Genomic DNA, 72,089 nt, shown 5'->3' with positions numbered 1-72,089 from the left:
AAGACCCAAGGAAAATATGAGCCCAAGAGACAGAAAGGGCCACATAAACCAGAGACTCCATCAGCCTGAGACCAGAAGAACTAGATGGTGCCTGGCTACCACCAATGACCGCCCTGACAGGAAACACAACAGAGAACCCCTGAAGAAGTAGGAGAAAAGTGGGGTGCATGACTCATATTCTAGTAAAAAGACCAGATTTAATGGTCTGACTGAGACTGGAGGGAGACAGAAGCTGGTTGAATGGACATGGAAAATACAGGATGGAAAGGAGGAGTGTACTGTCACATTATAGGGAGAGCAACTAGGGTCACATAACAATGTGTGTATAAAGTTTTGCATGAGAAACTAACTTGAACTGTAAACTTTCACTTAAAAAAAAAATTTTTTTTTTTTTAAAGCACATTGAAAAAAAAAATTACAGCCTTGGAAAACTCTATGGGGCATTTCTACTCTGACCTGCAGGGTCACTATATGTCAGAATCAACTTGATGGCAACAGGTTTGGTTAGAGACAGCGTGGAGTCCCCGGATGGTGCAAATGGTTAATGCACTTGGCCACTAACCAAAAGATTGGAGGTTCAAGACCACCAAGAGGTGCCTTAAAATAAAGGCCTGGAGAGCTACTTCCGAAAAATGAGCCACTGAAAGTTTTATGGAGCACAGTTCTACTTTGACCCACATAGGGTCACCATGACTGGGAGGTGGTCCAAAAGCAACTGATTTTTAAGGACAGGGTTACCAGATAAAATACAGGATGATCACTTAAATCTGAACTTCAAATAACAAATAATTTTTTGTATAAGTATGTCCTGTGTAATGTTTGGGTCCTTAACAGAGGGGTCAACAATTCAAACCCACCAGCCACTCTGCAGTGGAAAGATGTAGCAGTCTGCTATAGTAAAGATTTGCAGTCTTGGAAACCCTATGGGGCAGTTCTACTCTGCCCTACAGGGTCCTTATGAGTCAAAAACGACTTGACAGCAATGGGTTTGGTTTGATTTTCGAATGTTTCAGACACATATTAAAAAATTATTTGTTTTCATGTGAAATTCAAATTTAACTGGACATCCTGGGTGTGTCTGGTTGCTTGTTTTTTGTTTGTCTTTTGTTTTGTTTTGCTAAACCTAACAACACAATCATGGGCCCTGCCTTCATGGAGTTCATAATTTAATCAATTGAAAAGGCAGACAATAACTTTTCAAGCACCCAAAATAAGTAAAATAAGAGAAGATTATTGTATAATAAACAATGTGGAGGACTGATTTTAGACAAAGTCAGCCAGAAAATGCCTCTCTGTCAGGGCAGTATTTGAAATGCTTATACACGAAGAGTAAGGAACAAAGTAAGAATGATCAAAGTAAAAGAAATAGCAAGTACCTCGTGGTGGAAATAAGTTTGGATTGTTTCAGGAACCAGTAAAAGGCCACTGTGGCTGGATCAAAGTGAATAAGACAAGAATGGACTTAACAGACCTTAGAGAGAGAGAACCAGGAGCTGAATTCCAAAGGACTTGAGGAGGCATTAAAAAGGAGTTCTGCATTTGGAATACATTGAGGGGAATGAAATGATCTGACTTACGTTTTCGAAAGATTAACTCCAGCCACTCTGTAGGGAATGCTTTGAAGAGGAGCAAGGATGAAGGCAAGAAAACGGGTGGGAAATAATTGCAGTAAATAATCCAGGCAAGAAATAATTGTGATTAACTCTGACTCAAGGGGTGGCAAAAAAAAATGGAAAGGCATGGATGAATTTTGGAAGTCGAGTCAACAGAACCTATCAATGGATTGAAAGAAGGGGACAATGGAAAGGTAGGGTTCAAACAGGACTCCTAGGTCTTTGTCTTGAGCAGACGGAAGAATAATGATCCCATTTGCTAAGATGATGAAGATCATGGGAGAAATAGTTCAGCAAAGGAGAGGGGTTAGGGAATCAAACTTCCAGTGTTGGACACAGTAAAACTGAATCTCCTAAAGGACAGGCAAGTAAACATGCTAAGTAGGTTCTCTAGAGCCGAAAGTTCTGCAATAGGTGTTGAAAAGGGGGAGTAATCAGCATATAGATCAGTGGCTCTTGATCCTGGCTGCTCATCAAATTACCTAAAGGGATTTTTTAAAAATCCCAGTGCCCAGGTCTGACATCAAATCAATTAAATCAGGATCTCTGGGATGTAAAGACCCTCGAAATAACACTTATCTTTGGAGTTTAGGGAAAGGAAGAGGATCCAGCAAGATAAAAAGAAGTAGCCAGTGACATAGGAAGAAAACCAGGAAAGTGTGATCACGGAAGCTGGGAGGGGATTATTTCAAGGAGGAGGTAAGAAACCTACTACACAGGGATATTGTGAGAACAGAATGAATGGACACATACAAAAGTACTTTGTCATTATTGTCAGGTGCCATCAAGTTAGCTTGGATTCACAGGAACAACCCTATGTACAAGAGAAGGAAGCACTGCCCAGTCCTGTGCCATCCTCACAATCATTGTTATGTTTGACCCCGTTGTTGCAGTCACTGTGTCCACCCATCTCATTGAGGGTCTTCCTCTTTTTTGCTGATGCTCTACTTTATCAAGCATGATGTCCTTTTTTTTTTTTTTTTTTAGTCCCTTCTGATAACACGTCCAAAGCATTACAGTCTCGCCATTCTCGCTTCCAAAGAGCACTCTGGCTGTACTTCTTCCAAGACAGATGTGTTCGTTCTCCCAGCAGTCCATGGTATATTCAATAGTCTTTGCCAACATCGTAATTCAAAAAAATCAATTCTTCTTCGGTCTTCCTTATTCAATGTCCAGCTTTTACATGCATATAACCAAAAAAACAAACCAAACCCATTGCTTTCAAGTCAAATCAGACTCATAGCGACCCTATAGGACAAGTAGAACTGAACCATAGGGTTTTCAAGGAGTGCCTCGTGGATTCAAACTGCCGACCCTTTTTGGTTAGCAGATGTAGCTCTTAACACTACGCCACCAGAGTTTTCATGCCACCATGTGAGATGATTGAAAATACCATGGTTTGGGTCAGGTGCACCTTTACTTAGTCCTCAAGGTGACATCTTTGTTTTTCAGCACTTTAAAGAGGTCTTTTGCAGCAATGCAAAACATCTTTTGATTTCTTGACTGCTGCTTCCGTGGGTGTTGACTGTGGATCCAAGCCAGATGAAATCCTTCACACCTTCAATATTTTCCCCATTTATTATAATGTTGCTTATTGGTCCAGTTGTGAAGATTTTTGTATTCTTTACACTAAGAAAAAAAAACAAAAAGGCAGTTCGAATCTGCCAGGCGCTCCTTGGAAACTCTATGGGGCAGTTCTACTCTGTCCTATAGGATCGCTATGAGTCAGAATCAACTCGACGGCACTGGGTTTGTTTTTTTTTTGGTTTTGGGTTACGTTAAGATGTGGTCTGTGCTGAAGGCTGTAGTCTTAATTTTCATGAGTAAATGTTTCAAGTTCCCTTCACTTTCAACAAGGTTATATCATCTGCATATCACAGATTGTTAGTGAGTCTTCCTCTAATCCTGATGACGTATTCTTCTTCATATAGCCCAGCTTCTCAGATTATTTTGCTCAGCATACAGATTGAATAAATATGGTGAAAGGATACAACCCTGACACACACTCTTCCTGATTTAAACCATGCAGTACCCCCTTGTTCTGTTCAAACAACTGCATCTCGGTCTAAGTACAGGTTCCACATGAGCACAGTTAAGTGTTCTGGAATTCCCATTCTTTGCAAAGTCATCCATAATTTGTTATGATTCACACAGTCCAAGGCCTTTGAATAGTCAATAAAATACAGGTAAACATCTTTCTGGTATTCTCTGCTTTCAGCCAAGATCCATCTGACATGAAAGTATTTTATAAAAACAGTTACTTAATAAACAAATACTAAAGAGGTATTATTACCACGCCATTCTCCTTCTAGTCCAACATTCCCAACTGTGCTCACAAAAGAAGGAATTTCCATCAACAATCTTGACCCTTAGAGAAGTGTTAGGGAAAAGCACCCCCAGAGAAGTACTGGCCCTCCCTCCCCAGCAATTCTTAGAGTTATAAGAATTGAACAAAAATCCTTAGAGTTTTAAGGCTAAACAAAATAATGTCAGTTATACTTAGTTCAGTGTCTAGCACATCATCACGAAAACTAACAAACACATAGTGCTCTGGATTTGCTAGGTAAGGTTCTAAGTGCTTTACATGTATTTATTCACTTAGCATTTTTTTTAAAGTTAGCTGCTGCTGCTGTTGTTGATTTTGTTGTTATTATTATTTTCAAATAATTTGGCTTCCCCAGCGGGCATTAGGGAAAAGTATAGAGACCACTATGGCATTCCAGAGCCGTTGTTCTGATGTGGAGACTTCTCTGGAGGTGCCAGTAGAAGAGAAGCTGTCTGTAGGTCTGGAGGTCTGTGGGACTCCAGAACCATGTATCAAGACCACCTAGCAGACATGACAGACATGGACTGTCCAATGGGAGGGCTACGTCCCACAGCAATATTTGAATTCCTTCATGGAGGCACTGCCATTGGCAGGTTCAGAGCTACATTTGAAGACATCTGGGCATGGAGACGACTTCATCTCAGTTCAAGTCAACTGCTATTTACTGATCATTCATAGACAAGTGCATTTAAACCTCACATTGACTTCATGAAGTACACATAGTTATCCCCATTCTACAGGTGAGGAAACCAAGGCTTAGAGAGGTTAAATAACTTACTCAAGTTCATATAGCCGATTAGCAGCAGAGTACCCTAAATCCAACAAGCTCAGACTCCTTCTTCTAAAACGCTTCTCCCTTTTTTTTTTAACAAAATTTTGAGAAGTTAGGCCTATCGCTAAATTAAAAGAACCTAAAGACAAGACCTAGAAAGACTTTACCTTCAATACAATCGGAAAAAAGTGGGCAAAGGATGTCAACGGGCAACTTACAGAAGAGACACACAAAAGCCAGAAAGCATGGGAAAAGATGCAAATGAAATGCAAAATATATATATATATATATATATATATAATTTTACACACACCAGATTCGTCTTAAGAATGTAAAAGCTTGAAAATCACAAGCACAGAAAACGATGTGGAGACACAACCTCAGACATTGCTGGTGGGAGTTGTAAATTGGTGCAACAACTGTGGAGAGCAAGTTGGCGATATCTAGTAACATTAGAAATGCTCATGCCCAACAACCCAGCAACTCCACTTCTGAGTATGTCTTAGTCATCTAGTGCTGCTATAACAGAAATACCACAAGTGGATGGCTTTAACAAAGAGAAACTTATTCTCTCACAGTCTAGTAAGCTATAAGTCCAAATTCAGGGCGTCAGCTCCAGGGGAAGAAAGCTTTCTCTCTCTGTCAGCTCTGGAGGAAGATCCTTTTCATCAACCTTCCCTTGGTCTGGGAGCATCTCAGGACAGGAACCTCAGATCCACTCTGCTCCCGGCATACTTTCTTGGGTGGTATGAGGTCCCCAACTCTCCACTTGCTTCCCTTTCATCTCTTGTAAGATAAAGGTGGTGCAGGCCACATCCCAGGGAAACTCCCATTACATTGGATCAGGATGTGACCTTAGTAAGGGTGTTACAATCCCACCCTAATCCTCTTTAACGTGAAACTACAATCACAAAATGGAGGACAACCACGCAATACTGGGAGTCATGGCCTAAGCAAGTTGACACATATTTTTGGGGGACACAGCTTAATCCATGACAGAGCATAATCCATAAAGAAACCCTCTCACTTGTGTGCAAGTAGACATATGTAAGGATAGTTCCTGTTTGTAACAGGAAAGCAAAGAAAACTATTTAAACGTTCATTATCAGGGAATGGACAAACAAAATAAAGAGCAATGGTTAGGCAATCAGCTGCTAACTAAAAGGTTGGTGATTCGAACCCATCCAGCAGCTTCACAGGAGAAAGATGTGGCAGTCTGTTTCTATAAAGATTACATCCTAGGAAAATCCTCTGGGGCAGTTCTACTCCGTCACATGCGGTCGCTGTGAGTCAAAATCGACTTCACTGCAACTAACAACAATGACGTACTCATACTGTAGAATACTGTCTAGCAGTTACAGTGAAAAAACTACATCTGCGTATGTCATCATGAGCAGATCTCAAATATATGGACTTGACTGAAAAAGCAAGTTTGTAGAATGATACGTAAAGTAAGATATCACTGACCCAGAGACATGATTTATTGGTTCTGGAACTAAAGTGTAAAAAAAAATGTGTAGAGGGGATATATTTGGGACAAGATGAATCTTTGGTTCAAACTCCCCAATATGTCTCCAAACTCACCCCAGTTCTGACTCCCCCTTGGTATTATCATTGTTTCTCTGTGTGTGTGTGTGTGTGTCTCCCCCCTAGGATTCCCTAATTTAGGTTTCAAGAGTAGGTTTCAGAAAAACTGTAACTCCCCTGGTATTATAAGTAAAATTTTATATTTATGAGCAATTTTCTGGGGAATAGGTCCACGGCTTTCATCAGATTCTCAGAGAGGTCACTGTACCGTAAAAAGATTAAAAACTCAGGAAATATATTTTCAAAAAATAAATGTAGCTTTGAAACAGATTCCTTGGTCTATCATGCCTCGGGAGTAGAAGTTATTTCTCATCAGAAGAAAAAACTAAAGGAGAGAGAGAATGTAAAGTGATTTGTTCTGACCCTGTTTCACTAGCCCTGTGCCCTGGGAGAAAATACCCTGCCTTTGGAAACACAAACTTCTCCATCCTTCTCAGCCTGCCAGGCCTCCCATCCATCATTTCAGGCAGGCTCCAGGCAGCAGCAGCCAGCTTCCTTCTCTGCCATTCATGACCCTTTCCATCAGATGCCAGGGTCTGGCTCTGGCCAGCTTGTTGACAATTATGAAGATTTTTCTAACCCAGCCAAACAGCCTCTGCACAATCAGAGCTCTCCTGCTGGGGAAACTAAAAGAGACCAGAAAATGATAACCAGGTTTTCAGAGGATGACCCAGCGGGGTGCCAAAGCTCTCAGGTCCAGGCACAGCTACAGGGGCTCCCCAGGGCCTGGGGACCTGTGATCCAAATGGAGTTCTATTTATCATGGTAGATTACAGAGTTGGTGGGATCTCACAGTACTCTACTCTAAGCTCATAGCTCCTCTGGGGAGACCAGCAAGATGTGGCAATTAATGCACACATCTGGGGTCAGCTCAGAGTCGGCAAGGTAGCTTTGTTGATCTCGGTTGGACATATTCTTACGTCTGGGTATTGGTTGGCTGTGACCTGATTGAGACTGGTCTCTGCTGAGGAACCGGACTGATTCAGCTATCCTCCACGTGGCTCTCATTCCCCAGCATACTAATCTGAGCATGTTCTTATGGTGGTGGCAGAGGTACAAGAGTCAGCAAGCACCAATGTAAAAGCTTATTGCAAGCCTCTGCTTGTAGCACATCTGCTAATATCCCAATGGCCAAAGCAAGTCAAAGGGCCAAGTCCAGATTCAAGGGCAGGCCTTTTCACCCTGTCCACAGTAAGAAGGCACTGCAAGCCAGGTAAGAGCCTGCATTTTGCCATGAGGTTGTGCCTCATACCAGCTGCTCAGCTTGTGAATGAATGTCTTTTAAATTTTCTGAGCAAATAAGACACTGTTTATCTGATTGTTGTTGTTGTTATTGCTGTTGTTAGGTGTCATCAAGTCAGTTCCAATTCATAGCAGCCTAAAACAGAACGAAACACTGCCTGGTGCTGAGCCATTCTCACAATTGTTATGCTGGAGCCCATTGTTGCAGCCTCTCTGTCAATCCATCTCATTGAGGGTCTTCCTCTTTTTCGCTGACCCTCTGCTCTACCAAGCATGATGTCCTTCTCCAGGAGCTGGTTCCTCCTGATAACATGTCCAAAGTATGTGAGACACAGTCTTGCCATCCTCACTTCTAATGAGCATTCTGGCTGTACTTCTTCCAAGACAGACTTATTCATTCTTCTAGCAGTCCATGGTATATTCAATATTCTTCAACACCATAATTCAAAGGCATCGATTCTTTTTTGGTTTTCCTTATTCATCTTCCAGCTTTCACACCCATACGAGGTGACTGAAAACACCATGGTTTGGGTTAGGCGCACCTTAGTCCTCAAAGTGACATCTTTGCTTTTTAACACTTTAAAGAGATCTTTTGCAGCAGATTTGCCCAATGCAATGTGTCGTTTTGATTTCTTGACTGCTGCTTCCATGGGTATTGATTGTGAATCCAAGTAAAATGAAATCCTTGACAACTTCAATCTTTTCTCCATTTATAATGATGTTGTTTATCGGTCCAGTTGTGAGGATTTTTGTTTTATTTATGTCGAGGTGTAATCCACACCGAAGCTGTGATTTTTTATTTTCATCAGTAAGTGCTTCAAGTCCTCTTCACTTTCAGCAAGCAAGGTTGTGTCATCTGCGTAACACAAGCTGTTAATGAGTCTTCCTCCAATCCTGATGCCCCATTCTTCTTCACATAGTCCAGCTTCTCAAATTATTTGCTTAGCATACAGATCGAGGAAGTGTGGTGAAAGGATACACCCCTGATGCACACCTTTCCTGACTTTAAAACACACAGTATCCCCTTGTTCTGTTCAAACGACTGCCTCTTGGTCTAAGTTCAGGTTCCACATGAGCACAACTAAGTGTTCTGAAATTCCCATTCTTCACAATGTTATCCATAGTTTGTTATGATTCACACAGTCCAATGCCTTTAAATAATCAATAAAACACAGGTAAACATCTTGTTGGTATTCTCTGCTTTCAGCCAGGGTCCATCTGACATCAGCAACGATATCCCTTTCTCTGGGTCCTCTTCTGAATATGGCCTGAAATTCCAACAATTTTCTGTTAATGTACTGCTACAACTGCTTTTGAATTATCTTCAGCAAAATTTTACTTGTGTGTGATATTAATGATATTGTTCAATAATTTCTGCATTCTGTTGGATCACCTTTCTTTGGATTGGGCACAAATGTGGATCTCTTCTAGTCTCTTGGCCAGGGAGCTGTCTTCCAAATTTCTTGGCATAGACAAGTGAGCTTTTCCAGCACTGTATCCATTGCTGAAGCCTCTCAGTTGGTCTTCTGTCAATTCCTGGGGCCCTGTTTTTCACCGGTGCCTTCAGACCAGCTTGGACCTCTTCCTCCAGTACCATCATTCTTGATCATATGCTACCTCCTTAAGTAGTTGAATATTGATCAATTCTTTTTGGTACAGTGATTATGTGTATTTCTACCATCTTCTTTTGATGCTTCCTGTGCCATTTAGTATTTTCTCTGTAGGATCCTTCAGTATTGCAACTCGAGGCTTAAATTTTTTCTTCTGACATGTATTAGGCCTATCTGATTAAAAAAAAATCTGATTAGTGAAGATTAAAAAAAATATGATAGATTCCATTTTTGTTGTTGTTGTAGGTGTCATCGAGTCAGTTCCGGCTCATAGTGACCCTACGCACAACAGAACGAAACACTGCCCGGTCCTGCGTCATCCTTACGATCATTGTTATACTTGAGCTCATTGTTGCAGCCCCTGTGTCAATCCACCTCGTTGAGGGTCTTCCTCTTTTCCACTGACCCTGTACTCTGCCAAGCATGATGTCCTTCTCCAGGGACTCATCCCTCCTGACAACATGTCCAAAGTATGTAAGACGCAGTCTTGCCATCCTTGCCTCTGAGGAGAATTCTGGTCGCACTACCTCCAAGACAGATTTGTTCGTTCTTTTGGCAGTCCATGGTATATTTAATATCCTTCGCCAACACCACAATTCAAAGGCATCAATTCTTCTTCAGTCTTCCTTATTCAGAGGGTGGAAAAATAGGCACCTTAATATGCCATTGGTGGGATTTTGTTATCTTTATAAAGGCCAATTGAATTATATTTATTGTGATAGTTACAAAAATGGCCAGAAATTCTTCTGATTCCTATATGCATTTCTCTTTTCAACATAACTTTTCAGGTCCTCCCCTTAAGAATCTAGGTGAGTCACGTAACCTGCTTAGGACAGTATAAAGTAGCAAGCGTGACGCAAGCAGAGGCTTTCAAAGCACTTGTACATTGGAAGTGCCTCTCTTGCTGGGCTTGGAAGCCTGAGACCATTTGAATGAGCCCAAGCCAGCCTGCTGGAAGATGAGAGGTCACATGGAGGAAAACTGCCAACCTGGCAGCTGAACACACACATATGAGCAAGCCCAGCTAAGAACAACCAAGCCCAGCCTAGGCTAGAAAAACCACTCATCAGAGCCCAGCCCAAATTGCCAAATTGCAGAATCATGAGTTAATAAAAGATGCTAATTTATCATAGTCTCAGAGGGGTCAGTGCCTTTCATAAGCAGAACGAGGATGTAGCTTCATTCAATAGACGTTTATTAAGTCCCTACTAGTAGTCCCTGGAAGTAGCCCTGGTGGTGCAACGGTTAAGCACTCAGCTACTAACCAAAAGGCTGGTGTTTCGAATCCACCAGCCACTCTGCAGGAGAAAAGACCTGGCAATCTGCTCTCATAAAGATTTCAACTTGGGGTACCCTATGGGGCAATTCTACTCTGTGCATATATGTTGATGGCATACAACAACAACTATATTCCCTGAGTGAAGCAAACGGTTAAGTGCTCACCTACTAACCAAAAGGTTAGTGGTTCAAACACGCCCAGATGCACCTTGGAAGACAGGCCTGATGATTTGCTTCCAAAAAATCACAGCCATGAAAACCCTGTAGAGCATTCCATCCTACTCTGACACACACAGGGTCACCATGAGTCGCAATCGTGATCAACTGAATGGCAACTGGTGAGTATGTACTAGGATTGTTCTAAAACCCGCTCCTGTCGAGTCAATTTCAACTCATAGCGACCCTATAGGACAGAGCAGAACTGCCCCATACGGTTTCCAAGGAGCGCCTGGTGGATTCGAACTGCTGACCTGTTGAGAAGGGTCACAATTTTAAACGGGAAGTCAGGTAATAGTTGAGCAAAGATCTGAAGGAGGTAAGGAAATATCATTGATTTCCGGAGGAAGAGTGCTTCAGAGAGATGGAACAGCAAGGGGAAAAGAAGAGTACAGAATCTAAAGTCAGACAGTTACGAGGGAGGCCGGATAGTGGAGGACCCCGTGGGCCACTAAGGGGACTTTTGTAGAGTTTTAATCTTATTTTTTACCGAGTGTGTGTGTAGGTTTCAAAGAAATACATAAAGCAAAAGCAAACAGCAATTCTGAGCTGCACTCTCCGATTCCAATAGGAATAGACTCTACGTGCATTTTATCATAATCCTCCATCGCTGGCTCCATTCTCGGAGCTTGCTGGAGCCTACAGGGAGGAACTGCTATTTCTGGGCAGAGACTGCCCTCTGCTGTTACTTTTTTTATTAGCACCCACAGATATTACCGGAACCAAACCAAAAACCAAACTCCTTGCAATAAAGTCGATTCCGACTCACAGCGACGCTGTAGGACAGAGCAGACCTATCCCATAGGGTTCCAAGGAGTGGCCAGTGGATTTGAACTGCCAACATTTTTTGCTTAGTAGCCATCACACGCCATAGCCCTTAACCGCTGTGCCACCAAGGCCCCACTACCTGAAAGAACAAGATTTTACTGTCCCAGCAGAGGGCAGATACCAGAGTTACTATAGAACGTCCCCATCTTCTTTGCCGTTAAGGTTGCCTGTCTCAGGAAGCACCTGAAGGATAGGATAGGTGGGAAAGATATTTCCCAATTCTTAATACATCCACTTCCATGAATATATTACATTTTTATAATGTATTTTCTTATTGTTGAGAATATACATAGCAGTACACACACTAATTCAACAATTTCCACACACACACTTTTTAAAGGACTCAAATATTCACCATCTTGCTCATTTCATCTTCAGTAAACACTTTTGGTGTAAGTCACATGATCATTGTTAGCCCATTTTGCAGGTGAGAGTATTGAGCATTAGGGAGATATTTAAACTTGCACTTAGTCTCATTAGCCAAGGCATGGCAAAACCAGGATGAGAATCAAAATCTTCTAACCCCACTCCAGTTAAACTGAAACACAAAGAGGATGGGTGATTTGCTCAAAGACACACAAATTTTAAATGCCAAATTCAGGATAAAAAAATCCATGAATTGTCCTTCACTTTTTCAACCAAGACTCTTTTACATGGTCCCTTCTGCCCAGCCCTGAGGGTCTACCTACAGGACCATATGTAATTCCCTGGATGGGTATGTAAAGGGTTCTGTGGCTTTTGGTAGTAGGCAGAAGTGAAGGGAAAGCAAAAAAAAAAAAAAAAAATTGCCCTCCTGTAGATTTCAACTCACAGCGACTCTGTAGGACAGAGTAGAGCTGCCCCATATGGTTTCCAAAGCTGTAAATCTTTACTGAAGCAGACTGCCACGTTTTTCTCCTGCAGAGCGGCTGGTAGCTTTGAACAGCCAACCTTTTGGTTAGTAGCCAAGTGCTTAACCACTGTAACACCAAGGCCTACATCACACGGTAAATTTTGGGTAATAATTTCTAATTTTAATCTATGCTTCTTTCTTCAGTATCTCCAACTCCCCATGACCACCTACCGCATTTAAGGAGTAGCAAAACTTTCCATACCCAGGCCCTCAGGTGGAGCTGTTAAAACAGAGGTGCAAAGAGAAAGAAGAGCATCCGTGCTTAGCTTTTGAGTTTTAAAAATAGACTTTTGAAAGTCACAGCAGAGGGAGTCATTTGAGCAAAAAGGTTCCTGCATCTCCAAATCTTGGGCTGGGAGAATCAAAAACCAAGGCCCTTTCGGCTACACACCACTGAGTCAGAAGCTAAGGGGCATGTTCTCTTGCCCTCCAAGGATATAAAGCCACGCAGGACTGAAACAGGAGGATGTAGAGTCTGAGAAAAAGCAAGAGTTAGCCACTAATTCTTGTCCCCGAAAAAGGGTCCTGCACCTACCCCACCGCCCCGCACCACCACCACTTTTCCCCTCCTGTCCTACCACTTCCTGTCTTTCTCTAGCTCAGATCAGGCAAGTTAGATTTTTTTCCTGCTTTTTATATCCAGACTTGCAAATGTCTTGAAGTCTGTCAAAGATCCACTGTTACGGATTGAATTATGTCCCCCAAAAATATGTGCTGTGAATCCCAACCCCTATACCTGTGGATGTAATCCTAGTTGAGAATAGGGTTTTCTTTGTTATGTTAATGAGGCCATATCAGTGTAGGGTGTGTCTTAAACCAATCACTTTTGAGATATAAAAGGAGATTAGGCACAGAAGCAAGTAAGCACAAATCGGGAAAGATAGATACCACGTGGACATCTCCAAAGAATGTTGAGAAGAACGCTAGAGAAGCTGAGACAAGGATTTTCCCGCAGAGTGGACAGAGAGTGCCTTCCCCTAGAGCCAGTGCCCTGAATTTAGACTTCTAGCCTCCTAAACTACGAGAAAATAAATTACTTTTTGTTACGGCCACCCACTTGTGGGAAACCCTGGTGGCATAGTGATTAAGTGCTAGGGCTGCTAACCAAAAGTCCAGCAGTTCAAATCTACCAGGCGCTCTTTGGAAACTCTATGGGGCAGTTCTACTCGCCCTATAGGGTCGCTATGAGTCAGAATCCACTTGACAACAATGGGTTAGGATTAACTGTGGTATTTCTGTTACACAGCAGTAAGAAACTAAGATAATTTGCAAACAAAAAGTCCTTCAGTTACCAATTTCTTCAGATTTGGGGTCAGAATGTACGACTTTTTTTGAAGAGGGTCACATTTGTCCCTTTCGTGGCCTGTCACAGTATATAGTACTTACAAGAGACTTTACATTCCATGCTTTATGGATCCTCAGCAAAATCCCTTAAGGTCCTATTAAGCTCAAGGAGATTAAGATGGCATGGTTAAGGGATTTCTCTTAAATCACCCCAGTATCAGAAAGAAAGGCAGAACTAGAACACAGGTCTTTTGAGTTCAAGTTCAGTGCTACATCTCCTGTTCAGTAGGCACACCTTTGTCATACTACAAAACTTCAAAATGTATATGTGTAACCTCCTTTATTTTTATAACCAGGTTAATTTCTATTTTCAGTTCCATTTTTTTGAAGGTCAATGTGAACTAAACTCCCTCAAGTCAAGATTTTCTTGCCAGTTCAGATTAATCTTTGGCAATTCCACATTTTCTCTCTCCCCATTATGTCTGTGTCCCAAAGGACTCACATAGTTCCAGTGTTGGTGGTCCAGGCTCACCCTCGTCTGTTCTCTCTGGCACCTGCCAAGATGTTTTACACTTATTGTCTCTTGAGTTCACTCTGTGTCATCCCTGGCTGAACCTCAAGTCTTCCTTGGCTCTACCAGACATGTCTCAGCTACACATGGATCCTTCTTGGGTAAAGCAGAAGGGGAGGGTGGAAAGCTTTAAGATGGTCTCCTGAACTCACTGGAATTGCAGGTCTCTGACCTTCAACAGGGAAGGTGAGGGAATCCTGCCACACTGGATGGTTCAGCCCAGGAGAAACAGGCTAGGAGTACCTTGTAGAAATATGTTTTAAGTTGTGTGCTGTGTGGAGCGTTGAGTAACATTCACACGGCTTGCCTTCAAAAGCTTCAGTATAATCTACATTGTTCACAAATGCTTAGAAAAGTGTGTTTTCTTTTCCAGGGAATATGAAAAAATACCAAATCCTGCTTTAAATGTATTACAAGGTGAAAAGTGAGGTGATCCCTGGGGAAAAGTCAATATACAGATTATCGTAATATCCTTGGCCTCTGGAAGTTCGCAATACAGAGAATGTAACGGCTTTATTAAGGAAGTAATCAAAATACAGTGTGATGCAGTTGATAAAGACAATTATAGAAATACACACAAAGTATGAATGTATGCAGTGGAGAGAAGGACAGAGGAACTCTCCCTGAGATACTGAGGAACATTTCAGGACGTGAAACGGTAGTTTGACAAGTAGAGAAATAGAAAATCATTCTGTAATGGCTATCAGAAGCCACTTTTTCTCAGATGCCACGGGTAACAAGGTAAAAGAGGACAGAGTCTTAAGAAAACTTATTGTCTGGAAGTAAAAGAATAGACAATGAATTAGAGTGCTAAAAAAATACATAGAGGAAAGCATGAATCATGTTATCACGAGATTTTTTTTTTTTTCCAGCTTCCATGGAGTCAGTTCTGACTTATGGCAACCCCATGTGTGTCAGAGTAGAACTGTGTTCCACAGGGTTTTCAATGGCTGATTTTTCAGAAACAGATTACCTGGCCTTTCTTCTGAGGCAACTCTGGGTGGACTGGCACCTCCAACCTTTTTGTTAGCAGCCAAGCATGTTAATCATTTGCACCACCAGGGAGTCCATTATGAGATTAAAAACCAAACCAAACCTTTGTCATCAAGTCAATTCCAACTCCTAGAGACCCTATAGGACAGAGTAGAACTGGCCCATAGGGTTTCCAAGACTGTGATTTTTACAGAAGCAGAGTGCCACATCTTTCTCCCACAGAGTGGCTGGTGAGTTGGAACTGCCAACCTTTGGGTTAGCAGCTGAGTGCATAACCACTGTGCCACCAGAGCTCCTAATTACGAGATTAGGTTAACAACAACAAAAAAAGTATTAAAAAAAGCAAAGAGAAAAAGTTAATGATCACAACGACAAAGGTTATAATTCACATGTAGATCTAACCATCATAAATGTTTATATACCAAGTAATATGCCCTCAAAATGCTTCCAGCAGAAACTGCAAGGAAAAAAAAGAAAAACACAACCGCACTTTTTTTTTTTTTTTTGACTCATGAGAGATCAAGTAGATGAAAGATAAATATGGATACAGGTTTATAAATAGTACAATTAATGAAATTAAACTTATAAAGCCATAGATATGAATATGTATATTCAGTCAAAAATATTTATTAAGCACCTACTACATGCCAGCCATTATTCTAGGTGCTGAAGGTATAGGAGTGAATAAAACAGAAACAAATCCTTATGCTTGTGGAGCTTACATTACAGGGCAGAAAGGCAGACATTAAACCAATAAATAAGTAAAACATTTTTGTATGTCAGAGGGTACCCAAGAGAAAAAATAATGCAAGGAAAGGAAATAAGGAGTACGGGAGAGTAATTTAGATGCAAATAAAAATGAAGATCAAATTCTATATCCTGAAAACAGAGAACGTACCTATCTCTAAAGTGACAATGGAATATTTTTTAATTGTCTTTGTATTAAGTCACAAAGCAAGCTTTTATCAGTTACAGAAACTAGACAGTATATATCCAAACTCTGACTATAATATAGTAAAACAGGAATTAATAACAACAAAAACACAACCACCTGAAAAATAAAAAACTCTATCTTAAACAACTCAGGTCAAAATTATAAAGAATTTATAAATATGTCACAGACCTATAAGTAAGAATCTATAGGATTCAGCTAAATCTATACTCAGAGAAAAATTGGTAGCCTTAGCCATTTAATTACAAAAAAAAGTTAAATAGATGATTTAAAAATTCAACTCAAGAATTTAGAGGATGACAAAATAATCCAAAGTAGAAATAAATGGATAAAGATAAAAGCAGAATATGAATAATTTAAAAACTGAAAAACTATAGAATAAATTAATAAGTGAACAATAAAATAGATAACCCATTACCAACTAATCTAAGATAAAAGGGAGAGTATCAATTTTCAAAATTAGAAATGAGAGTATGGAAATAATATGAGAGAAAACGAAAAGGATTTTAAGAAAATAACTTGAAAATATGGAAGAAAAGCATTACATTTTTAGGCTATGATACCAAAGTTAACGCTACACGTTACAGGAAGACAAACAGACCAGTTAGCATGAAATAAATCAAAACAGTTACTAAGGAGCCACTCCTATCAATGGAGGTTTCTGTATTTCAGATCTCTGGAAACATGTATTAAGCAATTTAAAACACTTAGTGAATAGAAAAAGCAGAACTTAAAACTTTTTTTCATAAGAGCCAGAATACACAGATAACAAAGAAGAGTAGAGGTGAGTTTTCTGTTGAATGTCCCTAAGTTTACATTTCTCTGATGTTTCCTTATAATTACATTTAGGTTATGCATTTATTACATGAATATTATAGAAGTTACCTTATGTCTCTCTCAGAGCATTACACATGGAAGCACATGTGGCAAGTTCTTCCCTTTCCTGGAGATGGTAATTTTGATCATTAGGCAAAGGTGATGTCTACCAGGCTTCTCCGTTGTAAATTTACCATGTTTCCTCTTATAAAAATAAATTTCTTTTGGACAGATATTCTGAGAATTATGTAAATGGCCTGTTTTTCATCATACATTTACTAACTAGATTTAGCATCCATTCTTACTTGAAGCAATTATTACTGTGGTGATAGCCAAGGGGAAATTTTCTAATTCCTTCATTGCTTCTACATGTATTAGTTGGGACTATACTACAGGCAAAAGCTTTCCCTTCTCTCACATTTATTTATTTGTCCATATGCGACTTGACGCACTGGGTGGTTTATGCCTTTTTAAACCTATACAGACCCATGGATTCTTATTTTGTTCTATGGATTACATCATATTACTGTCATTATATCCTTTGTTGCTCAAATTGTCTAATTTGTCCAGTGGAAGCCCTTTAAACCTGAGTCCTTTTAACATGTCCCTGTTATTTGGGCACTTCCTGGCTTTGTGGTACAAGATATTTCTGACTCCTTTGTACTTCCCCAGCCCCTTCCCTGGAATCTGCCATTCCTCCAAGGAGCCTTAGTTCTTTTTATCGGCGAATGGTATTTAGACAACTGATATGGGGGCTAGGTGTGCTCATTGTTACTGGGATGCCATTGCTTCTCACCCTCTCAGAAGACAGAGTGAGGAATACATGTATGTATTTAAGTATTGATACACACATACACATCTATTTCAATATCCATACATATCTAAAACCACGAGTTCACACTATAACTTTAATTCCAATCCTACACCACTGGGTTTATTCTAGCCTTTTCTTTTTTCCATATTATCACCATTCTGGCAACAAGGAGTTGGGTTCTTATTATCCACAATATATTTACTTATTTTCTCATTCTTACAGTACATATAGTTTCAGAATCGCTAATTAAAAATATATATATATATATATTTCAAGGAGTTCAGTTTCTGAAATATAAAAGGCTATGGATTGGGCTTTCTGATTAACCAAAAAAAAAAAGGTGAGGGAGAAAAGTATAAATTAAAATATGCACTGAAGGAGGCTACTACACATGGAAGAACAGATTTTCCAACAAACCAGCAAGAAATCCCCAGTTCACAGACCACAGATACAAAAAGCAGGAGAAGGTTACATTTCAATGCTATTTTAGCAGATAATAAAATTCTAAGTTTAAAATTATTCTGCCTCCCTAATTTAAAAATGCTGATTAAATCGTCTTCCAGATGCTTCTAGATTTGTCTTCCATATTTCTTTTCTCTTACAATTTAATTTCTCTCCTTTTTATTGTCTTTTTATGCTTCATGGTGAGTGAAACCATGAGAATAATCTCTTAGTTCACAGACTTTATTTTCAGAAGTATTTCTCAATGATTCCATTTATCTTGAGTTTTATACATTATATATATAATAGTATATATTTATATATATATATATATAACATATTTAGGAAACCCTGGTGGCGTAGTGGTTAAGTGCTACGGCTGCTAATCAAAGGGTTGGCAGTTCAAATCCTCCAGGCGCTCCTTGGAAACTCTATGGGGCAGTTCTACTCTGTCCTATAGGGTCACTATGAGTCGGAATTGACTCAACGGCACTGGGTTTGGCTTTGGTTTATAACATATTTCAAGATCTTTAATAGTTCTTTATCATATTGGCCTATAAAATGTTTTGAGTGTTATTTCTTACCTAATAATCCTTAGCATGTGAATTGTCCTTACAGTCTTTCCCTATTTCCAATTTTCCCATTTCCCTATCTTAGGGTGTTAGTTCATCAGTTTATAAAAAGTGTTTCCTGTTTTTTTAAATATTGTTATTTCCCAAATATTTTGCAATCCCTGAGGGTATGCTTATCTTTCAATAGACAAAAGAATAACTTAAAAACTCCAAGATATAAAACCATAAAACAATACTAAACATTAGGAGGCAGAGAAGCAATGCCCACAAAGTTTTGAGGCAAAATTATGTGAGATCTAGATTTCTAGCTCCAATTCAACCTATGAAGAAAACCAGTGCCATGAAAGAAAGGCACCAAACTCATAAAAGAGAAAATGTACCCCTAAAAAATTGGAACCCTGGTAACACAGTGGTTAAGAGCTTGGCTGCTAACCAAAAGGTCGGCAGTTCAAATCCACCAGCCACTCCTCGGAAACCCACGGGGCAGTTCTACTTTGTCCTATAGGGTCCCCATGGGTCAGAATCGACTTGACGGCACCTAACAATAACAACAACAACAAAATTACACTTCACTGGAGAAACAGAAGAAAACTTTAAAATTGTATCACTAACATTTGCAGACATATATGATACGAAATCACACACATTAAAAAAAATGTTTCAGAAACATGACTCTTGGAGGTGAGGCCAAGATGGCTGACTAGGGAGACGCTACCTCGGATCCCTCTTGCAACAAAGACTCGGAAAAACAAGTAAATCGGTCACATACATGACAATCTATGAACCCTGACCAATAAACACAGATTTAAAGAGTTGACCTGAGGGACAGAGACCGAGAACGAACAACCACGGGGAAGCAGCGACTGTTTTCGGACCCTGGAGCCAGTGTCCCAGTCAGGAAACCTTGGCGCCGGGCTTTGGACTGGGTGCAGGAGAGCTGAGCACGGCATCCTGTGACGGCGCAAACATGGGCGCAGCCCTACCCCCTGAACTGACCTCAGAAGGGGGCCCATCCAGTCCGTGCGGACGGCTCGGTGACATGGCTGGCAGGAGGAGAAGTCGCCAGGAGGCAGCAACTGGTTTTGGAGCCAGGAGTGCGGCGTCCCAGCCGGGGAACCTTGGCACGGGGCTTGGGACTGGGCGCAGGGGAGCTGAGCACGGCATCCTGTGACGGTGCAAACACAGGGTGCAGCCCCAGCCGCCTGAACTGACCTCGGGGGAAGCCCAGCCAGTGCACACAGGCAGCACAGCAACACGGCTGGCAGGAGGAGAAGTCACCGGGAGGCAGTGACTGGTTTTGGAGCCAGGAGTGCAGCGTCCCAGCTGGGGAACCTTGACGCTGGGCTTTGGACTGGCAGCGGAGGAAATGACCACAGCTTCTGAGACAGCGCAAGCACGGACGCAGGCCTGACCCTCGGGGGCAATCTCTATCCAGCCAGCGCACACAGTCGACGCGCCCCTCGGGAATCTCGGATAAAACAATCATCGCCAAGCAAGATAAGTAACTTTGTCTATATCCCGGGGTGCTACTCTCTCCTGTTTATCTAAACCCTCCCCTCCCCTTCCCAGGCTGCTTCATTAATATTGGAATTTCCTGAGCCAAAGGGAGAACTGCTCCGTGGTTTTTCTTTTCCTTTTTTTTTTTTTTTTTTTGGTATTTTCCTAACCCATTCTTCTGGCCTGAGAGAAGCAACTACAAAAAACCCAGGGACCAAAAATCCTTCCCTAATTGGACTAAAAACAGAACCAGCTCCAGCCAAGCATATGTGACCCACAGTGGCAGGCTTTCATCCCTACGGGGAACAAGGTGGCTATTATAATGCAAAGGCATTTCTGATAGGGATCTGACTGCAATTGTTTTAGCGGATTTACTGGAAAGACAAGTTTCCCAGGTCTGATATCTCTGCGTACTCAACAGAGCTCTCACTGACCCACAACAGGGAACTGAGGGCTGAAGCTCCCCCAAGACCACCTAGCCCCCTGCCTTAGGGGTCTAAGGAGGGTGACACCTACCAATCTGTAGAGGTACTTGCATTGGGGGCCTAAGGTACAGCTGCAAGGCCCACCCACCAAAGTGCTTTAGGAATAGAGACACACCTACCTCACTGACACTTGGGGGAAGCCTGTCAGCATCCTGCCACCCTGGAGGGTGAACCCCAGCTACTACTAGAATCTGGTGCACACAACTATCACCACTACTTCTTTGGTGGATAGGTGACAGTCTGCATCACACACCTGATGACCTAAAATCAGATTCTACTCAAGAATAGTGAATGGACTCAGGCATATATATCTGGTAACAGCCCAAACCAGCTGGTAATAGGTCATAAGTGAGTCAAGGGCTACAACAATCAAGACAGCACAATCTAGTAGCCCATCTACATATATTGAAAGAAAACAAAACAAGATAAGACTCAGTGAGCAAATATAGAATAAATCACTACAATATATTAGTGATGGCTCAGAGACAGCAGTCGATATCAAACCACATAAAGAAACAGACCATGACAGCTTCTACAACCCCCCAAACTAAAGAATCAAAATCTTTCCCAAATGAAGATACAATCCTGGAATTGCCAGATACAGAATATAAAAAACTAATTTACAGAATGCTTCAAGACATCAGGGATGACCTCGGAAATGAAATAAGGCAAACTACAGAAAAAGCCAAGGAACACACTGATAAAGCAGTTGAAGAACTCAAAAAGATTATTCAAGAACATAGTGGAAAAATTAATAACTTGCAAGAATCCATAGAGAGACAGCATGCAGAAATCCAAAAGATTAACAATAAAATTACAGGATTAGACAACGCAATAGGAAGTCAGAGGAGCAGACTCGAGCAACTGGAATGCAGAGTGGGAAATCTGGAAGCCCAGGGAATTAACACCAATATAGCTGAAAAAAAATCAGATAAAATAATTAAAAAAAATGAAGAAACCGTAAGAATCATGTGGGACTCCATCAAGAAGGATAACTTGCATGTGATTGGAGTCCCAGAACAGGGAGGGATAACAGAAAACACAGAGAGAATAGCTGAAGATCTGCTGAGAGAAAACTTCCCTGACACCATGAAAGACGAAAGGATATCTATCCAAGATGCTCATCGAACCCCATTTAAGATTGATCCAAAAAGAAAAACACCAAGACATATTATCATCAAACTTGCCAAAACCAAAGATAAAGAGAAAATTTTAAAAGCAGCCAGGGATAAAAGAAAGGTCTTCTACAAGGGAGAATCAATAAGAATAAGTTCAGACTACTCAGCAGAAACCATGCAGGCAAAAAGGCAATGGGATGACATATACAGAGCACTGAAGAAGAAAAATTGCCAGCCAAGGATCGTATATCCAGCAAAACTCTCTCTGAAATATGAAGGCGAAATTAAGATATTTACAGATAAACACAAGCTTAGAGAATTTGCAAAAACCAAACCAAAAAAAAAAGAAATAGTAAAGGAAATTGGTCAGAAAACCAATAATATCAGATACCAGCACAACACAAGGTCACAGAACAGACCATCCTGATATCAACTCAAATAGGGAAATCACAAAAAACAAATTAAGATTAATTAAAAAAAAAAAAACCTCTCAAAACAGGGAATCATTGAAGTCAATATGTAAAAGATCACAATAATCAAAAAGAGGGACTAAATATAGGTGGCATAGAACTGCCAAATGGAGAGGGATACAAGGCGATATAGGACAATACAAGTTAGGTTTTACTTAGAAAAATAGGGGTAAATATTAAGGTAACCACAAAGAGGTATAACAACTCCATAACTCAAAATAAAAACCAAAAAAAGTAACGACTTAGCAAACATAAAGCCAAATACTATGAAAATGAGGAACACACAATTTACAAAGAAAAACGTCTCAGCACAAAAAAGTAAGTGGAAAAATGAAATTGTCAACAACACACATAAAAAGGCATCAAAATGACAGCACTAAACACATATTTATCTATAATAACGCTGAATGTAAATGGACTAAATGCACCAATAAAGAGACAAAGAGTCTCAGACTGGATAAAGAAACACGATCCATCTATATGCTGCCTACAAGAGACACACCTTAGACTTAGAGACACAAACTAAAACTCAAAGGATGGAAAAAAATATATCAAGCAAACAATAAGTAAAAAAGAGCAGGAGTAGCAATATTAATTTCTGACAAAATAGACTTTAAAGTTAAATCCACCACAAAGGATAAAGAAGGACACTACATAATGATAAAAGGGACAACTGACCAGGAAGATATAACCATATTAAATATTTATGCACCCAATGACAGGGCTGCAAGATACATAAATCAAATTTTAACAGAACTGAAAAGTGAGATAGACACCTCCACAATTATAGTAGGAGACTTCAACACACCACTTTTGGAGAAGGACAGGACATCCAGGAAGAAGCTCAATAGAGACACGGAAGACCTAATTACTACAATCAACCAACTTGACCTCATTGACTTATACAGAACTCTCCACCCAACTGCTGCAAAGGATACTTTTTTTTCTAGCGCACATGGAACATTCTCTGGAATGGACCGCATATTAGGTCATAAAACAAACCTTTGCAGAATCCAAAACATCGAAATATTACAAAGCATCTTCTCAGACCACAAGGACATAAAAGTGGAAATCAAAAACAGAAAAATTAGGGAAAAGAAATCAAATACTTGGAAACTGAACAATACCCTGCTGAAAAAAGACTGGGTTATAGAAGACATTAAGGAGGGAATAAAGAAATTCATAGAATGCAACGAGAATGAAAATACTTCCTATCAAAACCTCTGGGACACAGCAAAAGCAGTGCTCAGAGGCCAATTTATATCGATAAATGCACACATACAAAAAGAAGAAAGAGCCAAAATCAGAGAACTGTCCCTACAACTTGAACAAATAGAAAGTGAGCAACAAAAGAATCCATCAGGCTCCAGAACAAAACAAATAATTAAAATTAGAGCTGAACTAAATGAATTAGAGAACAGAAAAACAATTGAAAGAATTAACAAAGCCAAAAGCTGGTTCTTTGAAAAAATTACCAAAATTGATAAACCATTGGCCAGACTGCCTAAAGAAATACAGGAACAGAAACAAATAACCCGAATAAGAAACGAGATGGGCCACATCACAACAGACCCAACTGAAATTAAAAGAATCATATCAGATTATTATGAAAAATTGTACTCTAACAAATTTGCAAACCTAGAAGAAATGGATGAATTCCTGGAAAAACACTACCTACCTAAACTAACACAATCAGAAGTAGAACAACTAAATAGACCCATAACAAAAAAAGAGATTGAAACGGTAATCAAAAAACTCCCAACAAAAAAAAGCCCGGTCCCGGATGGCTTTACTGCAGAGTTCTACCAAACTTTCAGAGAAGAGTTAACACCACTACTACTAAAGGTATTTCAAAGCATAGAAAATGACGGAATACTACCTAACTCATTCTATGAAGCCACCATATCCCTGATACCAAAACCAGGTTATATCCCTCATGAACATAGATGCAAAAATCCTCAACAAAATTCTAGCCAATAGAATTCAAGAACATATCAAAAAAATAATCTACCATGACCAAGTGGGATTTATACCAGGTATGCAAGGCTGGTTTAATATTAGAAAAACCATTAATGTAATCCACCATATAAATAAAACAAAAGACAAAAACCACATGATCTTATCAATTGATGCAGAAAAGGCATTTGACAAAGTCCAACACCCATTTATGATAAAAACTCTCACCAAAAGAGGAATTGAAGGAAAATTCCTCAACATAATAAAGGGCATCTATACAAAGCCAACAGCCAACATCACTCTAAATGGAGAGAGCCTGAAAGCATTTCCCTTGAGAACGGGAACCAGACAAGGATGCCCTTTATTACCGCTCTTATTCAACATTGGGCTAGAGGTCCTAGCCAGAGCAATTAGGCTAGACAAAGAAATAAAGGGCATCCAGATTGGCAAGGAGGAAGTAAAATTATCTCTATTTGCAGATCACATGATCTTATACACAGAAAACCCTAAGGAATCCTCCAGAAAACTACTGAAACTAATAGAAGAGTTTGGCAGAGTCTCAGGTTATAAGATAAACATACAAAAATCACTTGGATTCCTCTACATCAACAAAAAGAACTTCGAAGAGGAAATCACCAAATCAATACCATTCACAGTAGCCCCCAAGAAGATAAAATACTTAGAAATAAATCTTACCAAAGATGTAAAAGACCTGTACAAAGAAAACTACAAAGTACTACTACAAGAAACTAAAAAGGACCTACTTAAGTGGAAAAACATACCTTGCTCATGGATAGGAAGACTTAACATAGTAAAAATATCTATTCTACCAAAAGCCATCTATACATACAATGCACTTCCGATCCAAATTCCAATGTCATTTTTTAATGTGATGGAGAAACAAATCACCAACTTCATATGGAAGGGAAAGAAGCCTCAGATAAGTAAAGTATTACTGAAAAAGAAGAAGAAAGTGGGAGGCCTCACTCTACCTGATTTCAGAACCTATTATACAGCCACAGTAGTCAAAACAGCCTGGTACTGGTACAACAACAGGCACACAGACCAATGGAACAGAATGGAGAACCCAGATATAAATCCATCCATATATGAGGAGCTGATATTTGACAAAGGCCCAGTGTCAGTTAATTGGGGAAAAGATAGTCTTTTTAATAAATGGTGCCAACATAACTGGATATCCATTTGCAAAAAACTGAAACAGGACCCATATCTCATACCATGCACAAAAACTAACTCCAAGTGGATCAAAAACCTAAACATAAAGACTAAAACGATAAAGATCATGGAAGAAAAAATAGGGACAACATTAGGAGCCCTAATACAAGGCATAAACAGAATACAAAACATTACCAAAAATGACGAAGAGAAACCAGATAATTGGGAGCTCCTAAAACTCAAACACCTATGCTCATCTAAAGACTTCACCAAAAGAGTAAAAAGAACACCTACAGACTGGGAAAGAATTTTCAGCTATGACATCTCCGACCAGCGCCTGATCTCTAAAATCTATATGATTCTGTCAAAACTCAACCACAAAAAGACAAACAACCCAATCAAGAAGTGGGCAAAGGATATGAACATGCACTTCACTAAAGAAGATATTCAGGCAGCTAACAGATACATGAGAAAATGCTCTCGATCATTAGCCACTAGAGAAATGCAAATTAAAACTACGATGAGATTCCATCTCACTTCAACAAGGCTGGCATTAATCCAAAAAACACAAAATAAATGTGGGAGAGGCTGCGGAGAGATTGGAACTCTTATACACTGCTGGTGGGAATGTAAAATGGTACAACCACTTTGGAAATCTATCTGGCAGTATCTTAAACAGTTAGAATTACCATACAACCCAGAAATCCCACTCCTCAGAATATACCCTAGAGAAATAAGAGCCTTCACACGAACAGATATATGCACACCCATGTTCATTGCAGCTCTGTTTACAATAGCAAAAAGCTGGAAGCAACCAAGGTGTCCATCAACGGATGAATGGGTAAATAAATTGTGGTATAGTCACACAATGGAATACTACGCATCAATAAAGAACAGTGACGAATCTGTGAAACATTTCATAACATGGAGGAACCTGGAAGGCATTATGCTGAGCGAAATTAGTCAGAGGCAAAAGGACAAATATTGTATAAGACCACTAGTATAAGATCTTGAGAAATAGTATAAACTGAAAAGAACACATACTTTTGTGGTTACGAGGGGGGGAGCGGAGGAGAGGGTTTTTTACTGATTAGTTAGTAGATAAGAACTACTTTAGGTGAAGGGAAGGACAATACTCAATACATGGAAGGTCAGCTCAACTGGACTGGACTGGACCAAAAGCAAAGAAGTTTCCAGGATAAACTGAATGCTTCAAAGGTCAGCAGAGCAAGGGCAGGGGTTTGGGGACTATGGTTTAAGGGGACTTCTAAGTCAATTGGCAAAATAATTCTATCATGAAAATATTCTGCATCCCACTTTGAAATGTGGTGTCTGGGGTCTTAAATGTTAACGAGCGGCCATCCAAGATGCATCAATTGGTCTCAACCCACCTGGATCAAAGGAGAATGAAGAACACCAAGGTCACACGATAACTAAGAGCCCAAGAGACAGAAAGGGCCACATGAACCAGAGACTTACATCATCCTGAGACCAGAAGAACTAGATGGTGCCCGGCCACAACCAATGACTGCCCTGACAGGGAGCACAATGGAGAACCCCTGAGGGAGCAGGAGATCAGTGGGATGCAGACCCCAAATTCTCACAAAAAGACCATACTTAATGGTCTGACTGAGACTAGAAGAATCCCGGCAGTCATGGTCCCCAAACCTTCTGTTGGCCCAGGACAGGAACCATTCCCTAAGACAACTCATCAGACATGGAAGGGACTGGACAGTGGGTAGGAGAGAGATGCTGATGAAGAGTGAGCTACTTGTATCAGGTGGACACTTGAGACTGTGTTGGCATCGCCTGTCTGGAGCGGGGATGGGAGGGTAGAGAGGGTTGGAAGCTGGCAAAATTGTCATGAAAGGAGAGACTGGAAGGGCTGACTCATTAGGGGCAGAGCAAGTGGGAGTATGGAATAAGGTGTATATAAACTTATATGTGACAGACTGACTTGATTTGTAAACGTTCACCTGAAGCTCAATAAAAATTAAAAAAAAAAAGACTCTTTGAAAGTTTAAAAAATCATGTTCACTATAATTTAAAAGACATCTCAATAGATGGACAAAGCAGCAGAGTTGAGCTGAAGAATGAATTTTGATTTGAAAGATCAAGCTGAGAGACTCTCAAACTAAACCACAAGAGGACAAAAAGATGTGCAATGTTAGAGTAACCCAAGTTCAGAGCAATAGAGTATAAATCCAGAGGTTCTACCATTTGTCTATTAGTAGTTCTAGAGGAAGAGAACAGAAAGAATGGAGAAGATTAAGTAATAATACAAATAATGAGGGAAAACATGTCCAAGATAAGGAAATATAAATCTATGGATAGCCAAACTAACTGTAAAGTATAGTATCAAAGTGAATTTTCAGATGTTTGAGGATTCAGAAAATTGATCTCTCATGCCCTCATTCTAAAAGAAAACGAGGAAAACACTAATAAACTTATTTTGGAGCTAAGAAACGGAGACCTCAGGATGACATTTGGGCAGCAGGTCCAGAATGAAACCAACCAAAAAGTCAGAGGCTCTGGTCAGATGTCTCCAAATGTAAAGATGACTCCACTCAACAGAAAGTGTGGTTAAAATCACGATTAATATTTGGGGAATGAGAAAGACATGCTTCTTGGATTAAGAAAAAAAAAAGAAATTCTATCAGAAAGCTAAGGCCAAAGAGAAAAAAATCTGAATTAAAAAGTTAGGCTCCACATATGAAGCCAAAATGTGTGGAGGGATGTGGAACAACTGATGGATTCTAAGAGAAGATAATCCTTTTCATTATATTAATTTAGAACACTCTTGCTCAAGAGCACAAGGTTAGCTGCATAAGATCATATTTTCTTCATTACTTTATTCACTTTGAATTTCTACACTTTTTCTATTAACAAAATGTAAATGTTATAAGCCTTGCAATGTCCAGAAGTTGGGGAGTAGAGAGAAGTAGGAGAGGTGAAGAAAAATATAGGAGTACTAATTCCCACATCTTTAATATATCGTTAAATACTATCTATATATTATAAATAAAAATGTAAAAACATTATATAAGTTAGAAAAGTAACAACCAAAGTAACTGAAAAGAAAAATGGTTAAAAAGTGGATTCTTCTGGGGAGTAAAACTAGATATGGGCAAGTCTGGAGTGAAAGGCTTTTGTTTTTCATATTATGCCTTTCTGTATTGCTCAGCTTTTTTTTTTTCTTTTCGTATTTATCCTGTAATTTGATAATGATTTTTTAATGTGTTAAAATATTAGGGCAGCCACTGAAGAATAGAATAGGATCTATAACTTCCAAAACACAATGTGGAAAAAAATGAACCAAAGAAACTCAATCAATGCAACAATATGCAGGAGAATGGGGAGGACTAAGGAACAAGGGAGCATGGTAAAGAGAAGGCAAAAAATATGATGGCAAAAAAAATATCTAAAACCCTTAGAAGAAGAATTGATCAAATTGATCAGAAGATAATTCTATTGTGTTGAAGGAGAGAAATATATTAATTTCAGAAATAAATTTACAAAGGGTTTGGTAAAGGTATGTTAATAGCAATAAAATTGTCATTAATTCAGGAAAGACCTTAGGAGTAACAGACATGACAAGGAGAAGAAAGATGAGAGGGTTGTATATTCTTGAGACCACAAGCATCAGGTGAGCCAAAACCACGGATGGAATCCAGTCAGATGCAGCAGGGAGCCCAGCTGTGATTGAATGGGGTCAGACCTTTTCTGACCACTCCAGTTAGAACCCCTTCCTTGATAACAATATTATAATTGGAAAAGTCAAGTGCAAATGAATCAGAGTAATTACAGTCAGAACACCATATGATCTAGCCAGTTCCGCCTTGGAAGAAGGTTTGTGGAAGAGTTGGGGGGTTTTGAGCAGTAGCCAAAGAATGAGATTGACAAATGGGCTTAAATTTCAAGGGATTGGCATACCAGTAGTCACTGTAGCATTATTCAAGAAAGGCAAAAGTGGAAATAGCCCAAGTGTCCATCAACAGATGAATGGATCAACAAAATATTCAAACAATGAGATATTATTCATCCATTAAAAAAAGAATGAAATTCTGATACAGGCAACAACATGGATAAAAACTTAAAAATATTTTGCTATGTGAAATAAGTGAGACACAAAAGGACAAATACTTTATAATTCCACTTGTATGAAGTATCGCCAGTGGATCAGTTCACAGAAATATAGATTCATGGTTATCAGGGGTTGTTGGGAGGGGAGAGGTGGTGTTATTGCTTAATGGGTACAGAGTTTCTATTTGGGTTGATGAAAAATTCTGGAAGTAAATGGTGGTAATGGTTGCACAACTTCATGAATGTAATTTTGCTGTTGTTAGCTACCATCAAGTCGGCCCTGACACACGGTGATCCCTGTGTTACAGAGTAGAACTGCTCCAGTGGGTATTCTTGGCTGTAATCTTTACAGAAACAGTTTGCCTGGCCTTTCTTCCTTGGAGTTGCTGCATGGGTTCAAACCACCAATCTTCAGGTTAGCAGCCATTTAACTATATATATATATATATATATATATATATATATATATATATATATATAAACCCACTGCTTTCAAGTCTCTTCCAACTCATAGTGACCCTATAGGACAAAGTAGAACTGTCCCATAGAGTTTCCAAGGAGTGGCTGGTGGATTCAAACTGCTGGCCTTTTTGTTAGCAGCCAAACTCTTAACCACTGTGCCACCAGAGCTCCATGTATGTGTGTGTGTGTGTATACACACACACATATATATATAATTTAAATAATAAATAAATTCAAGGGATTGGGATAAAGCTGGGAGCTCAGTCCTATTCTATCTTTCACTGCCATGGTCATAGCTTAGGTAAAAAATGTTGATAAATTCCTGTTGCCTTACTCTTATCCCTGATGATTATTAAATAAAACATGTTATTCTGATGGGTTTTGTGAACTGGCTTTGCTTACTAACAGAGAGCTGGCTGTCTTTTTTGTTTTCTTATCCCTTCTTGTTACCAAGAAATGTTGGGCATGATTAAAGAAATTAGGATATAGATAGGGAGAGTCAACAAACTACATCAATAGTCTTTAATTAAAGTACAAACACTTAAAGTGAGGATACGTAAATAGATCAATGGAACAGAAAAGAGTCCCAAAATAGACCTACACATATTCAATTCACAGATTTTCAACAAAGGTACTAAATCAGTGCAATGGAGAAAAACAAATATTTTTAACAAATGATGATGGAACAGAAATATCCACATAGAAAGAAAAAAGAAGAACCTCTACTCCTACCTCACACCATACACAAAAATTAATTTGACATGGATCATAGACTGAAATGCAAAAGCTAGAATGACAAAGACCATTTTTTTTAATGGCAAAACCACTTGAAAAAAAACAACTTCATGTGCCAGTAAATCCATGAAAAGCTGCTCAATATCATTAGTCATCAGGGAAATGCAGAAGACAGAGATTTACAGTTTGGTTGTTTCTGTGATTGTTTTTAAGTCTTGCTAGCTATAAGAGACACTCTTAATACAAAAATACCCCCCAAAAAATGTAGAAAATTAAAAGGATAAAAACAAGCACTCTCATTCATCATTGCTAGGAATGTTAACTGGCACAGCTTTTTTGGAGACCAACTTGGCAGAATTTAACATTTTACACGTAATAATCTTTGACCCAGTAATACCAATTTTAGGAATATAACCTAAAATACTCGTGTGCTCAAAGATCCATTACAAAAGTTTTCACTGTGTATCTGCTTGGAAGAGTAAAAATTTGTAAACTCTCTAAGATGCCCACTAACACAAGGAGCACTAAAATAAGTTATAGTCCATCCATTATTCACATAAAAGATGCAATTATTAAAATAACAAGGTAGACCTGAATTTACTGATATGGAGAGATCTCCAGGGTATACATACCTATTGCTAAGTAAAGTCATTAACAATGTAAGTGGTCCTATTTATATTATTAAATGAAGACTCATGTAAGTATGCACATTTTTGTAAATAAAAGCAAAGGTAAATTTCTGGAAGGATATACACGGGAACTTGGAAGTGTTTATTTCTGTGCACATGAGGGGGTGGGGGTACCTATAAGCACTCTTTACTCTATTTCCATATTATTTAATTTTGGTAAAATTATGTATACCAAAACCTTTGCCATTTTAACCTATACAATTTGGTAACATTAATCACATTCATTATGTTGTACAGCCATCACTACTATCTGTTTCCAAATTTTTCCATCACTCTTAACAGAAGCTCAGCATTCCCAAAGCAATCACCCCTCCCTTTCCCTTTCCTTCCTGCCACTGGTAACCCCTAGTGAACTTTGGTCTCTATACTTTTGTCTGTTTCAGATATTTCATATAAGTGGGAACATACACTATCTGTCCTTTTGTGTCTGACTTATTTCACTCCACATAAAGAATATATAGCATGTATCAGGACTTCATTTCTGTTTGTGGCTAAGTCATAGTCCATTGTATTTATATACTACATTTTATCTATTCATCTGTTGATGGACACTTAGGTTGTTTCCACTTTTTGGCTATTACGAATAGTTCTGCAATGAACATTGGTACATCTGCTGCTTGCGTTTCTGCTTTCAATTCTTTCAGATATATATCTAGGAATGGAACTTCTGGGTCATATGGTAATTCTCTAACATTTTGAGGAACCACCAAACTGTTTTCCCGAGGAGCCAAGTACCATTTCACATTCCTACCAGCAACGGAGGAGGCCTTGGGTGGCACAAACATCTAAGCTCTTGACTGGCAGTCAAAACGTTGGTAGTTCAAACCCACCCAAAGGTGCCTTAGAAGACAGATCTGGCGATCTGTTTCTGAGAGATCACAGCCTTAAATATCTTATGGAGCGGTTCTACTCTGCACGCCTGGGGTTGCCATGGGTTGGAATCAACTGCATGGCAACTAACATCACCAGCAATGGAGGAGGGATTCATTTCTCCCACATCCTTGCCAATACCTGTTGCCTTCCGGTTTTTTCGTTTTGTTTTGTTTTTATCATAGCCATCCTAGTGAAGGTGAAGAGGTATTTCTATGGTTTTGATTTACAGTTCTCTAATGAAACCCTGGTGGTGTGGTGGTTAAGAGCTATGGCTGCTAACTGAAAGGTCAACAGTTCAAATCCATCAGGTGCTGCTTGGAAACTCTATGGGGCGGTTCTACTCTATCCTGTAGGGTTGCTATGAGTCAGAATCAACTCAACAGCAATGGGTTTTTTTTTTTTAATTAATGACTAATGTTATCCTCCAACATAAATAAAACAAAAATAAAATGAAAAAAAAAATCCGCCCAAGTGGACAAATAAGCAACATCATGATAAATGGAGAGAAAACTGATGTTGTCAAGGATTTCATTTTACTTGGATCAACAACTAATGCTCATCAAAGCTGCAGTCAAGAAATCAAATGACATATTGCATTCGGCTAATTTGCTGCAAAAGACCTCTTTAAAATCCTTAAAAGCAAACATGTCACTTGGATGACTAAGCCATAGTATTTTCAATTGCCTCACATGCATGTGAAAGCTGGACAATGAAAAAGGAAGACAAAGGAGAATTGCTACATTTGAATTACGATGTTGGCGAAGAATACTGAATATATCATGGGCTGTCAGAAGGAACAAATCTGTCTTGGAAGAAGAACAGCCATAATGCTCCTTAGAAGTGAGGATGGCAAGATGCTTACTTTGGACATGTCATCAGAAGGGATAAATCCCTGGAGGACACCATGCTTGGTAGAGGGTCAGCAGAAAAGACGACGACTTTCAATGACATGGATTGACACAGTGGCTCAAACATGGGGTTCAAACAATGGGCTCAAACATACCTACCATTGTGAAGATGGCACAGGACCAGGCAATGTTTCGTTCTGTTGTAGATAGGGTCACGATGAGTCAGAGCCAATTCAATGACTACTGACATTGAACATTTTTCCACGTGCTCTATTTTATTTGAATTGTTTATAACTAGAACAAATGTACTTATCATCTATGTAATTAAAAGAAAATAATAAAAATGACTTAAAAGCAATGAATATTATTTATTAATGGAACCAACATTTACAGAGCTATGTCCCACACTCTGTGATAAAAGCCTTGGATGTGTTATCTCATCTAATCCTACGAGGCAGGCATGGGTACTCATTACCGTATGAGGGAGCTAAGGCTTAGAAAGTCAGTGGTTCTCAAGGGTACAGTAAAATCATCAGGGGAGCTTTTATTTTTTTAAATTTTTATAACTGGGCCTCATCCCAGAGCTACAGAATCACAATCTCTGTGGGTAGAACCCAAGCATCTGCATTTTGTAAAAGCTCCCGAAGGTGGTTCTAATGTGCAGCCACATTGGTTCTCACTGCTAGGTCACATTGCTACAAACGGCAGAGCAGAGGCTGGAATTTAGGGTTATACTGCCGCTTCATATGCAGGAGAGAAAGAGATGACACAGATACACACATATGTATACGCAGCGACACAGAAATGGACATAGATACAGATACACACTTACATACAACTAGTATTGAATACCATGTATATTATTTGTTTATTGATGAATATACATAGATTATTGATGAAGACTATCACAGGTATAATACAGGCTACGTACTGTTTCTTCTTATTCCTTTCAGTACATCGCCCTCTCTGCAGTGGGCTTAGCACTGAAGTGGAATTCACGCTTTAACCTTTTGATCACTGGATCCTGGAGAGGTGGAGGGTGAGCAAGGGAAGGCAGTAATGGGGTACCACTCAGGGGACTTAAGACCGCAACTATTTACCTACTGGTAGAAAATGTTTGAGTATTTTAGCAACTGGTAGAGTACTGCCCAGTTGTGCAGGTACCTGTCTGTGCCTAGACTGAAGCCTAAGTACTTTTAAAAGGTTGTTCTCAGATGTTTTTCCTGTCAGGCAACCATTTCGTGTCTCTATCCAAAGACTGCTTCTTGAGTTTTGGAAGGAATGGAAGAGGCTGGCAAGCAGTCTGTGATCCACACCAGGCTGCCCCACCAGCTGTCCTGTGCCTGGCAGCCACCCCTCACAGCCCCGCTCATTATCAGCTCCAAAGGGGTTTATCACTTTGCTGGTTGTTGTTACTTTTCCATCCTGAAGTGGCAGCTGCAATTGTGTTTCCCAGATAGTTTCCAAGATGCTAATTGCCACCTGCTGATTTCCTGTAAACACTGTACTTTACACATGTGATTAATCAAAGAGCTGTGGACTGTTCTGAGGAAGTGTGTGCATGCACACGTGTCATTACTGTGGCGGATTTAAATTACAGGCAATGTTTGCTCACAAAGCTTCATTAGCAAAACAGCAGGGAAAACAAAATTAAAAAATACCATAAACTGCAAGCTCACAGGCTGCGTAAACAACACAAGTAAGCCCGACGATTCACTGACTAAATTCTGGAACCAACAGCAGAAAGGTATACCTGTTAAAGGAGACTTTGAATCATAGGTATTTGTACTTGTTGGAGAAACTAAACCTCAAATATTTTCATATGTTATATTTTTATAATGCACATTGTTCCGTAGGTTCAAGATCAAATTTGTTCCAAATCCTGGCTTTTCAGCTACCTATAAGATCTGTGCAGGATACCTGGACCCTCCAACCTCTGTTTCCTCACCTGTAAAAAGAAGATGATAATTTCTAAGTCACAGGACATAACAGGTCAAATGCTTATTTAGCCTATCAGTCAGAGTTGTTTGGTTTTTCAGTGACAGAAATTCAACCCAAAATGGCTTAAGCAAAAAAGGAAATGTCTTGGTTTATAGGACAAATGTTATGGCTTCAGGTGTAGTTGGATCTAGAGGATCAAGTAATGCCTTCAGAACTCTAAGGCACCATCTTCATTTCTTGGCCCTGCTTTCTTCGGTGTGGACTCCATTCCCATGCATACTCTACTTACCCAAGCTAGCAGACTAGCCTACAGCTCCAGGCTTTTATCCTCTCAGCAACTTTAGAGAATTGGTGCAGGCAGATGGTCCCTTACTTGGGAAATGACCCACTAGCCCATTCTCAGGCCACATAGTTTGGGTAGGGATAGATGCCTACTCATTTAGCCCTGTCCATACTAGGAATGGGCACATAACCAATCACATACATGGAGACATAGGTGGGTCTCTGATTCCCAGAGCAAAGTCAGGTTGAAGGGCAGCCTGGCCACTCCAGAAAGTATTCATAAGGGATTCAAACATCAGGGTCTGAGCCCCGGGACTGCTATTTTTTATGGGTTGAATTGTGTCCTCCAAAAAGATATACTGAAGTCCTAACCCCTGTATCTGTGAATATGACCTCGTTTGGGGAAAAGAGAGTCTTTCTTTGAAGACATTATAGTTAAATCATCCTAGATGGGGGGGTCCTAATTCTATTCCCTTCTGAGAAGTGTCTTATAAAAGGGGAGGACACACATGGCAACAGAGTCACACACAGATGGAATATACCATGTGACAATGGTGGCAGATGTATGTGTAAGTAGCAAAGGAACACCAAGGATTGCTAGCAGCCACTAGAAGCTTGGAGAAGCATGGAAGAGTTCTTCTCAGAGATCTCATAAGGAACTGACACGAACAATACCCTAATTTGGACTTCTAGTCTCCAGAACCATGAGACAGTAAGTTTCTATTCCTTAAAAGCTACCCACTTTGTGGTATTTGGTTATGGCAGTCCTAGAAAACTACGACAATACTCAATCTCTTTTACAAGTAGATATGCTGGGTGATGAGACAGAAGTTTGCTCAACTCAGAAGGGGCTGTTCAATCCTTCATACACATACTCCAAACCAAAACCAAACCCACTGCCCTTGAGTCGATTCTCACGTAGCATATGAATTAATGGGTAGTTCACACATTCAAATCCAGCCACAAATGGCCAAATGTTTGCCATTTTCTGTTTCCAAGCCTCTCTGAAAGCTTACGGTATCCCCTATGAGAAATTTCCATAGTGTTCCAGTCAGGAGTTCTGGTCTTGAAGGTATAAAACCCATCACTCTGCCTCATCATTTGCCCTTTTATCCTACCCCATTACCACCAGCAGGGCAAGATGGAACCCTCTGTTTCCTCCATCTCTGTTATCCTTCCTTCTCAACTTCTCCTCTCTGAAGAGGGTCTTTTAGTATGCTAATGCACCAAAATTTTCCTCTGAGAGTTGATCAATATTAGCCACAGAGGTGTGACTGTTTTTTTTCATTCTAAAAAAAAAGTGGGAAATCAGACAGACAGCCCTCTCAGGAGAGATCAAAGGAGAAAGTGCAGAAGAAGTTCAGGATCCTTATTAGAAAAAGATAGAGTGACCAAGATCAAGATAGAAGGGACTTCCCAGTGTCCATGAAAGACAAACTTAACCTGACTAAAAGGTAATGCACATTCACAGTTACAGATACTTCTTAGACATAACCAAACACATTGAGGGATTGGATTTCTGGGTTTGAAAGATTAGGACCATAATCTCATGGGACTACTTGGTCAATTGGCACACTATAGTTCATAAAGTTATGTTCTACATTCTAGTTTGGTGAGTAGTATCTGTGGTCTTAAAAGCTAGTGAGTGGCCATCTAAGATACAATCATTGGTTTCTACTCATTCAGAGCAAAAGAGAAAGAAGGAAACCAAAGACTCAAAGAAGAAACTAGCTGTCTTAGCCTGGGCTCTCCAGAGAAGCAAAACCAGCAAAATGTATGTATGTATGTATAAAAAAAATTAAAAAAAAATTTTTTTTTAATGTATATGTACGTGTGTATATAAGAGAAATTTATATCAAGGAAATGGCTCACACAGCCCCTAGAGGCTGTACATCTGAAGTCGATGAGGCAGGAAAGAGGATTCTCTTGATCCACATAGCCACAGGGGCTGGCGGACCCCAGATCATCAAGCTGGAGAGCAATGCCACTACAGGTTGTGAATTTTGATGAATCTCAAGATCGAAAGGCAAGACCGCCAGCAAGCCGCCAGCCCAAGTCCCAAGAACCGGAGGCCAGATGAAAAGGAGCAAGCTGCAGGAGCCGAAACAAGCAAAAGCCCCAGCAAGACGAGCAGGAACGAAGTAGGAGGGCAGAGAGATGAAGGCTGAGGAGGCGATGACTTGCCACAGGCCCTGCCCCTGCTGGTATCACTCAGCACATTCCATTATGGGGATGATCTCGTATCAAATTTCTACAGGGAAGTGATCACAACATTATACAACTGCCAAAACACTGAGAATCATGGCCCAGCCAAGTTGACACACAATCTTACTTACTAGTCTACAGGACATCTACACATCACACTAGTCTATAGAACAAAGAGCCTGCACAGACCATGCCCTCAATTACCCTGAGACGAGAAGAATTAGATGATGAGCAGCTACCACTACTGACCGTTCTAATCAGGGCCACCATAGATGGACTCTGACAAAAAAACAAAACCAAATCTTTATGTTGAGTTGAACTGCCCCATAGGGTTTCCAAAGGCAGATGGTGGATTCCAAGCACTCCTATCCTCAGGTTCAGGGATGGGCACATTACCTAAGTCAACCCCAAGAGTGTCATCCCCAGGACTTTTGCTGAAACTATTTTTTAAAAGGGGAGGAGGGAATACTCTCTTTCATAAGACCAACAGCCACCACACGTAGAGAAACTGCCTAAAAATAAGGCCAATTAAGAAGCAGAGCTAAAAAAAAAAAAAGAGGGAATTAGATGCCTGAGCACATCATCTAGATCTCTGAATGTAGCTATGCCTGAACCTAAATTTTCCCTGAGATTTCAATTATGTGAAACAATAAATTCCCTTCATTCATTCAATAAATATTTATTAAAGGCCTACTGTTTGCCAGACACTGTTCTAGAAACTAGAATACATCCGATGACACTTTTTTTTTCAATATGGCGTAAGCTAGGTTTCTTCACTTGAAACTGATCAAAAAAGACTTCATGTTGCTCATTCATACATTTAACTTTCCTCATGTGGATCCCTCTTTGTCCCAAGCAGGTCATAAACTCATTGAGAATAGAGGCCTCATATTATATTTCTGTTTCACCAACTGTGATATGTTTATAGTAAATAAATAACACATTACTTGTTGAATCAATAGATAAAGCTATATGTATTGGGAATTACTACTGATGGAGTTTATTCAAATACACTTGGTTTAAAAGAAATGCCCAAGGAGATTTGCACTTGAGTTCTCATTAGGCCCAGCCTACCAGGAGTTATTTGTGTTCCATGAGCACAAACATGGCATAATGATGAAATCAGTATTAGTCCACATATCAAAGAACTGATTCAAGATATCAAGCTGTATTCATGTGCCTACCTCCATTCCCAGTCCAAATTCCTAGAAATGACTCCCAAAAAAAGATATTGTTAAATAATAAATATATAACATTGATGAAAATCAAGTAAAAGTTCATCAATGAACCATACATTCTGTACAGAAAAAATGGCTAAAAACATGTGCAAGAGGGGATTGGCTGTGAAAGCGGGAGTGGCTCCAAAGGTAGTCCAAATTCAGAACGGGAGGCAGTGGGTAGGGAATGGAGGATGAGGTGACTGGAGAGCTGAATTAAGAATAATTGAGCTGGTCAGTTTATCCAATGAGACTCTTCTGATGCTAGGAAGAAGGCAGCAACAAATTTTCCCACAGCATAAAGCAAAAAATTCAGGCCCAAAGAAGGAAGACACAGGGCAGTGCCACAAATAGCTTCCAACTTCCAAGACAGACAAAGGAAACCCAAACCAGAATAAAAGCTACAGGCTTACACCACTGGGCAGCACAGCTAGCCCCTTCCTACAGCTGAAGATAAACTGACACAATCAAATTCACCATCGACACGTGAATATGGAATATCAACCTCAACCTTGGGGGGGTAGAATCACCAAATATACTAAAAATTTAATGGTCTTTTATCTATCCTTCTCTTATTAACTCTCATTGACCTTCAGTACAAATGACCACTTCCTTCTTGCAACATTTCTTTTTGTTTTCTTGGCTGCCATGACACCACACTCTAGTGGTTTTCCTTTTCTGTTGACTTCTACTTAGTCATCTAGCTAAGTTCTTTTCCTCCATCATCTGCTAAATGATGGGGTGTTCTAGGACATAGGCCTACCTTCTCTTTCCTTCTCTGCACATATTCTCTTCCTGTATTTTCTCATTAAGTCCCACGGTTTAAATATATGCTGATGACATCCAGATTTACATTTTCATCCTTTACCTCTGCCTTGAGTACATCCAACTGTCTACGTGACACTTAGATATCTGATAACCCAAACCCAAACCAAACCCAGTGCCATCGAGTTGATTCCAACTCACAGCAACCCTATAGGACAGAGTACAACTGCCCCATGGTTTCCACGGAGCACCTGGCTGATTTGAACTGCTGACCTTTTGGTTAGCAGCCATAGCACTTAACCACTATACCACCAGGATTTCCAGATATCTAACAGAGAACTCAAAATTAATGTGTAGAAACAGAATTAATGATTTTCTCTGCCATTATTCCACCTCATCCCCAACAAACATGGGTCCCATATAAAAAATGTAGTGCCATAAATTCAGTTGCTCAAATCAAAAACCTAGAGCCATCCTTGATTCTTCCTTCCTCTTATGATCCATAACCAAGCTATTAACAAATACTGACAGTTCTACATTAAAAACATATAGGAGATACCCACTTCTCTCTACCTACACTGCCACACCCTAGTCCAAACCATCATCATTTTTTGCCAGAAATAAATGCATAGACCCATATATGGTCACCCTTCCTCTACTCTTGTATCTTAGTTACCTAATGCTGCTATAAGAGAAATACCATAAGCAGACGGCTTTAACAAAGAGAAATTTATTCTCTCACAGTTTAGGAGGCTAGAAGTTCAAATTCAGGGTGCCAGCTCTAGGGGAAGGCTTTCTCTCTCTGTTGGTTCTGGGGAAAGGTCCTTGTAAACAATCTTCTCTGGTCGAAAAGCTTCTCAGTGCAGGAATCTCGAGTCCAAAGGACACGCTCTGCTCCCAATGCTGCTTTCTTAGTGGTATGAGGTCCCCATGTCTCTCTGCTCATTTCTCTCTTTTATATCGCAATAGATTGACTTAAAACACAACCTAATCTTGTAGATTCAGTCCTGCCTCATTAATATAACTGCCACTAATTCTAGCTCATTAACATTAGAGAGGCAGAATTTACAACATAAGGAAAATCACATTAATGATAAAATGGAGGACAATCACAATACTGGGAATCATGGACTAGCAAGGTTGACACCCATTTTTTGGAGGGATGCAATTCAATCCATAACATCTGTTGCCCTCCAATCTACTCTCAAAATCATCCAGAGTGATTTTGTTAAAATATAAATCAGATTTTATTACACCCTAACTTAAAATCCTTAAATGCCAATTTTTAGAAGCAATTACAAACAACTGACTATGGGCTGCAAGATTCTTTCTACATAGTCTAGCCCTTGCCTACCTCTGTGATTTATTCTGGTTCTTCCCCTTCCCTTACTTCCTAGCATTTACAACAGCCTGAAATCATCCTCTGAATTTATGTTATTACTTATATATTATTTGTCGTCTTCTCCAATCTACTCTAGAAGGTAAATTCCCTAGGGACAGGAAACGTGTCTGTCTTTCATGACCACTGTGTCTTCAGCTCTCAACACTCTACCTGAAACATAATTAGCTCTCTCTGTATAGGTATTGGAAACTCTGGTGGCATAGTGGTTAAGACCTATCGCTGCTAACCAGAGGGTTGGTAGTTCAAACCCACCAGGTGCTCCTTGGAAACTCCATGGGGCAGTTCTACTCTGTCCTATAGGGTTGTTCTAAGTTGGAATTGACTCAACCAGCAATGGATTTGGTTTTGGCTATACAGGTATTGAATGGATAGATAAATAAATAAATAAATAAATAATAGACCCTAGAGATAAGCTTAAGTAAATCTCCATATATTTCAAAGCCTCTCTCAGCATAATATTTCTATGGAGGCTATAACCCAGGAGTGTATACGGAAGAGAACTCTTTCTCCCAGAGACAAGAGTGATGCTCTTGCCTTCCTACAGCAATAAGCACAATATAAGAAGCAACCTCACTGTTAGCTCCATCATAAAGTCTGAATTCCTTAGGATGACATATAAAAACTTCCATACTCTCTCTCCAAACTGTGTCCACAGCTTCATCTTCCCCACTTCCTTGCCCCACGCTAACTTCCTGACACACTCAACTTCATATCATCACACAAAAATACAACTTACACTCATTATGTCGTTTCTCTTTGGAATACATTTCTCTGTCCCCCTCCTGATAAACATCCTTCAAGATCTCTATGAAGTGTTCCCAGGCCTCCATGCATACTGCTACACACATTTATCCTGTTATATAACAATTCTAGGAATGTGGTAGCACAATGCCTAAAGCACTCAGCTGCTAACCCAAAGGTTGAAAGTTCAAACCCACCAGCTGTTCTGTGGGAGAAAGATGTGGCAGTCTTCTTCTGTAAAATTACAGCCTTAGACGTCTGGGGTCTTAAACGCTAGCAAGCAGCCATCTAAGATGCATCAATTGGTCTCAATCCACCTGGATCAAAGGAGAATGAAGAAAATCAAGGACACAAGGTAATTACAAGCCCAAGAGACAGAAAGGGCCGCATGAACCAGAGACTACATCATCCTGAGACCAGAAGAACTAGATGGTGCCCGGCTACAACCGATGACTGCCCTGACAGGGAACACAACAGAGAACCCCTGAGGAAGCAGGAGAGCAGTGGGATGCAGACCCCAAATTCTCATAAGACCAGACTTAATGGTCTGACTGAGACTAGAAGGACCCTGGTGGTTATGGCCCCAGACCTTCTGTTGCCCCAGGGCAGGAACCATCCCTAAAGCCAACTCTTCAGACATGGATTGGACTGGACAATGGGATGGAGAGGGATGCTGGTGAGGAGTGAGCTTCTTGGATCAGGTGGACACTTGAGACTATGCTGGCATCTCCTGTCTGGAGGGGAGATGAGAGGGTAGATGGGGTTAGAAGCTGACAAAATGGACATGAAAAGAGAGAGTGGAAGGCGGGAGCGGGCTGCCTCATTAGGGGGAGAGCAATTGGGAGTATGTAGCAAAGTGTATTTAAGTTTTTTTGTGAGAGGCTGACTTGATTTGTAAACTTTCACTTAAAGCACAATAAAAAAAAATTACAGCCTTAGAACCCTATGGAGCAGTTCTACTCTGTCCTATAGAGTCACTATGAGTCAGAATCGATTTGATGGCAATGGATTTGATTTGTATGATAATTCTACAACTGTAGCCCACTGTACTGTTAATACTCTGAGTAAAGGGTTTATGTCTTATCTATTGATCCCACTACCACCTAGCATAGTGCCACATAGGGAGATATATAGCAAACAACTGTTGCCTATTATATATGCATATATTAGAGCCCTGGTGGTGCAGTGGTTAACAGCCACGATGAGCTATGGCCGCTAACCAAAAGGTAGGCAGTTCCAATCCACCAGCCATTTCTTGGAAACCCTATCAGGCAGTTCTACTCTGTCCTGTAGGGTCACTATGAGTCAGAATCGACTTGACGTAGACAAGTTATACATGTATCATAAAAAGAAATAGTTCAGAATTTTTCATTATTGTATTACTCAAAGGACTTAAAAAAACTGGAATATTTTAATGGTTGCTATTCTGACCATTACTATTGAACCAGTGGAGAGGATATTTTTAATTTGTGAAATGGAAAATTATTTCAATTACTACAGCTTTGTTAATAAATTATATTTTTAAATATTACTATTTCTGCAATAGATACACCAACACACACATCCAACTTTTTTCACTTCCACTTTTCAATTTTTAAAGAAATTGATTGGATTTTCAGGACATAAATGAGAATTTGCATTACTAGGAAATTATCCAGCTTGGAATGTTTTTTTAACTTGATACAGGCACAGATAGCACTTCTTGGAACTGTTTAATGTATATTTAACGTTCACTTTTATTAAACCCACCCAGTGCCCTCGAGTCAATTCCGACTCTTAGTTAAATCGCAGTGGTCAAATCAAGTTATTAGTTCCTCCAGTTGCTGGCCAAAGCGCTGGTAAGATCAGCACCATGGACAGAGGAAAGCAGTGTGAAAGCTTACCACTCTGAGGCTGCTAGGAAAAAACCAACTATGCTATCAGATGTGCCACTAAGGAAAGGTTGGTATGAATGTTCCTAAGCAGATCACAGGAAGACGGTACCTCTGCGACTGGGTAAACTCAGAGCACGGAGGTCTTCAGAATGTAACCATTTCCTCCAAGATGTCCCTGAGTAGCTTCACTCAGTGATCTATGCTGATTCACTACTTTTTCCACAATCTGCTCCTCTGTTCCCAAAGCACCAACATTTTCATGCTGAACTAAACGTAAACACCTAATTAGCAAACGTGACACATCTGTTCTTTTTACCTACCCAGTATCCATAACCCTTTTTTCCTTTGCAAACCACCCTTCAAATAAATATGCTGTTTTAAAAGGTGATATTAAGGAATACTATTGGGGAGAGTCTATGATGGTATCAAGTTGTTTAAAATAGTAGTCCTTATCTTTTAGTGACACATTCTGATAACAGCAAATGATTCTGGGATTTGCTTCAAAATAATCTGAGATCAATGTAACCAATGTCACTGAACAACTTGTGTAGAAATTCTTGTATGGGAACCTAAACTTCTGTGTAAACTTTCATGGAAAACACAATAAAATATTTAAAAATAATAATCTGGGATCAGGGAAACGGGTAGAGGTGTATAGGGAAGACGAGGTTGGCCACTGAATTGCTAATCTGACAAGGTTAACATGTTGGAGGACAGGAACATAAGGGTCAATTCTCCTTATATGTATGTGTAATTTTGGCCCTGGGTGGCACAAATGGTTAAGCACTAGACTATTAATTGAAAGGCTGGCAGTTTGAACCCACCCAGATGATCTTCAGAAGAAAGGCCTGGCAATCTGCTTCCAAAAGTACACAGCCTTGAAAACCCTATGGGGTGCAGTTCTACTCAGCAACACACATGGTTGCCAGGAGCTGGAATGGACTCAACATTAACTAGTGTGTTAGATAGGTTGAAAGATACGTTACTGAGAAGCCACCAAAAGAATAACAATAGTTCCTGAAGCTCTTATGGTCCTGCTTAAGAGATAATGAAGAGAAAGTCCTAGTGCCCTGTGCTCCAAAAGGAGCTTTAAGTAGGTTGCCCCATGCAAACTTAAGATTTTGTCTTGCTCAAAAACACGTGATGGAATAGGAAATTCAGGTGTCCAGGGATGATCATTTTTTTCTGCAGCAGGATGTCTCAGGAGAGCAATTTCCAAGAACTGAAATCTTTTCCTGCGCTTTCCCTGTCAAGAAGCAGCTGGAGGTAGCATGGAGTTGTAGGAGCTGGGCACAGTGTAGGGATAGGCTGTCTGGTTGTGGTAGTAGAGCCAAGGGAAATGCTATAAAGTTCTAATTCAGCATCAAAATAACAAAAAACACGTTTAATATATAACAAGCTAGATAAGTAGAGGGAACCAAAGTATGAAGCCAAGCATGTCAGAATGGAGGGGAACTAACAAGTGAAGGGGTTGGAGAGATATAAAAGGCACACCTGAATATCTCCCTGGGGGCTTTTTATGCAATGGCCATGTCAGAAACAAATAAGGAGCCGGCAGAGGCTGATGGATAAAACAAGAAAATGAATGAAAAAAGTGCTTTAAAACTGTGAAACAGTGCACACATGGGAACAATTGCTGGTAGGCTAGGGACAGCAGAGAAGGTTGTTTGAGTGTCTACTATGTGTGAGACACTGTTCTCAGCAGCTGGCCCACAGTAGTGAAGAACTTTGTTTCGCTGAGTTAATGTTCTAGTGGGGAGACAGATAATAAATGTATTTGCCAGTTATTTAAAAGTATAACATTTTCATCTAAAAAGGCTGTTTTCCAGATCCTTTTAAAAAATCAGAAGATCTGGCAAGGCTCAAAACACATTCCTGCACCACAACAAGCGGTGAGAACTAATGCCTGTGTTGTTAAACACAAAATGTGCCCTGCAGTTCATCACAGTCCCCACCATTCCCTATTGTCTTACACTCGATGATTACTCAACTCTTATGTTAACTGCCTGGGCCCCACAGGTTTCAAGTTTGTGACTCCTTCTCTCTGATATCCCTGAGCTACTTGTGATTCTTGCCTCTCCTAAAACCACCAAATCCCCCCCCCAAAAAAACCCAAACCCATTGCATTGAATCAAGTCTGACTCACAGTGACCCTGTAGGACAGAACTGCCCCATAGGGTTTCCAAGGAGCAGCTGGTGGATTCAAACTGCCGACCTTTTGGTTAGCAGCTGGTTAGCAGCCAAGCTCTTAACCACTGCACCACCAGGGCTCCATCAAATGCCCAAGGAGCATATAAAAGACCCTATGCTTAAGTGAACCTGAATCCTGGGTTGCCACTTAACCTGAAGTAACCTTAGGCAATTACTTCACCTTGCTGAGGTTTCAATGCCCTCAACCATAAAACGGAGGTAATTGTGTCTCCTTATCGGATTTTTTTGTGGAGATTAAGTTTTGCCTAATTAGCAAAGAGTGTCCTCCTTTGGATCTTACCCCTATCATTACTTCGTCAAAGAAACTTCCCAGTCCTCCTGACTAGATCAAATCCCTCTAATATATATAGACTCTCAGGGACACCTTCCCCTGCCGAAGTTACAAGTGTACATTAGTCTGTGGATCCTTTTGTTAATGTCTGCCTCTCCTACCAGACTGAAAGCTCAACAATGGTAGGGGATCCTGGTTTTGCTCACCACTGTTTCCCCACCAGGTACTATGTCTAGCACAAAGTAGGTGCTCAATAAATATTTATTTTTTATAAAGAAAGTGCTGTGTAGGCTTTGGGATAACCCCTGATATATACAAGCTGACCAAGAGATTCTCTCTGACCCTGCCTCATTTAAGGTCTGTTATGTACATAGTACTCCTGGTAGCCTCTGGGGTGCAATTTGCCTGTTTTACCTAAGCCTTTCCCTGAGAAAGAAGAGTCGCTAAATCCTGTTTTCAAATAGGCTACCTGCCTCCTGGAACCCCGATGGCACAGTGTTTTAAGCGTCCAGTTGCTAAAAAAAAAAAAAAAAAAAGACTGCAGTTTGAATCCACCAGCCGCTCCCTCAAGCCCTATGGGGCAGTTCTGTCCTGTAGAGTCCCTACGAGTCAGAATCGACTCGACGGCAACGGGTATCTGCCCCCTAAAAACGGAGATTTTTGTTTGGTCCACTGATGTACGCCAAGCGCCTAAACGGTGCCTAGCATACTTAGTAGGTGCTCAATAAACACTGACTGAATGAATGAATGATGGCCATAATTACGAGCAAGCCGGCGCCTAGTTTTACAGGGATTGAAGACCTGGACGGCACTCCCCGGGAGCACCAGGAGGCAGAAACCCAGGGTCTGCCCGCATGGACTCCGCACCAGAGATTGCCCTGATTGTATTTGGTCACATGAGCCTCGCCAAAGCCCGGGGGAATTACGAACCCCCAAAGGCGGAAAAGTCTTTGCGCTGCACCTCGGCGGCGGGATAGGACCATTCACAGGCCCCCCACCCGGCCGCCCCGCCCCGGGACCCGGAACGAGGCGAGGAACGCTTGGCGGTGTGTCCCCATCGTGCATACGACCCGCCAAAATAGCCCCTCCGCCAAGACCACGATTCCTCCGCCTTGTCCCTCCGCAGGCAAAGGAGTCCCTATTCCCGGCGTCCTTCTTCGCCTCCAGATAGGACTTTGCGCTTCCTTTCCAGCACAGCAGCTTCGCCTCAGAAGCCACCTCTTCCCAGATTCCCCGGCTAAGGAACGACTCCCACCTCCCCTTTCTGGTACTGTTCCAAAAATCACTGGTTAAATGTCCACTTGCCTCCCGCGGTGTCCCTCCGCCCCGAGGAGGTTACTCCCGCGTCCCCCCACATCCTAAAGTACCTCAGCGACAGTCACTTCGCTGCGCGCTCTCGCGAGAATCTACCGCTGAGCGCCCCCCCGCCCCGCCCCGGAACCCCTCGCCCGCGAGAAAGCCGCCCTTCCAACCCCTCGGCGCGCGGACGCGGAAAGCGCATGCGTGGCCGTGGCTCCCAGCGCCCCCCGCGCACTCTGCGGACCGAGCGGACGAGGCAGAGCGCGAGGAGCTGGCAGCGGCCCCTGGAAAGGCCGGTCTTCGCCCCGCGGCTTCTCTGCCCTCAAGGGCGGACTGCTTCGCACCTCTCTCCAGCGTGCGGAGGTTTCCCGTGGACTTCCCGGGTCGCCGTCGGCCCGCAAGAGGCCGGCGCCCGTCTTGGACACCGCTGGCCGCCACCGGACACCCGCAGCGGCCTGGGCGCGCCACGGTGACCCGAGACCCGAACCCGTGGCCGGGCGGGGCCTGGCCATCCGGCCCCACCCACCCAGGGCCTCGCCTCCCGGAGCCCAAACCCGGGCAGCTGACACACCCCCCTCCCAGCCGGGCCGTCTGCCCCCGCCCCTCCTTTCCTCAGTCTCCTTGATTTTCTCCCAGTTCTCGGTCTTCCCTGTTTCCGACATTGCACTACAAAGGGGATGCATCCTGGAAAACCACATTGCGGGGACACTTCTTGTCTGGAGAAGAGGTCGGGTTTTTGGACCTTAGGGTACACGGTCTTTTTTTCAAGGGCCTAGAATGAATCAGCCGGGAGTACCCGGTTTCTGCTGACCGTGCCATTTTTACTGCCCTGCTTTCCCACACTTGCAAGAACATTAAGCACGGGAGCTCTTGAAGCGAAACGTGACGTTGAACCTGTAGTTGGAGCATGGCTGCAGCGCTGGACCCTCAGATCGACGTGCCCCTGGAGGTTGAGGGGTGCCTAATAATGAAGATGGAAAAGGACCCCGAGTGGGCATCGGAGTCTGTTATGGCAGGATCGGGTGGCTCCGAGTCTGAGACCTTTCGCAAATGCTTCAGGCAACTCTGTTACGAGGATGTGACCGGACCTCATGAAGCTTTCAGTAAACTCTGGGAACTTTGCTGCCTGTGGCTGAAGCCAGAAATGCGTTCCAAGGAGCAGATGCTCGAGCTGCTGGTGGTTGAGCAGTTTCTCACCATTTTACCGGAGAAGATTCAGGCGTGGGCACAGAAGCAGTGTCCGGAAAGCGGAGAGGAAGCAGTGGCCCTGGTGGTACATTTGGAGAAAGAGACTGGAAGACTAAGGCAGCAGGTGAGAAGGATTTCCCAAATGTTTGCCTTTAGAAAGCAGGGAGTGGGATAAGCAGATGGGCAGGAAAGCGTTCCAGGAAGCGCTGGTTATGGAATGATAAATGGCTCGAGTAAAAGAAGCTTGAAGTGAATCGGAGCCCTGGTGGTGCAGTGGTTAAGAGCTCAGCTGCTAACTAAAAGGTAGGCAGTTTGAATCCACCAGCCACTTCTTGGAAGCCCTATGAGGCAGCTCTACACTGTCCTATAGGGTCGCTATGAGTCGGAATCGACTCGACGGCAACAGGTTTAAGGTGAATCCACTAAAAATGAGGACCAAAATTTCACATTAAATAGAGAGAGAAAAAAAGGTGGTGTGGTTGAAACATTACCTTGCAAATAAAATGAAGTAGTTATACCTATAAAGTATTTGTTTTAAATCCTTGATTTGTTCCTGATAAAATTGTGTGAGAGACGGTACAGTTAGTTATGTTTCACAGGGTTTGACTTTGGCAGTTGGATCCTAAAGATGGCTATTTTTGTGCCCTCTCGCTCCTTCAAAAAAAGAGCAAGGATTTTATCAGTTATCCCAGGGTCCTCCGGAATCCTTTAATATTCTAGACTGTGTATTCTTAAGTGTCTGTCAATGTCACCATCCTTGTCACTCTTCCCTGGTTTTACTGCCAGATCCTCATTTGTCAATTTGCATGCTCTTCTAGTTGTTTTTCAACATCCTTTTCATAAACCTCATGGAATCTTGCATCACCTTGTGCAGGATTTGCACTGTGTAAAGATCTATGAGCAGGTTGCTGTGTTGGTCAGGGATGGATACTAGATGTCTTAAGTGGAAATTAATTTCATAAATTTTCAGTTCACTAGTGAGTATATTTGTATTCTCATGACTTTTATTCTTCTGTGGCCCTAGGAGATAGGGGGCTTAAATGATATCTATTCTAATAACAAGGAGGTTCTGTGTTTCACTCCTGACAGATTTTTCTCTATATATTTCTTTTCTATTAGTAAGAAGTATTCCCCTCTTCTGCCCAAACCTCTGGACAGTGCTCTTAACTCAGTGCTCTCATTCTTTCTCACATCTTCTACCCTTCTTTGATATCTTTCTTGGGGGAATTTGACCCTGATCTCAACCTCTTTTCTTCTTTCTTTCCATTATGGTATTGGACTTATTTCCTAGGTCAGCAGTCCTGTGCACTCAGAGACTCAGTCTTCACTTGGAGCAGCATGGGAGGTGGCAGACTTCCAGCCAGAGCAGGTGGAGACACAGCCCAGGGTGGTGTCCCTGGAAGAAGCTGGAAGCCTCCACTCAGGACACCAGGAACAGCTGAGCCGTAAAAGAGAGCATCGGCCCTTTCCCAAGAATGGTAAGAAGAACTCAGAGCATGCCTAGTGCAGAGACCACGGTAGATTTATTTTGTAACCCTAACACTGTGACTTGCTCAGAGTAGGGTGCTCTCAGTACATATTAGAAAATACATTGATTAGTTACAGAGGAAGACTTATTTAGCTTCAAGAGTTGAGAAATGTGCAGCATAAAAAAAGATCTTAAAGATGGGGAGACTTAAGTTGTTCAGGCTGGCATTGAAGTCTTGTAGAGTAGTGTTATTTACAAATCTCCTTTGTACAATCAGCCTATATTTTTTAGTCTTGTCATGTGTGTTTGTATATATGTTCTTGGCTGATGTAAACAACTTGAGAAGCTGTTGGAAAGGGAAGTAAGACATGTATTTCCAGAAATTAACTTACAGGTTGAGGCATCAAAGAAGTAGCCTACGAAAGGGATAAACAGTAAGACTTCATGGAGAAGGGACCACTGATGTTCATAGCTTCCCTAGACAGCCATAAAGCAAGTCAAATACAAGGAAGTAAACACCCTGTCCTTCCCAGTCCATAGTGATCTCTTTGTTCCCTGAGGTGCGGTATCAGACTTGGAGGAATGGAAAGATCATTAGATCTGCAGTGAAAAGACTTGGGTTTATATCCTGCCTCTGCCACTGTCTAGCTATGTGATCTTAGGCAAGTAATATAAAAAGAGGCATTAATGTGCAAAGGGTAACAGATTAGAGTTTGGATGCAGTCAAACCTGGGTTTAAAACCTAGCTCTGCCATTTTTTATCTGCGTGGCTTTGGTCAGGTTACTTAACTTCTCAGAGTTTCCATTTTCTCATCTATAAAAGTGTTCTTAGTGTAGATTGAATGAGGCATTGAAAAAAGGCCAATGTGTAATGCCAAAAAAAACCCCAACCCATTGCTGTCAAGTCAATTCCAACTCATAGCGAGCCTGTAGGACAGAGTAGAACTGCCCCATGGGTTTCCAAGGCTGTAAATCTTTACTGAAGTAGACTGCCACATCTTTCTTCACAGGGCGGCTGGTGATTTCGAACCACTGACCTTTCTGTTGGCAGCCGAACACTTAGCCACTGCACCACGAGGGCTCCTATAACAGTGCTTGATAAATGTTAATTTCCTTTCTTCTGTGATGGCACAGTTACTTTTAAACGTCAAACTTATACAGCCTCTGACTGAGGAGCAAGATTCACTACTATACCCCATCTCTTTACCTTCCCCCAAATCATATTATAGTAGAATTCACTGCAAACATTAATGGTTTCTGAATTATCCAGTGTATGTTCATCAGCATTAAAGCTGTCATATTCACATGAATTAGATGCCCTCAGATAATTTAGCTGATGAATTTAGTCTGATAAATACTTGTTATGGTGTTTCTGGGTTTTACCATCTCAGGGCAATAAGAAATTTCTAAAGTGGAAAAGTTTGTTCTGTTGAAGTGCTTACTGGGGGATGGGGAGGATGAAAACTTTAAGGGATAGATAGCTCAGAAAGGTGAATTTATTCTCAAGGAAGACCCATGATTTCAGCCATATATGAAGGTGGCGATTCAATTTGCCTTTGTGGAAAGTCTCAGAGCAAGCTTTTGAGTTCTCGGTCCCAAGTGAAATTTACTTTTGTAAGTTCTTCCCAGATGATGAGTTCCAAGATAGACATTAGACCACAGATTGCATTATATAGATTACATTGTATATAAGTTTATATATTTTCTTTCCACCTTTCTTGTTGTTAGTTGCTATCGAGTCATTTCCGACTCATAGCAACCCCATGTGCGCAGACTGCTCCATAGGGTTTTCAAGGCTGTGACCTTTCAGAAGTGGATCACCGGTCCTTACTTCCGAGGTGCCTCTGGGTGGATTTGAACCACCAACCTTTTGGTTAGTAGTCGAGCACTTAACCATTAGCACCACTCAGGTTGCCTTCTTCTACTCTTAGAGGGGTGTATTTTCCTGTAGTGCCCAGTACTATGTATGCTAAGTCCTTTAGGGCAGTATTCATTCATAGGGGATTTACTTATGCTAGAAATCACAAACTGATAACCCACATGCCAAGTCAGGCTTCTTTTGTTTCACCTATCAAGAGTTTTTGTTGTTGTTTTTTTTTTTAATTTATTTAGTTTCTAAAGTTTAAGATTTTGAAATGTCACATAAAAGTCCAGATTTCTGGCTTCTCTTGAAAAATTAGAAACTCTGGCTATACCTGGGCCATAGTCTCACATTGGAGCATCAGCTGGAGCCAGCATTGGCTGCGCCCTTTCAATGGGACATGCAATCTCAAGTTCCCCACAGTCCCTCTCTGGCCCCTTTCATCATGTACTTTACTTGCTTACTCTTGAAAGCATTTGAGTTTATGAGCCCTGGCTTAGGGTACCATGGTTTAGGGCATTGTACTGATTGCACTGAGAAAATGATTGATTTGTCTTTCTTGGTCGTTTCCACGTGTTCATTTATTAAGAGGAGAAGCAGTATGAATGATAGAGCCAAGAACAGGACACTGTTTCTTTCTCTTCTCACAGTTCAGCCTCCTCCCTGGGTTGCTGCCTCTGTTGATGAATGGAACACCAGAGACCAGGAAGTGACAACCACCCGTCTTCCGGCTGGATCCCAGGTAAATTGTAACTGTTCTCTCTGGCCCTCCTAGAGTGTTCAGTCACATTAATTTCCTGTCTTCACACTTTTCAAACTTTTGTACTTCCTCCAAGGAACTCCTCCTCCCCTTATTTTTTTTCTGGAAAAGATTGGACCCAGCCTTCTGAGTAATGGGGCTTCTTGCTGAATCATCTCTCTTAGGATTCTTTATAGTGTTCTCTGTTTCATTTGGCACATAATATGCTCTAGGTTGCTTGATTTCAGCTCTGTCCTAGGGCTCTTTTATGCTTCACCCATGATCATTTATCCTTAGAAGATCCATGCAGTTATCTTGGTAGTCATTGGTATCAGTGTTGTTACAGGGACCAGTGAAAGATACCCATGTGGCAAGGGGTTTCTCCTACAAAAAGCGTGTGCATCAGATTCCTGCTCACAGAGACCTCTTCCGGGAGATCAGGAAGGAGAGTGTTGGGAACGTGGCCTCCTTGGGTAAGAATCCTTTCCCTTTTCAAATCAAAGCTTAGAAGATTTCTAATACGTTCATCTCTACTGATGATAAAATAGTTATAAGTGTTAGCACTTAAAGGACCTTTATGTGTTGTCTAGTGTAATCACTTATCCATCTCCTTTTACTTCACCCATCCTTCTTTCCAATAAAAAAAAAATATATATATATACACATACATCACAAAAACCGATTGCCATCAAGTCAATTGCGACTCTTAGCGACCTTATAGGACAGAGTAGAACTGCCCCATAGAGTGGATTTGAACTGTCGACCTTTTGGTTAGCAGCTGTAGTACTTAACCACTACTCCATCAGGGTTTCCATATATATACGTAGATATATACAATTTAGTGATTAAATTTTTATTGATCACAATGTATATACATAGATGTATACAATTTAGTGATTAAAAAAATTGGAGAGGTGTTATATGTGACTGTCATATTTATATTACTTAAGAGCCTAAACTTAAAAGATCCATTAAGTCACAAGGTCTTCTTTGAGTTTGTTTTTGTTTAACCACAGTAACCCCAACATCTCCTACAGTGCCTGACACATGGTGAGTGCCTGGTAAACGTTTGTTGGGTGAATGAAAATTTTATAAACAGAAGAAAAAGAGTAATTTAAATACAATAACCTTGGTAGCATGTTGTAAAATACCATGAATTTATAGGCAACACGAACCACTTAAGTGTCAGTCTCTACAAGCAAATTTTTGGAGGATTATGTCTACGTCTGCTTTAGTAGTAGGGATATGTATGATTCATATATGAGCTACAAGACAGTTCTACTTATAAATTTAAATTTTATATACACTACAGATAGTCTGCACACTGTATATACTGTACGCACTATAAATACTATAAATACACACCGTAGATACTATAGACCTGTGCTGTCAAATAGGATAGCCACTAGCCTCATGTCCAAAAACCAAACGAAACCCATTGCCGTTGAGTCACTTCTGACTCATAGCGACACTATAGGACAGAGTAGAACATTTCTACTCTGTCCTAGCAGTAAGGAGCGGCTGGTGGATTCAAACCGCTGACCTTTTAGTTAGCAGCCTGAGCTGTAAACCACTGCACCACCAGGACTCCTAGGCACGTGTAGATATTTTATTAGATTAATTAAAATTAAAAATTCAGTTCCTCGTGAAAGTAGCTACGTTTTAAGTATTTAATAGGTGTATTGGACAGCACAATTACAGAATATTTCCGTAATTGCAGAAAATTCTATTGGACAGTGCTATGTGTAGATACTAATATATAGAGATTATAAAATGGACTACATCAAGCTGAATAGATTACAGATAAACCAACAGTTGTTTAGAATTAGAAAGGAATTAAAGCAGTTGAAGAAATGGCCAACTTAATGTGACATTAATGACGCGCCAATAGCAAGCACTCTTCCCCAAAACAGCACACATTCCAACCATCTGCCCATCTATTTACACATTAAACTCTTGGATCATGTAGCATCCAAACCTAGTAAATTGCTAAATTAGAGTGCTTGGGAAACTCTGCCACTAGTGGGCTAGGGACCACGCTTTGAGAATTCAGATTTAGCTAAATCCCTTCATTTCACGTATGGGAAGACATAGGCTCCAAGACACCTTTACTGTCTTTTATCTTAGATTGCAAACTAAGGACTCATGGGCTGAATCAGGCCTGCACACCTATTTTTGGCCTGCACGGTATTTTAATTTAAAATTAGCCTATAAATCTGAATTCCCAGTATCTCTTGAAACATCTAAAGTCAGATATCATAGGCCACATTCCCACCTAACAGTAGTTTGGCCAGAGGTGAATAAAGGGCACACGCTGAACTGTCCAGGGTTCCGGCTCCAGCCTCCTCACTAATTTACATTGCCTGCCTCCTCCTTATAGAGTTTGCACCTGCCTCCCCATGGCCCCCACACCTACTTCCCTCACTAAAAATAAAGAACAAATCTCCATCCCCAGGGTTCTTTCAGAAAGGGTTTTATTTGATGCTGCTTCTTTAGGAGAATTCCGTGAAGCGTGTTTGTACGTTGTCTGGGGAAGAAAACAAGTTTATTACATACCTACTGGACATTGGACATTTTATAGATAATCATTTATTTCATCTTCCCAGAACCTTTTTGAATACACAGTTATTATCCCCCAGGCAACTAAGGCTCAGAGAGGTTAAGAAACTTCCCTTGGTCAAAAAGTGAACTAAGTAGTGGAGCCAGGATTCACATTTAAGACGTGTCGATCACTGCAGTACTGTAAACAAACAAACTCTCAATTTGCTTCCCTGTTCTTACATCTCTTCTATTAATCATGCCAGAATACCTCCAAGAATTCTTGATTTCTCATCTCTTATATTCCTGATATGTGGGGTTGTATGCGTATCTGTGGGCAGGGAGTAGGAACATAGGGGGAGCAGATACAGGCACACTTTATTTTATAAATAAACGCTGATTAGGAGCGTATTTTGAACTTAAACTATGTTAGGTACTAAGAGAAAAAACAAAGGTAATAAAATAATACATGGTTCTTACCCTCAAAGGCTTTCCAGCCTAGCTGGGGAAGTAAGTGGTACATACATGGAAAGTAAAATGATAGTATATGTTGTCAGATGATTGGGCCAAAGAAGTCCTATAGGAGTAACTACAGTATGCACTATCATGGTGGAGAAGGCTTGAGGAGAGAAGTAAATTGGATAAGACCTTTAAAGGATAGGTGTGAATAAGTAGTCCAGGAGAGCAGGCTCAGCAGAAAATTGTGGCATGCAGTAATGACCCTTATGTCTAGCATGAAATAATGTTTCTCTTACTGTAGGAAGTTCAGTGTCTACTTCTAGCAAGATAGCCCGATTGGAGCAGAGAAAGGAGCCATGGACTAGAGGTCTTCATTCCTCTAATAAGAGGAATATCCTCCGAAGCAACTACATCAAGGAAAAGTCAGTTCATGCTGTTCAGATCCCTGCAAGAAATGCAGGAAAAACGTGGCGAGAGCAGCAACAGTGGGGTTTAGAAGATGAAAAAATAGCAGGCGTACATTGGAGCTATGAGGAAACTAAGACTTTTCTTGCAATTCTCAGAGAGTCCCGCTTTTATGAAACACTTCAGGCTTGTCCCCGAAACAGCCAGGTGTATGGTGCTGTGGCTGAATGGTTGCGGGAATGTGGCTTCCTCCGAACACCAGAACAGTGTCGGACCAAGTTCAAAAGTCTCCAGAAGAGCTATCGAAAAGTGAGAAATGGCCACGTTCTCGAACCCTGTGCCTTCTTTGAGGACATGGATGCTTTGTTGAATCCCACAGCCTATGCTTCATCCTCTGATAAGCCAAAGGAGATGGCCTCTCTCCCCAGACTGAAAAGAATTGTTATCAGAAATAAAGAACAGATTCGTTTGGTAGAGAAGGAAGAAGCAGCAGAAGAATCTGATGGTGATGAGATGGGCGTTGAATTAATCCGGAAATCCAAAATTCGTGGTGCCCCTGTTTTGTTTCAAAACCTGAGTGGTAAGATTTGTGCTTTTTTTCTGGTATGAAGTTTCACTCCATATGGAAAAAGGGGTAGATAAGAAGTGAGCAAACCTGAAAGGGCTGACTCAAGAGGGGGAGAGCAAGTGGGAGTAGGGAGTGAGATGTATGTAAACTTATATGTGACAGACTGATTGGATTTGTAAACGTTTACTTGAAGCTTAATAAAAGTTAATAAAAAAAAAAAGAAGTGAGCAAACCTGGGAAGTGCCATCAAGTACTCCTTGCCACTTAGCATTATGATACGGGCATGTAACTAAAATACTTGAGGCTATCTGTTGTTGCTTCCCAGTGCAATATGAATAACAGACTGAGTAGCTGTGGTGGGGGTTGTTTTTTTTTTTTTGGAGGGAGGGTCTGTTTATTTTTTATTTTAGAGCTCAGCATGAATTTTGAGTACTTGGGGCCTACTGGAAAGAAGATAAATGGAGTTAAAGTATTCTAAGGGCCTAGCATTATCTGGGAATTGGCATAAACCAATCAGCTGTATTAAATTGTAATAAGGCAAGAATGTATTGTTGCATTCTTTAGGATAATCAATAAAAGAATTGTAACATGTTAAAAAAGTGAAAAATGAAATAATAGAAATTTCTGATTAGTCTAAAAGACGACCAGGAATAATAAAGTAGCATAAAATAGATGGGTCAAATGAAAAGCAAATAGCAAGATGGTAGCTGTAAATCCAAATATATCATTAATTATAAACTTAAAAGACAAAGATGGTCAGACATAAAAAAAAAAACAAAAAAAAAACCTGTGTCTCTTACAAGAGGTACATCTTAAATATAAGAACACAGAGACTGCTCGTTAATACTGTGTGACAGTAGATACATCACAACAACTTTAAGCATCAATTTTCTCATCTGTAAAATAGGACTAAGAATTCCCCCACAGGGTTGTTGTTAGTGTTAAGTGGGAAAATACTGGCACAGACACATTACAGATGCTAAAAACTTTGCCTGGTATCACTCTTATTAGTAATATTTTTCTACTTATTAGTAATGTTTTTCTACTTTAGCTTATGAAAAAATGATAGGTTCTTAGAATGGAAAAATAAATCAGGAAAAGAGAGCTGGGAGTATACTCAGGATAATACCCACCCAAAAACAGATCTGATAAAAAAGATCCAATCTGGAAATCCATAGACGTAAGGATGAGGCTCTTGGGATGACTTCAAGTATGGGGACACAGTGATAGGACTGGAAAAGCCCAACCAGTGAGAGGATAGAAATGACTTTTCCTACTGCAGATTACAAAAACACACAAAAAGCCTATGTAACAAACTGTATTGAGAGGTGTCCTGAAAAGTTTTATTCTGTTATAAAAACAGAGTATCTGCTTGTCTTGCAGATTATTGCATCTCTCAGAGTAGAGGAATCAATGGTAACAAAAACTGCTCTGGACGTATTTCTCCTCTTCAAGGAAAACTGATGAAAGAAGTGCTAGGAACTTTGGGAGAAAAAGTTTTTCTTGGGCGTCCCAGTCCAGCGTTCCTAGCCATTTTCCAAAGGCTGCTTCTAGACAACTAGATCCTTCAGTTAATCACCGTAGGAATGGCATATTTGGAGACTTTCCTGCATTTTTATTCTTCCAAGTAAACTTTTAAGTTCAGCTTATCAGTTTCAATTAAAAAATCCTATTAGGATTTTTTATTTTATAGATTCGTTTGAGAATTGTTATCTGTACAACTGGAATCTCCCTATTCGTAAACATAGCATCTCTGTTTTTTAAGGTCTTTTATGTCCTTTAATAAAATACAGATTTTTTATAGAGACCTTCTTATTTCTTGCTAAGCTTAATAACTAGGAATATTATAGTTCTTGTTGCTACAGTGAATGTAATTTTTTTTTTACCCCTTATATTTTGTAATGTATGTAGTATACAGGCTACAGACTCCTTTTCTTACATCTTTGAACTTTACCGTTGAATGACAGGTGTGCACTGGGGCTACGAGGAAACCAAGACTTTTCTTGATATCCTCCGTGAGACTCGGTTTTATGAAGCACTTCAAGCCTGTCATCGGAAGAGCAAATTGTACGGGGCCGTGGCTGAACAGCTGCGAGAGTGTGGCTTCCTCCGGACACCTGAACAGTGCCGGACCAAGTTCAAAAGCCTACAGAAGAGCTACCGCAAAGTGAAAAATGGCCATGTGCTAGAGTCCTGTGCATTCTACAAGGAGATGGATGCCCTAATTAACTCACGGGTATCTGCCCCTTCCAGCAACACCCTAAAAGAAGTCCCGTCACCCTCAAGGCAAGAAAGAGGGGATATTGAGATTGAACACCAGGAACCTGTAGGCTGGGAACCTGAGGAGACCTCACAGGAGGCAATAGTAGAAGATTCTGGCAGTGAAAGAATGAGTGAGGAGGAGATTGAACAAGAGCCAGAATTCCAGGGATCTACGGGTCTACTGCAAACCCCAAGTGGTAAGGCTCATTAAGGGGTTTTAGTCTAAACAGAAGCAGGTATGATTTACTGAAAAATCAGTAGATCTGGCACATTGCTCATGACCATTCATTCATTCAACAAATATTTGTGCCAGGTAGTATTTGAGGACCAGGGGATTTCAGCAATGAATGAAACAAAGTCCCAGTTCTCATGGTGCTTCCATTCAAGTAAGGAGCTTATATTCTGGTAGCGTGGTCTTCGGGATCTTAGTGTCAGTTTTTGTCTGTATAGGTCAGACAGTTTCTTATATCTTGTGGGAATACTGGGCAGGTGAGAGGGGGACTTGGAATTTATACATGAGAAAAAAAGTTGGATGAAGGAGATGTGTCCGTAAGCTCAAAACAGGACTGTCTCACAGTTACATGTGATACACATTGAGAAAAAGGATAGACAGGGAAATAACAGAGAGACTTTATGCTGGTCCTGAGTTCCACTTGCATCATTTCCACTGACTGCCAGATAGCACCGAATGGACATCTTACCAGCAGCTCAGACTTAGAGTGATCAAAGCTAGAATCACCATCTTTCTTCCCACATTGTGGCTCTTAACTATATCCCCCAACAGCTCATCCAAACTTAAAACCTTAGAGGTATTTTTGATACCCCCTCTCTCATCATTTGTAACCGGTCAGGTTGCATGTTTTCTCAACTGTTCCAGCTATCACTTCTGTCTGTCCCCTCTTTAGTTACATAGCCACTATCCTGGCTCAGCATTTATCTTTTGCCTAGACTATTATAAGAGTCCCCAAACCACTATTCCCCATCCAAATTTGTATTCAAGTTTCATAGCCATCTCTAATCTGGTCTCATTTCACCCTTCTAGCATTACCCATTATTTTCTCCCTACACTCTGTGCTTATTCAAAACAAAGCCACTTGATATTTCCTATGCATACCTTAAGATTCCTCACATTTAAACCTTAACGCATGTTGTTTCCTCCACCCTGAATGTCCTTGGCATATCTACATGTCCCCATTCTCTTTCAACTGCCATAATACTTTGTCTTTTGGCACTCAACACTTTATATGTCCTAAGATCTCCCAGTAGTTGGTAAGCTCCTGGAAAACAGGGATCTTTCTATGGCACTGTGTTAAACCTTCAGTTTATATATGAGTATGTGATACAGTCCAGTACTTATTTCTTGGAACAAGTGGGTCTGCTTTGACTGGATTGATTGTGGACTGAAACCCAGCAAGAGAAAGTTATGTCCATTTACATTAGCGAAGGAAGCCCATACATTTGCTCTCTGATGGTGTTTATGTGGAAAATTGTAGTTTGAAGGCTGAAATTATTAAGTCTTGCTTAACCCTGATTAGACAACTCTGGATATTCTCTCATACTTTCCCTATGCCCACATGTCTACCAGTAGATACACACTGGGCCCCTAAGGAAACTAAGTCCTTTGGTACCATCTCTTGTGAATCTTGTTTTTAAGGTGAGCCCCAGACCTGTCATCAAATTAGCCAAGTCATCGGGCTCTAGGTGAGCCAATTTGAAGACTGTGACTTCCTCTAAATCCAGTAACAATGTTGGATCCAGTCAGAATGCTTCAAAAGAACTACTGCTAAATGAAAAGACATCATTGTTAGAGCTTTTTACTTAATAGATTGAGTAATGGCTGCCCGCTCCCCCAAACCCATGCTGCAGTGCTACATGTGGGATTGAGAGATGTCAGCAGTTTCAGCTAAATATGTGGAAGGAAAGTGATGTTGAAAATGGCAGTAGGAACAAGGCAGTATTAGGCTAAAGTCACACAGCTTGTGTAATATTTATGGATGAAATAATACAGTGTCTGAAATTTGCTTCAAAATAGCCTGGATAGAGGGTGCATAGTGTATAGGAATAAAGAAGAAACAAGATGGGCCATGAGTGAATCATTGTTAAAGCCGAGTAAGTGGTTCATGGAAGTTCATTGAACATACTATTCTCTCTACTTTTTTACATGTTTGAATTTTCCATTACAAAAAGTTAATACAAAAATCACACAGTTAATAAGTGACCACAATGGGATCAGAACCAGAGCTGTCTAATTCCAAAGCGTTTGTCTCTTCAGTATTAATGTGCTCTGTTCTGAAAACTTAATGGAAAAGATGGGATCCAAGATGTACCTTATAGCATTTGTGGGATTTAGATGAAAGAGTGAGAAGATAATTCCAATTTTAACGAACAGTGAGAATTGCAATTTGAATGAGTGTGGTCTATGTGTGACACATCCAGAAAAAACAAAGTGACGGAAACATTTGCAGAAAAGAAAGAAATACTCTTGAGTAGGATTCGATTAGATATTGATGAACTTAGAAGTCCATTGAAGAATTTGGACTTGGTTAGAATCTACCATAAACAATATTATAGTTCAATTTAGTATGGATGTGAAATGATGAAAATTGGATGAATTTGAGTATAATTTCAGGGAGATAAGCTAAATTGTTCACATGTAATCAGGATGTGGATGGGGATAATGACTTGGATTATAATTTAATTCAGAAAACATTTCTGAAGGCCTGCAGTGTATTGGGTGTTTTTGAAAAGAGGTTGACCTGTTCATAAAACTGGAAGAAAATAGAGCGTAATGAATCAGGGAAGAGTCACAGGATATGAGGCCAGTGAAGCAGATAGGGACCATAGCATATGGAGCCTTGTAAACAAAAAAAAGCCACACTCATTACCATCGAGTCTATTCCAACTCACGGCAACTCCATGTGTTACAGAGTAGAACTACTCCATAGGGTTTCTTGGCAGTTTTTTTTAATCCTTATGGAAGCAGATTGTCAGGCCTTTCTTCCATGGTGCCACTGGGTTGGTTCAGACTGCCAACCTTTAGGTTAGTAGTTGAGCGCAGACCTTTTGCATCATCCAGGGACTTATGGAGCCTTATAGGCCGTGTTAATTGTTCTATGTTAATACAGGAATTGTGTGACATTTTTATTGTCTTTTTGTTTTTTCAGATTTTGAAATTGGAAGTAGCATCAAAGAGGATTTAACACAGGCAATATATAAGGACCTGGAACAGCACAGGGCATTAATAGAAAAGTCTGAAAGGGTTGTTTCCCAGTATACTGATCCAGGTAAATATCACAAAAGGGAATGCATCTCAGGAAGACAATGGGAAAACTTTCAAGGAATTAGACAGGGAAAGCTGGTGTCTCAGCCTAGAGATTTAGGGAAAGCTGTAATGCATCAGAGGGCTTTCATGGGGAAGAGACCCTATAGACCTCTCAAATATGGAGAAAGCTTTGGCAGGAGTGCTCGTTTTATGTGCCGGATGACTCACCAGAAGGAAAATCCCTATAAGTGCAGTGTCTGTGGGAAGAGCTTTGGTAGAAGCAGGAGCCTAATTAGACACCAAAGAATCCACACAGGAGAAAAACCTTTTAAATGTTTTGACTGTGGGAAAAGCTTTAATGACTCCTCAAATTTTGGTGCCCACCAGAGAATTCACACAGGAGAGAAGCCCTACAGATGTGGAGAATGTGGAAAATGCTTCAGTCAAAGCTCAAGTCTTATTATACATCAGAGAACCCACACAGGTGAGAAGCCTTATCAGTGTGGGGAGTGTGGGAAAAGTTTTACCAACAGTTCTCATTTCAGCACCCACAGGAGAGTCCACACTGGTGAGAATCCCTACAAATGTGTAGATTGTGAAAAAAGTTTCAATAACTGTACAAGATTTCGAGAACATCAGCGAACACACACCGGAGAGAAGCCCTATGGATGTGTCCAATGTGGTAAACGTTTCAATAAGAGTTCTGTTCTTACCAAACACCGGGAAGTTCATATGCGAGAAAAGCTGCCATACCCTTCATCCGTGTATTCCCCAGAGAACACACATAAGGGAAAGATTGATGAGTTCAGGAAAACCTTTTCATGATGATCTCCTCACTTCCGAAATGTCCCTTTAGCCATTTTCCCTAATCTCACTATTGGAATCAATCTTTTCTTAGCTCCAAGGTGTAATTCCCAAGATAAACTTGAGAATATAAATAAACTAGACACTTGGATCCTGTTCTCACCTCTGCCTCTAACTTCATCAGTCTGCTCCTCTCCATCTATGTGTCTCCACTTCTCCTTTAATAAAGTGGAGAAGTCATACGGTCTTGAGTTCAGAATAAAATTATCTTCATAATGATGAGGCCACTGCTATTGGATTGCTAATTCTAGCAACATTCAGGATCCTTCAGTGTAAGAGTTATTTCCAAGGAGATAAAAAGTGCTGAAAGTATTTTTTATGATACACTACATGAGATTCTGGGTCCAACTCAATCACAGAGTTTTATGTTTGGGTAGAGCTTTCACGAGTCTGATCAGGACTCTGTCAAGTTCATCTTGGTTTTGAAGATACCCACAAAAGAAGATTGAAGATTTTATAGCTTCCTGCAGATACATGCTGCATTGTACCTTTTCTGTGTCAAGAAGTTGATCCAGATAGCTAGGGTAGAATCCCTGTACTGTCATTGAGATCATGTTATTAATGCCGTGCCCTCCATAGAGATGAGAAGCAACTGGTCACCCACCACCCTTCGTATACTAACCTTTCCAGTACCTAAAGGTTTAAATCCCCTCGGCTGTTGCTTCTCCGTGCTATAAGTAATCCCAGTTCCTTTTACCTTTTCTCATAAGTCCTACACTTACCTCTTAATTGTTTTGGGTGCTTTTATCTGACTTTCTGAAATACTGTGCCCATCTCAGATTGAATAGGTTGCATGCACATGATGTGTCTCATCAGGATAAAGTAGAATTGCATACACGTTCTAGTTCTACCCTGTATCTTCTCTGGTTCTTACCTAGAACAAGACTGATAAGTTGGTGTATTTTATGCCTCCTACCTCATACCTCAGTGTAATATTATATAGTAATGTTTCTAAGACTAGGGAGGAGAGGAGGAAGGGAGATAGGACCTGAAACAACTAAGACCGGTTGGACTCCGTAGGCATCCTTTAGGTCAGATAGGCACCTCAGTCCAGACCCTCACCTCCAAGACAGTCTGTTAAATATACCAGTCTCTGTTTTTGAGCCTTCCAGGTCCTGTTCATAGGGTTATAAACCTAACTGTAGAGCACTGAGTATATAACTCTATAGCTCATTGCGTGAAAGTGAAAATATTTCCAGAAACTTCCAATCCAGAACACTGTTTTTGTTTTCCTCATTTGCCTGTTTGTGTGAAAATCTCTTTGATAACCCCATGGTGCTATCCCAGTAAATATTGAAGGAAGGGTTCAGATGGTGAGATAGTTAATTCCTTTATGTAAGTTACAGGTGAAACCTGGGAATTTGGTCATCCCAGTCTGGTTGCTTCAAGGTGAGGCCAGTGGCATTTATGCCTTGAATGAGTAGGTAAGCTAGACAGACTTTGGGGAGAAAAACACCGTAAGTTTAGTAGAAAGATAACCAGAGTCAGGGCTGTATGTAGATTATTCTCTTGATCTTCCTTTGTCAAATACTTCTTACCTTAAGATACCTGGAGACTTCATGTCTCTTTTGAGTAGGTTGGGATCTTTATAAACCTGTTCAACATAGTACCAAGGAAGGTGGGCACTGTGGAAAGAAATCAAACTTCTGGTGCCAGGATAGGGTGTGGCCTGTCGGAATGCAGGTGACTCAGGTAAATATAGATGAATGTTTCTGATTTATGTTTGTTGGGACTATTATGATTGCTCATGTCTGAATAGGTTGATTTCCTCTATGTGTCTAAATTATAGACTTCTAATAGTAAGTGCAGCTTCATGTTGGTAGTGTACCTAGCACAGTAAGATGTGTGTGGTGCCTGTGGGCTTGTGCTTATATTGTGTAGACTTTCTGGAATTCCAACTCTAGAGAAGATGTACGTTAGTAGAAATCATCACTTAGTAATATGTACACAGGATTGTTAAATATATAAAAGCATGGTTCACAAAAGTAGATGATTTATTCATGTTGTTGTTGTTAGGTGCTATCCAGTTTGTTCTGACCCATAGCGAGCCCATGTACAACAGAACGAAACACTGCCCGATCCTGTTCCATCCTCACAATTGTTGCTGTGTTAAAGCCATTGTTGCAGCCACTGTGTCAGTCCACCTTGTTGAGGATCTTCTTATCTGACCTAGCATAAATGTCATTCTCCATAAATATTTATTAAAATTTATTAAGCACTGTTATATCTAAGGCCATCCAATGTGTTCAGTGATACAGAAATGAAAAAGAGGACATGGTGCCTGGACTCAAGGAAGTTACAATATATAGAGGAAGTGATTGTAGTAAAAAGTAATGCCAGTTACATCCATGTCAGTTACAGGAAGTCAGTACTTCAATCATGAGAAAATCACCTTCACTTGCAAAAGAGTTTCTCTGAATTGCCTAAAATTGCATTGTGTACCTGTCTCTCATACCCCCAGTGACAGGAAAGGTTCAAGGTCTATTCCATGTCCAGTGGAATCAGTATTCTATTTAACTCTCAAATGACTAGGATGAAGCTGAGGTGGAACTGGGTTCACTATTTGTATTCCTGTCTGCCAGATTTCTTGACAGTTCTTGAAGTTGTCAGGGATTTCGTTTTACTTGGATCCACAGTCAGTGCCCATGGAGGCAGCAGTCAAGAAATCAAACGAGGCGTTGCATTGAGCAGATCTGCTGCAAAAGATGTTTTTAAAGTATTAAAAAGCAAAAATGTCCCTTTGAGGACTAAGGTTCATCTGACCCAAGCCATGGTATTTTCAGTCACTTCATATGCATTTGAAAGCTGAACAACGAATAAGGAAGACTGAAGAAGAATTGATGCCTTTGAATTATGGTGTTGCAAAGAATATCGAATATATCACGGACTGCCAGAAGAATGAACAAATCTGTCTTGGAGGAAGTGCAGCCAGAATGCTCCTTAGAGGGGAGGATGGTGAGACTTAGTCTTATGTACTTTGGACATGTTACCAGGAGGGACCAGTCCCTGGAGAAGGACATCATGCATGATAGAGGGTCAGTGAAAAAGAGGAAGACCCTTAACGAGATGGATCGACACAGTGGCTGCAACAGTAGGCTCAAACATAGCAGTGATTGTGAGAATGGCTCAGGACCAGGCGGTGTTTCATTCTGTTGTACACAGGGTCACTGTGAGTCAGAACTGATTCGATGGCACCTAACAGCAGCAGCATTTGTACTCCTAATTGTAAATGGGCTGTTTGGACATGTATTAAAGTGACTTAATGAAGTTTGTCTCTGTTTAGAAGTAGAAGGTTCTACCCACCTTCTTAGACCAAAGCTACATGTCTCCCTGCAGTCAATATGAATAATCATATTATATGATTAATGTGTCTTTTATATCACATAAGGTCCCTGGGTGGCACAAATGGTGCTTGACTACTGACCAAAAGGTTGGCAGTTTGAATCCACCCATATGTGCTTCGGTAAGATGAAACCCATTGCCAATGAGTCAGTTACGGCTCATAATGACCCTATAACCACTGAAAACCCTATGGAGCACAGCTCTACTCTGAAATACATGGAGTCACCATGAATTGGAACTGACTCAGCAGCAACAGGTTAGGGTTTTTGGGGTTTTTTGTTTGTTTTTGGTACATCACGTAACATTACCTTTACGAAGATCTGTAAGAAAAGGTTTTTTTCTTGTTGTTAGTTTGTTCCCCGCTTCTCCCTCCCAGATCTTAGTACCAGGGAAAGCTCTGTTTCATTTTTTTTTAAAGTTTGTGTCTTAAAAACACTGTGATTTTTTTAATAACCTACTGCTTTTCTGTGTCCTGTCTGCTGGAAAGCTCAACAAAACCTACAGCACACCTCAACCAACTACCTAAAACCTTTATTAATTTTATCTTATTTCTTTAGAAATTGCTTCAAATCCTATTTTTGAAAAGAGGTATAAATAAATAGACACTCTATATCCTGACTTACCCAAAGCACTTTGGAAACTAGGTTTGTATTTCCTGCCTGGGCTTGCTTTTTTACTCGCATCATACCTCCAATTCTTACTGATGATTTTATTTCAGTTACAACCTAATTCATTCATCTGGGAGGAGACCTTAGTTTTTTTAAAAAAGGAAAATTTCATACATAAACAGCCAAAGGCAGCCTGCTATGGTGAAATGAACATTAGACCAGAAGCCAAGAGAGGCATGTTCTAGTCTTGTCACTACCACTTATTGAGTGGTGTTTGACAAATTAGAGCCTCTCTCTAGGCCTTAGCTCCTCTTCTGAAGATAAGTTGAACTTGATTGTCAAGACTGCTTGGGCTGTAGTATTTCATGAGGCTATGGATGCATGGTATAGATGAAGAAGAGGTTAAGACCAGGCTATCTGGCCTGGCTCACCCTTGCGTGTGGCATCCAGGCCATACTGAACCAATCTCATACTTTAGGAAGAGGGATATTGTGACAGCAAAGTCAGTCCAGGAGTAAGTAGAACAGACAAATCATTCATGTTCAACAGCACGCACCCCCCAAGACACCTCAATAGCCAATGCAGGTAGCTTCAGTAAAGAAAGATTATTTTGTGAGGTCTGGTGCCCAGTGACAAAACTATGAGGGAGCTGGGGAAGTCCCAAATGGAAGGCATGTCTGGTTAACTTGTGTAGGTATAAACTTTTGCCTCTGTCTGAATGCATTCCAAGACCAAGTATAAATGTATGTCTTATTTGTTTTGTATTAATGTTGACTAGATGTCTTGAAAACTCGTATGTGAAATAAATGTCTGAAATAAATGACTTCCCGTTGATTTCTGCCATAATTTGAAGATGTCTTTCTATTAAGGGAAAAGAAATCCAAGAGGTTAATAAAAACTGATCCTGGTATGTAGCTAATTAAAAAATATTTCAGTCTCTTTCCAGTTCACTGCTGTACCTTACAACTAACAGGAATTTTTTTGTAAGTTCACAGCTGTTTCTGTGCAGCAGTTCTCTGATAGTTGTCACCGCCATTGCCCCAAGTAATGGCTGGCTCTAATCTAAGGTAGAGTTAGCCTTGGGTGCTCAGAGTGCATGTATTCCTGGTTGAGGCACCCATTCGCAGCCTTTTATGGCAAACAAAGCTCAAGAGTTCAAGGATACAGGGTTGTTTTTTATTTACTATTTTAGTAGAAACAAAAAGTTCCATTGGCTTCTACGTAGTCCTTATAACACATCCAACTCCGTGGGTCAGAGAGTCAACGTAGAGGTTTTGCCACTTGCTGAGGATATATTTTCCAACGGTAGTCTCAGGCACTGTAGGATGAACCTCTAGATTGGTTTAGAAAGCCAGTGCACCTAAATACGAGGTGGGTTCCAGGCAAAGTGTACTTGTCACTGGGGCTTCATAAGCCTCCACTCTTTTCAGCAGTCCACAATAATACTCAGTGTCCTCAAGAATTTTAACTGCTTACAGTCAGTATCTAAGAGTCCCTGACTATGTTGGGTATTTTCCTTGAGTCAACGGCCACAAATATTTTTGGAAAAAGCTAAGATAAAGGCTCAACGAAATTCATGTGCAGTGTTATAACAGGGTTCTTCCACAAGGTTACCTGACCTCCCACTCCTTTATGGGGATTTAGTGAACTGACTCAGGTCTGGGAATTGGGTGAGAGATTTTTAAATCTCTAAGGGAAAACAAATATCTCTAAGGGACAATTTTCAGTTCCTGTAAATCAATTGAGGCAATTAGATTTTATTGTCCAGGACAGGGAGGGGAGTAAATGCAAGCACTAAAAGGAACATAGCTGGTCACAACCTTCAAACTCCAAGATGGGTCCCAGGGACTTGGGAGGAGGAACAATGGCTTTGGGTTCCACGAGAGGCAAATGCTTAAACCCACTCAGGCAGTAAGATTCTGGAGAATGTCATTGGGGGAAATTATTCTAGGGGCAGAGAGAAGGGACCTGAAAGGACTTGACATTAAAGTTTGTTGGAAACATGAGCATAGAGCTCGTGGATCGTGTGCCTGAGCTTGGCATGGAAAGAGTGAAATTGTCAATAAAGATGTCCTCTTTGAAGAAGCCATTGTGGACTGGACAGAGATCTGGGCAAGTGTGACTTAGCTACAGCATGTACCATCTGTGAAGACCAGCTCTCAACAGCGACACAATGTGGCAGGGAGGAGAATGGCAGCAGCAGTGCGTGCAAACTAAAAAGTAAACATGACTCTTCCCCACCTGAAAGTAGAAGACTAGTACACTTCCTTTTTGGATTTCTTTAGGAATTTTGGACAACCTGGTGCGGGGGAGATGCAAGGGTGCAATACTAGGATTCCCAATGCCATGGCACGTGAGGACTCAAACCAATTCTGCCAAAATAAACGAATCAACATTTGTATTCTGAGGGTCAGGAGCAGTGTGTGCCTGTTGCAAAGGAGCACCAAACTGTGAGTCCAAAATCCTAGATTCTAATGGAGCACTTCAGCTAGATCACTGTATGATCATGGTTGAATTATTTAGCCTCTTGGTTTGGGGAGTTGGACAGGATGAGTGTTTCCAAACTCTTTCACCTTGGCAGGCCCAAGAACCCTTCTATAAGGGCAGCTGACTGCGTAAATACATATATGCCGAATACATTTACAAACTCCTTGCCAAAACTCCACCCTCTTGCCATAATTCTGATACCCATAAATTGCAAGCCCTTTGATTAGAGGAAGACAAGGAATATGAGAGCTAACGGGTTCTGCTGTTACTATGTACTAGGCACAGTGCTAAGGCTTTACAAACAATATGTTACTTAATTCTCACAAACATTCTGAGAATTCCATTTTACAGATGAGGAAGCTCAAGTTGAAAGAAGTAAAATAGCCACTTCAAGTCCATACAGCAAAAAAGTAATGGTCCTGAAATTTGAAATCAGATCTTTCACAGAATCCAAACTCCTAGCCACTAATATTACTACTATAATAGAGTTCCTAGCTCTAACATCCTAAAATCCTGTGACATCTTTGTTACTGAAAAACCAGGAAGTGGGTGGGGGCCAATTTAGGTGATCCAGGTCAATTCCAGAATCTACCTCTAGGGTCAGAATAAATTTGGGAGTCGTGGGGTTCAGCCTATGCCATTCATTCAATCACCAAATACTAACCGAGCCCCTACCCTAACAGTCAGCACTAATGTGGAGTTACAAAGATGAATTCGCATGGATCTTGCTCCCAAGAGTTTATAGTCTAGAAATTGAAGACCAGGACTTGAAATTCAATTGCAAGTTAAGAGTGAGGAGAGCTATAATGCATGTCTTTCTGTCTCCCTGTTAATGTGGGACCAAGAAGCAGGTAGGAGACAACGCAAGAGATACAATATTGTATGTTCTTCAGAAACAGTAAAGTGTGATGATGAAAAGTATGGACCCTGCAGTCCAGCATACGTGATCTTGAATATTGTCTCCATGAATTTACTAGCTCTGTGACTTTGGGTAACTGCATCTCTTGGGATCTCCATTTGCTCCTCTGGAAATGAGAGTAATAAAAGCACCTACCTGTAGTTTCTAGGGCTGCTGTAACAAATTGCCACAAACTTGGTGGCTTAAAACTTATTATCTTACACTACTGGGACCAGAAGTCTGAAATCAGGGTGTCGGCAGAGCCGTGGTACCTCTGAAGTCTCAGTGGGTAAGTCCTTTGCCTCTTCCAGCTTCTGGTGGCTCCCAGCATTCTTTGACTTGTGTCTGTTTAACTCCAATATCTGCCTCCATCTTTGCATGCCTTTCTTCTCTGTGTCTGGGTGATAGCCTTTCTTGTCTCTTAAAGGGACAGTCTCATTGGATTTAGGGCCCAGCCCACTATGATCTGATCTCAATATTTACCTTATTTACATCTTCAAAAACCCTATTACAAAAAAAAAAACTTATTTCAAAATAAGGTCAGATTCTGAGGTTTGAGTGGACATGAATTTTGAAGGAACACTCTTCAACTCACTGCACTGCCTTATCAGATTGTTGTGAGAATTAAATAAGGGAATGCGTGTAAAGCATTCAGTACAGTGCCTGGCACATCACATAGTGAATACTCGATAAATGGTATCTATCAATATTATACGTAAATACTATATATATGTTATACACGGGAACCCTGGTGGTGTAGTGGTTAAGCTCTATGGCTGCTAACCAAAGGGTCGGCAGTTGGAATCCTCCAGATGCTCCTTGGAGACTCTATGGGGCAGTTCTAATCTGTCCTATAGGGTCGCTATAAGTCGGAATTGACTTGATGGCACTGGGTTTGGTTTATATATATATATATATATATATATGTATGTATGTATGTATGTGTGTGTGTGTGGAGAGAGAGAGAGAGCCCTGGTGGTCACAATGGTTAAACACTCAGTTGCTAACTGAAGGGTTGGCAGTTCGAACCCACCAGCCATTCCGTGGGAGAAAAGACCTGACAATCTGCTCCTGTAAAGATTTACAGCCTAGGAAACCTTACGGAGCAGTTCTGCACTGTCCTATAAAGTCGCTATGAGCTGAAATCAACCCCACAGCACAGAACAACAATTATATCTATGTATCTATCAACACACACACAGACAGATAGTCCCTGACTTACAACGGATTCAAGTTAGAACAAACTGCACTTAAGACCATCAGTTTTGGTTTTTTTTTTTTTTTAATACATCTTATTGTCAGTAATATGTGCTACCTACAATATTGCAACTCGTAATTTGCTGATGTATCATTCTAACATGTTCACTTCCAGATGTTCAATGATCAGATTTATAAAGATAAAGGCAATAACACTCCAGACCCTTTGATAGCCCAAGACTGGAACCATTCCCAAAGCCAAGCCTTCAGACAGGGATTGGACTGGACTATAAAACAGAAAATGATACTGGTGAGGAGTGAGCGTCTTGGCTCAAGTAGACACATGCGACTATGTGGGCAACTCCTGTCTGGAGGCGAGATGAGAAGGTAGAGGGGGACAGAAGCTGGTTGAATGGTCACAGGGAATACAGGGTGGAGAGGAGGAGTGTGCTGTCTCATTAAAGGGAGAGCAGCTAGGAGTACATGGCAAAGTGTGTATAAGTTTTTGTATGAGAGACTGACTTGATTTGTAAACT

General features: G+C 40.7%; 1 protein-coding gene across 1 annotated transcript; it reads left to right on the top strand.

Moving 5' to 3' along the window:
* The first annotated feature begins 47,649 nt into the window (after positions 1 to 47,649).
* ZKSCAN2 (zinc finger with KRAB and SCAN domains 2) lies at positions 47,650 to 67,717 on the top strand. Its single transcript, XM_049903463.1, has 7 exons — positions 47,650 to 48,719; positions 49,887 to 50,073; positions 52,575 to 52,666; positions 53,010 to 53,136; positions 55,962 to 56,645; positions 58,601 to 59,092; positions 62,060 to 67,717. The coding sequence occupies exons 1-7, from the start codon at positions 48,315 to 48,317 to the stop codon at positions 62,980 to 62,982; spliced, it is 2,910 nt and encodes a 969-aa protein (XP_049759420.1). The 5' UTR covers positions 47,650 to 48,314; the 3' UTR covers positions 62,983 to 67,717.
* Positions 67,718 to 72,089: the final 4,372 nt, after the last annotated feature.

This window comes from Elephas maximus, chromosome 12 (genome assembly GCF_024166365.1).
Source record: "Elephas maximus indicus isolate mEleMax1 chromosome 12, mEleMax1 primary haplotype, whole genome shotgun sequence".
NCBI lineage: Eukaryota > Metazoa > Chordata > Mammalia > Proboscidea > Elephantidae > Elephas > Elephas maximus.
The sequence above is the reverse complement of the archived record's forward strand: the minus strand, read 5'-3'. Positions and strand labels throughout refer to the sequence as shown.

What these genes read in the sequence shown, in the direction of transcription:
- ZKSCAN2 (XM_049903463.1), top strand. Translation starts at nt 48,315, where the DNA reads ATGGCTGCAGCGCTGGACCCTCAGATCGACGTGCCCCTGGAGGTTGAG. An exon ending in CTGGAAGACTAAGGCAGCAG is followed by an intron (nt 48,720 to 49,886) that starts GTGAGAAGGATT and finishes CTTATTTCCTAG; the next exon opens with GTCAGCAGTCCTGTGCACTC. An exon ending in TGGGAACGTGGCCTCCTTGG is followed by an intron (nt 53,137 to 55,961) that starts GTAAGAATCCTT and finishes CTCTTACTGTAG; the next exon opens with GAAGTTCAGTGTCTACTTCT.